The 63,987-nt window shown below is 37.6% G+C and overlaps 3 protein-coding genes and 1 pseudogene across 3 annotated transcripts; 3 read left to right on the top strand and 1 right to left on the bottom strand.

Annotated features, from left to right (window-relative positions):
- Positions 1-3,548: 3,548 nt before the first annotated feature.
- Positions 3,549-11,229, top strand: LOC140248234 (transthyretin). Its single transcript, XM_072328797.1, has 4 exons — positions 3,549-3,833; positions 4,634-4,773; positions 8,725-8,860; positions 10,928-11,229. The coding sequence occupies exons 1-4, from the start codon at positions 3,765-3,767 to the stop codon at positions 11,033-11,035; spliced, it is 453 nt and encodes a 150-aa protein (XP_072184898.1). The 5' UTR covers positions 3,549-3,764; the 3' UTR covers positions 11,036-11,229.
- Positions 11,230-13,173: 1,944 nt separating this feature from the next.
- Positions 13,174-20,514, top strand: LOC140248461 (transthyretin-like). The gene is made up of 4 exons (XM_072329217.1): positions 13,174-13,242; positions 14,739-14,869; positions 17,042-17,177; positions 20,319-20,514. The coding sequence occupies exons 1-4, from the start codon at positions 13,174-13,176 to the stop codon at positions 20,424-20,426; spliced, it is 444 nt and encodes a 147-aa protein (XP_072185318.1). The 3' UTR covers positions 20,427-20,514.
- A 4,108-nt stretch (positions 20,515-24,622) lies between these two features.
- LOC140248295 (transthyretin-like) lies at positions 24,623-31,422 on the top strand (annotated as a pseudogene).
- A 1,099-nt stretch (positions 31,423-32,521) lies between these two features.
- Positions 32,522-53,744, bottom strand: B4GALT6 (beta-1,4-galactosyltransferase 6). The gene is made up of 9 exons (XM_072329253.1): positions 53,480-53,744; positions 42,864-42,980; positions 42,383-42,496; positions 40,250-40,374; positions 39,742-39,858; positions 38,370-38,557; positions 37,297-37,419; positions 36,406-36,507; positions 32,522-34,853 (listed from the first exon to the last, which is right to left on the bottom strand). The coding sequence occupies exons 1-9, from the start codon at positions 53,592-53,594 to the stop codon at positions 34,706-34,708; spliced, it is 1,149 nt and encodes a 382-aa protein (XP_072185354.1). The 5' UTR covers positions 53,595-53,744; the 3' UTR covers positions 32,522-34,705.
- Positions 53,745-63,987: the final 10,243 nt, after the last annotated feature.

Genomic DNA, 63,987 nt, shown 5'->3' with positions numbered 1-63,987 from the left:
AATCAAAAAGTTGGAAAGGACCTACAAAATCATCTAGTCCAACCGTCCTCCCACTACCACCAGTCACTAAACCATATCTCGTATCTCCTCATCCAGACACCTCTTGAACACTGCCAGGGACGGTGACTCCACCACCCCCCTGGGCAGCCATTCCAGTGCCTGACCACTCTGTGAGAGAAAAAGTTTTTCTCATGTCTAATCTAAGCCTCCTCTGGTACAACTTGTGGCTAAAAATGGTGCCTCTTCTAGTACAACCTGTGGCTGAAAAAATGCTAGGGAAATTTATCCAGATTACCATCTATCAGCCCCTTTCCTCCCAATATCAAATAAGTAGCTTACAGTACTTTGTGCTCAAAGTCAGCTGCACCATCCTGTCTGAACATTAAGTTGGCTTACTAAATAAATTCAAACAGAAGAGAACGGAGCAGAGAGTAAAGAGATTATCTGTGTAAAATAAACATAACTGTATGAGACTATGCAGGAGTGGGAGAAAGGTATACTGTAAAGCAGTTGGAAAAAGCTTTGACATAAACAAAAGTATTAGTGGGACATGTTTGTTCTTGACCTGAATGTTGTAAAGCTTCCAAGCAGGGAGCATACTTTCTGTAAAAATAGGCATTAATTCTAATTCTTCAGAGATGAGCTTCAATTGACTTGGAATTCAGATAAGCTTTAAAGTATTTACATATTTGAGGATTATCTCTCTTTTTTTTTTTTTTTCTTCCACAGCTTGGGGTGTCTCATAACTCTTGGCTTCCATAAGACCATGGTTACTGCATACACAACAGACTCTGCCTTTCTCTCCTTCAGCTTTCTAATCACTCTGCACACTCATTCCTTCTTCTGCGTTCTGAGTACCCTTCAGCCCCAAATAGCCTCTTTCTGTCTCCATGTTAGCGAAATAAGCCTACTTTTTCTTCCACACGAGGATTTCTAAATATCTTTCTTTTGAGGTTTCTTCAGTGATTGCATTTACTCTGTCCCTGCAGTAGGGCTTTTATGCTACTGCCCAACACCTACAGCTCTGTGTTGAACCCCTTTTCTTGTGGCACATATCCTGCTAGCAGAGGCTCTGGGAGTTGCCCACCCATTTCCTGCTCTTCCCTACTGCTTCAGAAGGCTTTTTGCTGTTAGCCCTGCTTGCTCCTCAATATTCAGCTTCTTTTTGTTTCCCTTATAAGTTGAAAATATTCTGCTTATAAACTTCAGACTACCATTACAGAGAGGGTGTAGAAACAATAGACAGCAGTCACTTGCAGATGCTCAGCAGTTACTCATCTCCTTTCTCCTTCTCCCCCCTACAGTCAAGTGTTCTGATTCTTGCCCAAGGTAGTAAGATTTCATTAACTGAGGTGGGTGCATTCTATAAAATGCTAGAGCTCAGCTGGATGCAGAAACTCTCCTAGTACAAAAACACATATGCAACCTGGATGACAGCAATTTTGCAGCTATGTCCTTTAAGAACTACCTCTCCCTTCTCCATTTAAATACAGCCAAGTAGGAGACTCTATCTGTTGTTTTTTTTTGTTTGTTTGTTTGTTTTTTGGTGTCTTCATTTCTTCTGACTCCAAACAGATGCCTTTTTCTTTCAACTAATACTTCAATATATATGTATTCCACATACCAATGTATTCCTACACATTTTGCCAAAACTATTTCACTTGCAGTATTTAATTTAATATGTTGAGGCTGACAATAAAAGGATGAGGGTCTGACTATCGTTCTTTTCACTAGTCTAGAGTAATTTTAAACTAGGTTCACATGGGGTTTTAGTAGAATTTTGTATAAACTCTAGATGTTCCATGACCTTCCATACTGGAGAAATATTAAAGGCATTTACCATTTCACAGAGAATCGCGAATACACAGAGTTTCAAAATCATGTTTTGAGTTTTCTATGCTTATCATCTGCTTCAAAAAACAGCTACAAAAAATGAATGTTTTAAAAGAGAAAACTAAAATAGATTATACAGACAGATGAAATATACTGTCCTTTTAGACCTGGTTTTTCAGAAACTCCCATCTTGCAGTGAAACCTAGTAAAAATATTTATTTTTTTAAAGTCATTCTCCCATAAGAGGGAATTTGAGGTGCAAGCAAGCTCATTAGCTCCTTGACATTTTTTCCTTGTAGAAAAGCAGATAGCAAATGAGAGGATAGTCTACTTCAATTAAAACAGATCATTAATCTTTCTGATGTACAAAGTTTTACTACTTCAGAGAAATACTTGCAAACCACAGAGAGTGAAGTAAGCAAATAAAGCACTGATGCACTGATCTAAGAGCAGTATTTACCTCTCCAGTGCCTGAAGACAACTCACAAGCACTAGACTGAAGCATGATTTGTTACTGCTGGTCACCCTGCACTAACTTCTGTGCATGGAAATTGAACATAGAATGCTACCTACGTATCAGCTTGCTTTGCTGTAAGTCCAAAGGGCAATTTGATCTCGGCTAGGAGATTACTGTAATATAGATTTTTTTTTTTTTTCCAAAAAACAACTTTGCTTAGAGAGAACAAACTACAAAGAGCCTTGTGAAGGCATGAAAGCCTCTGAAGAATACTGCCCAAAAACTCTCTCACTCTTCGTCATAATCTTAGGTTAGGAGGCAAAATTGTTTTTGTTAGAATACTGTGAAATGAGAACTTAATTTATCACCTCCAAAGAGCAGAAATATAAATTCAGAGTTCTTTATGACATGGGAAGAAGGAAATGCCAAAGGAAAAGTTATTTCTCATTCAACAAGCACAGACAATACAAACAGGTTTTATGTAATACAACTGAAAAACAAACAAACAAACAAAAAAAACAAACAAACAAACAAACAAAAAAAAAACAGCTATCCCATGCACATTCCTCCAACAGCCATCTCCTTTCCAATTTATGCTGGGGCCAAATTCACCCCTGAAACTACTCTTATCAAAATGCACATTGCAGAGCATAACAATATCTCTGCCAGGATGATAGTAGTTTGACAACTAGACCTTAACTTAAGCTACTGATCTCTGCCATTTGGCTTGGCTTGGTGTGCCATGAGGAAAGAGAGGACTCCTCTCACTTTAATTAGACCTCTGTCTTCCCAGGGGGACAGATCATTCTAGGTCTCTTTCCAGTGACAAAGAGGAAGCTTCAGTGTCTGTCTGAAAATTAGGCATGATGAATTCTTGGGAAATTCTAAATTAAGTTTCAAAAAGAAACATTTCTCCTTTTAAACAAGCAGGATCAGAGATGGGAATCTCTCCAAGCAGGGACTGTTCATGATGCCTGAGCTAGACATCAAACAAACTCCATCACTCATATTGAATTCACATCTGTATTTGGTAACTAGTCTTTGGAAAGCATTAAAAAGTGAGAAGAGACACAAAGCATGTACAGAGAAAGCACTGGGGCAGTATCATGCACAACCTGAGGCAAGGGAAGATCTCCTAAACTGGTTAGACTTCTAGGCAAGGAAATGTTGCTTACATTACTTTGTGGAGGGCTTACTACAAGTTTAATCTCCCCAGGCAAGGGTCATGTTTGTGTCCGTTACTTATTCTCTTTACTCTAGTGATCCTGCAGTTCTTCCATTGACTGCAATGGCAGCATTATTCATGGACTGTCTCTAGGATCGGACTGTTTACTAAGCAAATAAACAGAATCAGCAGATTTGGAGTCATATGGGCACCCAATAAGCAGCCTGTTTTCTTGTAGGGTTGGGTATAAAATCCCAAATCTGATCAGCTCCTAGCTGTTGGCACCACAACTCGCTAACAGCAAGCAGAATGGCCTTTCACTCTACTCTTCTTGTTTTCTTAGCTGGACTGGTATTTCTCTCTGAAGCTGCACCACTGGTGAGTCTTTTTCTTTTTAATTCAAACTCAGTCATTAAAAGAATGATAACCAGTATTTTCTAGATGACTAGCATCTTCCTCAACCATGAAATTCTGCAACCATTAGACTGTCCTGAAGTGTTATTTTACTACCATTTTTTAACTTATCTTTTATTTCACCATTTACTTAGCTATTTTAGAATACTACAAAAGGGTCTGGGATATGGAGACATGAACTCTGTCAGCTTGTGACTCACATCCTATATCTTCAGAACAGAGACAGCTTCCTCACCAAACAAGTGCTTTTCTAAAGAAATTTAAATATTTTTTAAAGCATAACTAAGAATGTATTACAGTATAGCAAAGTTTAAGGAAACAACATCCTTTCACCCTTAATGATATTGCAGATATTTGTTGTTGGTTGCCTAGGCTAACATACTCTGCCTAATAATAATAATAAATATATAATAATACTAATAATACTACTAATAAATTATTACTTCATTATTTGTGATCTCGTTAAAAAGGTATCTTTTCTAAAACATTTTTTCCAGGATTATATGCGACTCTAAATAGTTATGAGATAGTGCGTTTATGTATGTGTGTAAAATAAAGTGATCTGTATAAACATAAAAGATATTCTTCTGTAAAAAAGTGGGAGACAAAACAAAATCTTGGGAACTGGCTTTGTACACCACCTGGCAAAGAAATTCCTTCCAAGTCAGCATCGATTCTGCAATAAGAATCCATCTATTCTTTGAAAGAAGGTTTTTGCAGGGCTAGTGAACAGCTCCTTTACAGTCTCTCCTGCTCTCCCCCAGGTCTCCCATGGCTCTGTTGATTCCAAATGCCCTCTCATGGTGAAAGTGCTGGATGCAGTCAGAGGAAGTCCTGCAGCTAACGTAGCTGTTAAAGTCTTTAAAAAGGCTGCAGAAGGAACCTGGCAGGACTTTGCTACTGGGTAAGTTGTGGTCTTACTGAGATATTTTTACAAAGGACCTTGAATAAACAGAAGAGAAATAAAGGGAACAGAGCTCTGATGTTTTTTGTTTAAGTTTTCTATCATATCACATTATCACCGTTTACAGCACAAGAATTCCCCATCAGATTCAAATGGAAGATACCTGTCACTGAAATACATACAAGTTGCAAAAAAAGAAATTAAAAAAAAAAAAAAAAAAAGATTCTTGTCATACCTTTTTAGGTGTGTAGGTTTAATAAACACGTTTTACTCATTGCTTCAGTGCTATCTTTCCTTTCTATAAAAATAAAAGAAACAGAGGGATATAGTTTTCTAAAGTTCAAATGCCTGAATATCTCATCAATTTGAGTTTCAGTGTAAGAATTCACTAAGTCAGGTTCTTAATTAGGGGACATTTCTAGCAGTAGCAGGATGTTCAAGTACAGAATAACAAGCACAAGCATGGACAGCAGCCACTAGAGCATCCTGCTCTTCTAGTAGGATTTTATAGCTTGATTTACATAAAAGATGCAGAAGGGAATAGAAAGGACTGCAAGGAGAGATACGCCTTTCTTCATTTGAAGGGTTTATTTCATAAAACTCAAAACAAAACAAGAAAAATTCCCCTTTGAAAAAGAAAGAAAAGTTAAGAGGAGAAACAAACACCTTCAATCCCAAACATGGGAATATTTATTATGAGAGTGGTGAGGTGCTGGAACAGGCTGCCTAGAGAAGTTGTGGATGCCTTGTCCCTGGAGGTGTTCAAGGCCTGGTTGGATGGGGCCCTGGGCAGCCCGGTCTAGTATTACATGTGGAATTTGGTGGCCCTGCCTATCGCAGGGGGGTTGGAGCTTGATTATCCTTGAGGTCCCTTTCAACCCAAGTCATTCTCTGACTCTATGACTCTATGAATGTCAATATAGGGGAAAAAAAGACCCTCAGAATAGACTTATTTACTTCAAAGAGAAAACCAGATAAACTCTAAAAATTGACAGTTTGCTTTCAGGAGAAGTGGAGACTGCTATTGTTTTGTTCTTAAAAACAGTTGGTGCTATTAGGAAATCCAGATTATTTTGCATGTTTCATCAACTGGTTTTGAATATGTAATATGAAATAGAATTTAGACTATAATAAGATAAATGCAACATCAGCATTAAGAATCACCACACTGTGAATTTAACAGTATTGCTCAGTTTGCAAGGCTGCTCTTAAGAAGCTCAAGGAGACAAATCATGTGCTTGTTCTTAGCCTTTGTTCTTTCGACACTTCAGCTCACAGAGAAAGTCTGAGAAAAAATATGTTATGTGTTCAAATTATTTAAATGAATAAACAAGGAGATCAAATGTAGGCAAGAAAGAAGTGAAAAAAGGAACATTAAACCATCATTTTTTATTGCAGGAATAGATTGTGACCTCTTCCTTGACTCACATCTTAACCAAGGCTGCTTTCAGTGACACCACTGACTTTAGCTGAAAACACTTATTTGAAATAGTTTTCCACACTTATTTGTGATGTTCCTATTTTGGAAAAACAGAGTTTACCTGTAAAAAATATGTTAGAAATCTGAATACAGTCAAGGAACACAATCTGTAACCGAAGCTGTCAGGTTAATATTCTGAAGTTCCAGGTGGATGTTCTAGGTACTGCAGAAGTTCTCTTTTGTACAGATGCCCATAGAAGTATTATTTTGGGTTTGGTTGTGTTTGTTTATTTGCTGTTGCTCATTTTTTCTAACAAGTTTTAGGAAATTAAGCAAATGCACCTCGCCACTCACAAATGTGGATAATTAGTATTTTGAAAGCTTGGAGGAAGTTACCGTAACAACAGCTGATTTTATGAAGAGAGTTATTAAGAGGCCAAAATATGCACAAAAATCTTATGCCTAGCAGAGACACTATCTGAGGAAGGCCAGAGGGCACAGAGACGTGGAAGACATGTGATCTGTGTTCTTTATGAGCTCTTCCCGTGACTAGCTTTGACCTTCTCACTCCTCACATGTTTTATGAAATCTAGGCCTTATAATGGAGTTCAAGAGTTCCATTCATCAAATGACCTAGGTTGTGAATCATCAAAGAAAAAATAGTCACAGCATACTTCACATAAATACAAATGCTCAGACAGAAGTACAAGTGCTGTTTAGAAGGAATGACTTGAACCATTTTGCTACCAGGGCTGATGGCAGGGAGCTCTCTGCCTTGTGCTAATCCCATCCAGGATCTCAATCACATACTGTCCTGTTGGATGCCACTGCAACAGTAGCCCTAAATGTTTTGTTTGTGAGACCACTGGCACTGAATAGCTACCCTGTATTAGCTAGTTCTCTTTTTAAAGTGCCATGAACTCTTGGCAGTGAAAAAGGATCTCGTTTTCAGTTTTAAAATTCAGCATCAAAAATATATTACCCAAACAAAGAATTTTCAGTCAGATACCAATTTTGTTTTTAACCGGTTTGTGTCTTAGTTATCCAACTTCTAAGCAGATATACCCAAATTGCTAACTTGCACTTTAAACACTTCTGCAGAATTTCAGCAGTTCTGTTTCACAAGTTTCACATGAGCATTCACCAATGAATTCTTCAGCATTTGGCTTCTTGCCTTTTCTTAAGGCAAGATAGATGAAGGCTGGAAGTACTAATTAAAGAAAATTTATTGACAAACTTCTTGGAGCCATGTTTCAAACAGGGTTTGTCCTAATACATGTTTGATCTTCCTTGGATATAGTTAATTTTACGTGGAATAGACTTGTGCTCTGATGCTTTGGTCAGTCTTTAAAATGTTAGAGTTGGAATACCTTCTTAATCCTTAATTTATCGTAACTTTTTTATTTATTTATTTATTACTATCACTAACTGAAGACAGTTGAGACAGAGGAGGTGGGGAAAGAAAAGCCATGATAGCACAATGGTTTCTTTCCCTGATAAGAAGCTGTAGGTCACTGTGTTCTTCCCTGTCTCTCTTCCTTCTAATGCTCTTCTGTCCCCTTTATAGAAAGTTACTCCTTTCTGCAGATTGGGTAGGTTGTTATTCATGTCAGGGTTTTAACTTTCCTTTCAAAAACATCAAGTGATTATGAAATGTAATATTACATAATTCAATTTTTTTTTATTTTTTTTTTTTTTTTAGTAGGGAAAAGTAAAATAAGATATAAAGATTGGAGGAAGAATATGAAAGGAGAGGCATAAAAGGCATTTAGTAGCTCAGTAGCTAAATATTTCAACAGCTGTCACACAAAACCTGGTCTTTTTCTGACTGTACTATGCCAAAGCAGCTATATTTCTTTTTGTTCCTGGATGTCATCCACCCAGTATTTTGAATAGTCTCTTTGAGCTGGGAATTCCTATTTCTCACTTACATGACAACCTGTGGAAGTAGTCCCTGCTCTTTGACCGCTGCACTGTAACACAAATTACCAAAATCTCGTGATGCTGAGTTGCTGCTCCAAGACATTAACATTCAAGGTTATATAAAAATCTGTCAGGGTTTAGATGTAAAATCTATAGTCACAGTGTTAATATCTCGTGAATAAAACCATTTTCCACTAAAATCTCTTTAATTATAATTTGAGGTTTGGCATCTTGCCTTTTATCATGACAATCCTTTTCCTAAGTCACTGACATTTGGTTCCAGAGAGCACTTGGTACAAGTTAAATGTGATATTAAAAAGGGGGCCTTAAATATAATCCTGCCATAGCAATAAAAATGACCAAAAAAAGTAAAAGAAAGACAACCAATTTTAACTTGTGATATACATGAATAAGCTGGTAGCAGAGACAGGTTCTCCAGCATGGAAGTATACGCTACACAGAAGGGAATTCTTTCACATGATTAGATATCATTCAGTGTCAAATTTGGCTGTGCAGCATCTGTGCTGTCTAACACTCAACACTGACTGTTTCTGCCTGGCAATTAAATGACAATGCAAAATATTTATGTAGATATTTTATCATTTCAGGAAAACCACAGAGTATGGTGAGATCCATGAGCTCACAACAGAGGAACAGTTTGTAGAAGGAGTATACAGGGTTGAGTTTGACACCAGTTCTTACTGGAAGGCACTTGGCCTTTCCCCATTCCATGAATATGCTGATGTAAGTATTTGAAAACACATGTAATAACTATATAATAAGTAGTGGTATCAGCTGGACACAACAAATATAGTGCTTTTGTATCAAAAGAGCAGTAAAACAGATTGCTGTCACATTACATTGTGTAAATATGGCGGGGGACTTCCATCATACCACCCACCTGAAGTCTAGTAGGATTGCTAATTACTGGATAAGATTGTTCTTTTTGGCTTGTGTTTAAATAGTGCTCAGTCCTGAAGGATGCAACAGAAAAAACAGAGAAAATGAAAGATGGAAAAAAAAAACACCATAATGTGACAGGAGAAGCTTCACAGTTATCCAAATTCAATAACCAGCCAAGTGGTTTAAATATGGCACACCCCTTCCATTACTTTCAGCTCAACTTTGACTTATTTTTTTAGTGTGTTCTTTTTTATGGCATTCAATCAAAATCAAAAAAAAAAAAAAAAAAAAAAAAAAGTTTACATTCTAGTGGCTTACTGTGACATCTAATTTCAGTTTCTCTGAACATTCTATTCAGTGTTGTGGAACAGCTACAGAATTACTCTGTAAAACACACTAAATTGCAATTTTAAGATCCATGGAAGGCTAAAACAAGTGGCCGAGGTCCAGACCTATAGAAGCCGGAGAAGCAAATAGAGTGATTTAGGTCAAACAAGCAATCTTAAAAATTTTCCTGAATCATTTGGATGTCTGAAGATACAGATGAGGCCTAAGGCCTTCACCTCTGAAGGTGCTTAAAGGCACATGGTTGAGATTGTTCCAGTTCGGTTATTGAAGATGCTTGCCTTAGACTTAGTACTGTAGCTGAAAGAAAGTTGTGATGAGGTGTTGACCTCTTGACCCATGTAACAGGACTAGAGGGGATGGCTTCAAGTCATACCAGGCAGGGAAGATTCAAGTTGGATGTTAGGAAACATTTTGTCACCAAAAGAGTGGTCAGGCACTGGGATGGACTGGCTAGGAGGGATATTTGAGTCACTATCCCTGTTCAAGAGGTGTTCAAGAAATGTTTAGATGTTATAATAAGGAACGTGGTATAGTAGGGAAATATTAGTGGTAGATAGACAGTTGGGTTGGATGACCTTGGAGATCTTTTCCAACCTTGGTTATTCTTCAGTCCTATGGTTCTAAAAGTCATTCCACTGTCCTGGGAAGTGGGCAAAGTTTAACAAATGAGTAAAGGGCGACTGTAGCCCGCAGTCCTCACATTCCATCAGTTTAGAGACTGGCAGGATGGCTGTGGGAAGGAGCTCTCCAGTCCTCACGTGTAAGTACACCATGGATCTGAGGGTAGTTCAAGTATTAGACAAAATAAAGCCAAAGAAAATGGGAGCTGAATCCAGTTGATGGCACTATTTTCCTGGGAGCTGGGTATTCCAACTTCCAGGAAGTAATTGGGAGAGCAGCAAATATGAATTCTTTTTGGACAAGGGTCTTTCTGCTCTTGCAAGTCTAGCAACTCAGTTCTTGCAATAAAAACTGTCCCATCACCATTGCTTGTCTTGTTTTAATGCAGAAGTTTTATTTAAGTTTGTGTATTTCACCTCTGTTTTTCTTATTGGTTGGTTGAGTTACCACCCTCTCATTGAGTTACCTCCCTGCCCAGGGAGGTTGTGGATGCCCCGTCCTTGGAGGTGTTCAAGGCCAGGTTGAATGGGGCCCTGGGAAACCTGATCTAGTAAATGTGTATGTTTGGTGGCCCTGCCAGTCAGGGGGGTTGGAACTACATGATCCCCGAGGTCCCTTCCAACCTGGGTCATTCTGTGATTCTGTGATCCTCCTACTTCACATCAGAAACTAGAAATGTGGCGCCTGATTCAGGTGCTAGGTGTCTCTACTGTGCTTCACTGCATGTGAAGCACTTCAAGGACCTGAGTCCAAGTCCCAGTAATTTCTTAGTCTACAGTGTTACAAAGTAGCGGTGAGCATTTGTAAGGGTGAAACTGCCGACCTAGCAGAACTGACGAAGCAGTTTGCAGCAACTCGAGTGTGCTTCCTAATATTAAATGTTAAGGTAGATTTGAATACATGTCGTTCATTTGTGGTTACAAGTTTTCTCTTTTCCAGGTGGTGTTCACTGCTAATGATTCTGGCCACCGCCATTATACCATCGCTGCTCTCCTCAGCCCTTTCTCTTACTCAACAACTGCTGTTGTCAGTGATCCCCAGGAGTAAAAATGTACTGTCAATAGATATACACCCTCCTATGCTAGGACTATTATAGGTTTTTAGGAGGAAGGTTTTTCCTATTGCTCACACATATCCTTTTGCTACATTAGTTTTGTTGGTTTTTTGTTTGTTTTTGTTTTTCATTTGTAACCTGGCAAAAATTCAGACAAGTCAATAAAATGTAACCTCTTTAAAACAGATTCTATTGATGAAGTTTTATTATGTCCTAAAATGTTACAATTTGTTTTCAAGTGCAGAGGACATCTGGAAACAGTGTGTGGCCCAGGGAAGTAAATTAACACTTGACTTGGTTCTGTTAACTCCTGTCATCTTAAAAATAAATAAATGAATCTCAGCAAATGCACTGGTTCAAAATACAACAGCTCTGCTACATTAAAAAAAAATAATAAAATAAAAAATCAGGCAAACATACTCAAAACATGAAACTCGTTCATGTTATTTGGTTTACACACAGAGGATATGGCCCCACAGTCAACTAGGTCATAGGGTAAATAGGAGAAATTTTGAATACCTAGCAGCAACACAAACTATATAGACAGACTCCTAGGATATAAAAATGTAGGGAATTGAGCTAAAATCTGTGTAGCTTTACTTACAATTTCAAGGCAAACTTTGCTTATTTGATGAGGAAGGATTGCTGCTCACCAAAGCTAGGAAGTTCTGAAGTAATTTCAGCTACCATTGTTGTAAACATCTCTGCTCTTTAATACAGTTGGCTACCTCTAGTAAGTCAAATTTCTGCCCATAAAAAAATCAAATTCCTAAAATGGAAGTATTACCTTAATACTATTATAAAATTTTTTAGAAGAAGGACAAGGTAAACTGCAGATTGACTGTGATTCAAATAATGTTGTTGATGAATGCACCCAAATGCTTGAAGGCTTTAGCAGTGATTTCTGTAGAAAGAAAGCTGACTGTATTCGCGATATCCAGAAGCAGAGAATTGTTGTTTAATGGGATTACAGAAATAACATAGAACATTACTGAACTCAGCCATTCAGAAGCTATCAGCACTAATCTGCTACTGACCTTGGAGCTAATCTCTACATAGGAGCCTACTGGGATGACTCTATACTGAGAGAATTCACAAGGTTACAAAAGCCTTTAACATTTTGCTATTTGATTACTTTTCTCCCTGATTTCTGGACTCTACCACAGTTACACAATTCTAGCAGACAGTGCAAACAGTTTCAAAACAGCACCCATCTTAAAGCATTCAATTTCATGGAATTCTGCAGATCACGTAGGCTTGATTTGCAACGGACTGTGACCAGCCTTCTGAACAAAATGTAAATATATTCATATCATAGTCAATTAAAAAAAAAAAAAAAAAAAAAGTTAATGTTGTTACTGGGCATGTAAGCATCCACAGGTGTAAAAACAACCTCATTTCTGGAAATAATATTTACCTAAAATGAAAAGGAGACTCCTGATGGGGGCTGACCTGCAGCTATACAGGTGAAGTTCTTAAGTTGTATGGAACATAGGGAACAACTAAAGTAACAGAACTTATAATGCTGTTTAGCTATGCTCCAGAAATGGGCACGTAAGTATCTAATTATCATGCTAGAAACCCAACACGGTATTTTTTCTCCATGGGAATACGTAAGAAAACTAGTAGGTTGCATGTTATAGATTTACCACACAGAGAAACTGCTCAATAGCTGAGAAGGGATAAGTTGATTATGCAACACTATAAGCATAGAGGAATTCCCAATGATATGGAAATTCTGAATTAATATTTCTATTATTCTTATCTTCATGAAACTTCAACAGAACTATTGTAACTACCCTTCAATGACAAGAGAAATAAAACAGAACAGACATGGCTTCCAAGAAAACAGATTGCTGCAGTTAAGCTAAGCAACATCCACTGTTCCCACAGGCATCAACAGAATAGATGTATTTTCACAAACAAAGTTCATGTTTGTATGGGTTACTTATTTTCTCATTATTTACTAAGTCAATAGTAAGAATCAGCATGTTCAAAGTCAGATGCTTTTTTTTTTTTTTTTTTTTTTTTTTTTTAATTGATAAGCAGTCTTAGTTTAGAGGTCTTGATATAAAAATCACAGATCTCAACAGTTTCTGATTGCTGCCACTGAGAATTTCTAATAGCCGCAATGGCTTTGCACCCTCTATTTCTTGTTTTCTTAGCTGGCCTGGCATCTTTCTCTGAAGCTGCACCACTGGTAAGTGTATAAGGATTGAAGTTGAAGTCCTTCATACTGATGTAGTCACAGCCTTTTTTTTTTTTTTTTTCCCTCCTCTCTCTTAAATACTTCAAATAGTAAGTGAAAAATACAATATTTCATTTTATTGCAACTACTTCAATTTTGTGGTATTACTGACTGTAGTTCTCTCTTACTGCACTTTTTCTGGTTCTTCTTCTCCTCAACAGGGAGCTTTCTGATTAGAGAAGTGGCTTTTTCTATCAGACTCAGCAGCTACATGAAAAAAACACGTTAGAACAGACAGGGAAAAAAATACCATAGTCACTACGCAAAGGACTTGGGCTTCTCAAAAAGGAACTGTAGCACTTATAACACAATGAACAAGGTCATGAGGGATTTCAAAGCAGTTCTGGCAAGTTCTTCCAGTCCTAATGTTCCTTCCCTCATTAGTATTAGCTGCATTAGCTGAGGAGAATCCGTACTGGAGTAATGTATTCTCTTGTTCTTTCCCTTACTGCTACCATGCAGGAAAGAAGAAGTCTCAACTCTCATTGATGCAAACCAACTCTCTCTTTCATACCGTTGATGGTATAGATACATTCTGATAAAGGTGTGACGTAGAATGGGGCTCCTGAACCATGGGATATTCAGTACATTACAGAATGAAAGAGGGGATGTAAGGGTCTCAAGTTTTACAATCTACATCATTATACCTTTTCCAATGATAAAATGGAGATCAGTGATCTCTATTTTGATCTGATCTCGGATTGACACCTCCTGCATAGCTCTGTTTTCACACTTTTCACATACAGAATTAGGTAATGGAAAGATAAAGCCTTGATTCAACTTTTCTTTTGAGAATGTGAAACTCTAGTCTATAATCATCATGCCTTCTTGTGAATGTGATGGAAGAGAAACTATCACCACCCCATGGTTGAAGAAAAGTTTCTCTTCTACCAACGCCTAACTGCTTGGGGATCTGATCCGAAAAGGCACAAGGGAAGACACAGTATGTGGTAGTTATAAAGTTCACAGCTGAATTAAGATAATTCTTCAATAAGGTGACTAGATCAGAAGCCGCCAAATTCAGAAAGTTTTGCTCAAATCACCACTCCAAAACATAAAGAAAAAGTTAACCAATTCTTAAACATCCCTGCTACTTTTGATGTTTTAATTATTTTCTGTTTGGGTCACAATTGGGTTAAAAATTATGCTGGGAATGATGTGTATGTGAGCCATGCCCAGGGGAAACCAAAAAGGCATTTTCACACACAGCCACAGTGTCTCTATATTGCACATGACTCGTTGACTCCCTACTGCTGCTGATATCTTCCTCCTTGGTCCCACTGTCTCCAGCCTCCAGAAGCCTTCAGGCTGTGCTTCTGAGTACACAGTTATTTTGTTGAGAAGACAGTATATTCGGTAAAGTTAAAGAGTAAGGCTTCTTACTGCATTATGATACCCCACCACTTACCTTTCTTACAACATAAACAATTCTCTCTCCCTACCTGAAGGGCTCTTCTGATCCCAAGCATCCTCTCGTTGTAAAAGTTCTGGATTCAGTCCAAGGAAGTCCTGCTCCAAATATTCCAGTTAAGTTACATAAAGCAGCTACAGATGGATCTTGGGAACTGTTAAATTCAAAGTAAGTCCTACCAAAATATGAAGTGAGAGGAGGGGAGGGCAATGGGAAAGCCAAGAGTTTCTAACAAACAACATCTTATTTATTTGAATTGAATTTATTTTTAATCAAAGAGAAGACACACTATTGAATGAATTACATTTTATTTGCTGCAGGTTGTCTTTTAACAGTACTACAGTTTCAACTACCAAAATAGTATTATAATGTAATTTTATTACAAAGCGTCATCTTTCTTTTTAATACCCACCAATGAAGCACTGTATTATTACCAGAGGAGTCAAGCAGACTCTTTCTGTCTGAAACTAAGACTCTAATTGAAAATTCTACTTTTATTGGTTATTTTTCTTCTTTTCAAATGGGCTTCCATTTGCTACAACAGTACAGCTTTAAAAAGAAAACACAGCAATGGTTTTAAATGTATACCACATAGTAATTGATAGTCTTTGATAGATTTTGAGGAAATGTAATCAGCCAACATGAGAAAATCCAAGATATTTGCAGAGTCCCACCCAGTACTCTATCAAATACTACCTTAAAAAGGTGACATGTGGCTTATACTTGCAAAAGCTGACATACTGCAGGAAGTATACCAGGCACAGATGCATTTGTAGAAAGCCCACAAGAACCTGTATGTAAGTGACTCTTTGGTGTAATAGAGCAGTGAGCTGGAAAAAGCAACAGGGCTCTTATATGTGCCCTTAGTAAACATAGCGACAGTGAAAGTCACATGTTTGCAACAGTAGGGGGAAAAAAAGAACCCCATCTATTCATGTTGTCTTTGTTAAATAATTTACCTTCCACTAATAACGTAGATTCAAACATATGCTGTCACTGGAAATGTATGCAGTTTTCCATTAAGAAGATGTTCATCTTAGGTACTTCCAAGTCTGAGCTCAGAGGCTTAATTTAAAGATACAGAGCTGGACAGCTGGATGTTAATCAGAGCCTTAAAGCATGTTTCATGTTGAAACAAAAGTGTATGGAAAGCTGCAATAATACTAAGCCCATTTCTCCAGTCCTGTTCATTTATAAGAAATGGAATGTTAGGATGGGACTCAAAAATTACTATTCTCAATTAAATACACATTGGGTTTTACCTGAGAAAGCTTATTAAACACTTATCTAAATGTAATCAAGATATGAGAACGGAAAAACATATTTGAGTAGATTAAAAATAATATCCATCAACTGATTAAAGAGCATCTCTCAAGAAGCAAATGACCTCATAGCTATAAGCTACACTGAAGTACAGACTCTAAATAATGGTGGACAGTGGCACAAGTAACATTCCATTCCATTCTTTTTTCTGCGTTCAAGCTGAATAAAAGATTTGGCAGCTGGAACATGATGTTGTGATTTGTGACTACTCAAAGCAGGCACATAACAGAACTTAGCTGCAAATAACCTACTCAGTGAGAAACCTAATTTCATAGAGCTTATTTCATTGTAATCAGATTTCAACCCAGAGGTATGTTTGAGAGACAGCTTTCAATATTGTTCCTGACATCCCAGTTTGGCGGGTGTTCCAAGGTGTACAGTTTCAAGCCAGCCCTATATCGGTGGATAGCAGCAATAGCACCTTTAATTCAAATAACATCTGTTGTATGAGGAGGGAAAAATGACTAATCACCAAAGACAACAAAGAATCCTCTAGGACTACAATCTTGGCTGACCTACAATCACTTCCAATATAGATTCCAAGTTTAAAATTACTGACTAATTAACATTGATAAAGCAACTCAACATATTTAAATAAGAGAAACAACTATGAAAAAATCAAGAGTTGACCCTACTCACACATTTAAGTGCATCACAGAGCTTTTGCATTGCTTACAGCACTGAAGCTTTCCCTGTTAGAGAGTTCATTTAATTAACTCTAAGACACTGCCAAGAGCCTATGAACAACTATGCCAACATTTGGCTCATCCCTAAACCATGAAGAGTAGTGACATGGCAGGCAGCCATCCACTGTTTTGATTGTTGAAGCAGTAAATGTCAGAGTAAGATCTGAAAGATAACCATAATACATATGGACGTAAGTCATTACAGATCAAAAGAGGTATTCATGACATTAATTAAGCTACACAACATCACTTAAGTTCAATTGCTAAAAAGCTGAATTTTTATTGGGCTTTTGATTGAAATCTAAATGTGTATTCTTCCGCCATCACACAGAAATACCAATGAAAATGGAGAGATTCGAGATCTAACAACTAAAGAACAGTTTGTAACAGGAATATATAAGATTGAGCTTGACACAGCCTCTTACTGGAGGAAACTGGGCTTGAATCCCTTCCATCAACATGCTGATGTAAGTATTTATTTTATTCTGTATACCAGTTGCAAAGAATAAAGATATGTAATATCTAGGATTCGATTAATTATGACACATGTTGAACTTTTTGCCATAAAGTTTTAGCATTAACACTTGAAATTTGCAGTCTCCAAACATCCTGACAACATGCTCATGACAAAACTTGGTTACCAGCCTCCCCATTTCTCTCACTGAGCTCTTAGACGCATTACTTACAAAGAGGTTTTCAATTCTGCTTCTGCTGAAGCCTAGTCTCTTTCTGAGACTAGATACCTGAGAGAAGAGGTAGACTAAGTCTACTGGGAAAAGGATTTTTCTGCATTTTAGATCCAATGTTTGTACAAGTGCATATGCAGTTTATATTTCTAAATAAAGTGTGAAATGTTTTCTGGATGCTTGGATTCCCAGTTTACAACTGAATGCTGCAAGGAACAGATAAACTGGGTAGGCAATAGTGGTCCAGACCAGGTATCAACTAGCTCCAGTACCTGGGACTCCTTGGAGACTGTCCTCTTCCCCTCTATAATATCAGCTCCTTCACGTGTTGCAAAAATGGCAGTAACAACAGCAAATCTGTATTAGTTGTTTGCTGGACTGTGACAGATCAGTAAGCGCCAATAGCTGTATGGTTTGCAATTGCTGCTCAAACATCTACTCCACATCACTTTGGAGAAAAAGTAGCAACCACCCAGGATCCAGCTTTGTTTTGGCTTCCCTTAAATTGGTAAGAGATAACATTCTTATTCTAGACAACAATGAATGCCCAGCATTAGCAATCTCTCTGTCTGAGATAACAGAAATAAAATAGATACAAGACTTATAACATGCAAGTGAATTGATTATACATCAAGATAATGTTAATTTTCAGTCTGGAACACAGACAGAAACTTAATAGAGTTCTCACTTCCTTTCTTAAGAATAAACCTTTGTAGGGATCACATTTTTTTTCAGTTCATTTTCAAATAGTATATATGATTTTTTACTACCAGCTCTTTCCATTTTCACAAGCTTTTTTTGCATTCCAAATTCACAAAATCTGCAGCTGCACTTTAAAAACGTATCAGTGCTGACCTTTAACAGAGAGAACATGACAATAAACTCTTCAAAAACTCTCCCAGTGCTAAGGAATTCCTTGTGTGGACATCTTCTCCTTTTGATAAGCCATAAACTATGTGCAAGAAGGGAATTCCATTCCATTAGACCAGCAAGAACTAAATTCTCATTCAGTTGTTGTCATTTCAAGAAGCCACACTGCTACCTAATAAACATACTCTTCTCACACATCTGGAAAATCAACTTCTCCCTCTTTTCAATTCCCACCACCATCAGGAAGAGAAAACACTTCTGTCTTCCCTTCTGCCATGTTCTGGATCTTGAGGGAGAAAGTGTTCTGATGAAACAATAATATGTTCACTAGAACACATCTGCACACAGGGATTATGACAGATCGCAACTAGTTATAATTACAGACTAAAGTTCTATAGATATCATTATTGCTTTAAGTCTTATAATTCTTAATTTGTAGTTACGTATTCATAGTGCTTCTGGCTGAGCTTCAGTGAGCAGTCTTTGGTATTGTTCACCTCCTCATGCACAACCAACTTTGTGTAGTGGGATAGCTGTATCTAGACATTACGTTGTGTAAATATGGCTGTATACAGCCAGATTTGCTAGGGGAAGTATCCAAATTCACTTTAAGCATGAACTCACACAGCTCATTCAAAGTAGAGCTATTTCCATCCAAAAATAAAAAATAAAAATATAAAAATGGGGGGGGGGGGGGGGGGGGGGGGAAAGCTGCCTGCTTTTATCATTGAAGAAGGAATATGGGGACTTTGAAGGACTAGTATTATAGTAACTGAGCTTTTTTAATCAGGGGATTTCCATCATACCACCCACCTGAATTCTAGTAGGATTGCTAATTACTAGAAAAGGCTGTTCTTTTGGGCTTGTGTTTAAAGTGCTCAGTCCTGAAGTATGCAACAGAAAAAACAGAGATGTTGAAAGATGGAAAAAAACCACCATAATGGGACAGGGAAAGCTTCACGGTTATCCAAATTCAATAACATTTTAGCGGCTTACTGTGACATGAAGGCTAAAACAAATGACCGAGGTCCAGACCTATAGAAGCCCAAGGAGCAAAAAGAGTGATTTATGTCAAACAAACAATCCTAAAAATATTCCTGAATCATTTGGATGTCTGAAGATACAGATGGGGCCTAAGACCTTCACCTCTGAAGGCACTGGAATGGACTGGCTGAGTCACAGTCCCTGGAGGTGTTCAAGAAATGTTTAGATGCTGTAATAAGAAACATGGTTTAGCAGGGAAATATTAGTGGAAAGTGGATGGTTGGATTAGATGATCTTGGATTCTCCAGTCCTATGGTTCTGCAAGTCATTCCACTGTCCTGGGAAGTGGACAAAGTTTAACAAATGAGTAAAGGGCGACTGTAGCCCACAGTCCTCACATTCCATCAGTTTAGAGTCTGGCGGGGTGGCTGTAGGAAGGAGCTCCCTAGTCCTCATATGTAATAAGTGCACCATGGATCTGGGGGTAGTTCAAGTATTATGATAAAGAAAACCAAAGACAGTGGGAGCTGAATCCAGCTGATGGCACTATTTTCCTGGGAGCTGGGTATTCCAACTTCCAGGAAGTAATTGGGAGAGCAGCAAATATGAATTCTTTTCAGACAAGGGTCTTTCTGCTCTTGCAAGTCTAGCAGCTCAGTTCTTGCATTAAAAACTGATCCATCACCATTGCCTACCTTGTTTTAATGCAGATATTGTATTTAAGTTAGAGTATTTCACCTCTGCTTTTCTTATTGGTTGGTTGAGTTACCACCCTCTCATCCTCCTACTCCACATCAGAAACTAGAAATGTGCATGCCTGATTCAGGTGCTAGGTGTCTCTACTGAGATTCACTGCACGTGAAGCCCTTCAAGGACCTGAGTCCAAGTCCCAGTAATTTCTTAGTCTACAGTGTTACAGAGTAGCAGTGAGCATTTGTGAGGGTGAAAGTGCTGAACAGAACTGGCAAAGCAGTTTGTAGCAACTCGAGTGTGCTTCCTAATATTAAATGTTAAGGTAGATTTGAATACATGTCATTCATTTGTGGTTACAAGTTTTCTCTTTTCCAGGTGGTGTTCACTGCTAATGATTCTGGCCACCGCCATTATACCATCGCTGCTCTCCTCAGCCCTTACTCTTACTCAACAACTGCAGTTGTCAGTGATCCCCAGGAGTAAAAATGTACTGTCAATAGATATACACCCTCCTATGCTAGGACTATTATAGGTTTTTAGGAGGAAGGTTTTTCCTATTGCTCACACATATCCTTTTGCTACATTAGTTTTGCTGTTTATTTGATTTTCTTTTTTCTTTTTTTTTTTCTTTTTTTTTTTTTTCATTTTGTAACCTGGCAAAAATTCAGACAAGTCAATAAAATATAACTTCCTTAAAACAGGTTCTATTGATGAAGTTTTATTATGTCCTAAAATGTTACAATTTGTGTTCAAGTGCAAAGGAGATCTGGAAACAGTGTTTAGCACAGGGAAGTAAATTAACACTTGACTTGGTTCTGTTAACTTCTGTCATCTTAAAAATAAATAATCTCAGCAAATGCATTGGTTCAAAATACGACAGCTCTGCTACATTAAAAAAATAATAATAATAAAATAAAAAATCAGGCAAACATACTCAAAACATGAAACTCGTTTGTGTTATTTGGTTTACACACAAAGGATAGGGCCCCACTGTCAACTAGGTCATATGGTAAACAGGAGAAATTCTGAATACCTAGCAGCAACACAAACTATATAGACAGACTCCTAGGATATAAAAATGTAGGGAACCGAGCTAAAATCTATGTAGCTTTACTTACAATTTCAAGGCAAACTTTGCTTATTTGACGAGGAAGGATTGCTGCTCACCAAAGCTAGGAAGTTCTGAAGTAATTTCAGCTACCATTGTTGTAAACAGCTCTGCTCTTTAATACAGTTGGCTACCTCTAGTAAGTCAAATTTTTGCCCATAAAAAATAAAAAATAAATAAAAAAAAAATTAAAAGAAAATCTAAAATGGAAGCATTACCTTAATACTATTCACAAATTTTTTAGAAGAAGGACAAGGTAAACTGAGGAGTGACTGTGATACAAATAATGTTGGTTTAGCTGGGAAGTATTGGTAATGGTTGGACTGGATGATCTTCTAGGTCTTTTCCAACCTGAAAAATTCTGTGATTCTGTGATTCTGTGAATGTTGTTGATGAATGTACCCAAACGCTTGAAGGTTCCAGCAGTGATTTCTGTAGAAAGAAAGCTGACTGTATTCGCGATATCCAGAAGCGGAGAATTGTTGTTTAATGGGATGTAAGAGGCCATGCTTTTTACATTGCCTCAAAAGTTTGCTGAAATGGACAAATCCAGGCAAACCCTGGGCAGGGGATGAGAAATCCTTTGTCTGAGGGTAACATATGGACAGATCCAGGGGCAATGAAAGAGAGATAAGCTGCAGATGAATAGCCATGAAGTGGTCTTTTTGTGTGGGCTTATCTCAAGGAAGATGGCCATTTCAGAGGTACTCACATGACTCTGACCCAAGCCTCCCTGGAATGTCACATAGGCTGGGGAGAAGTAGGATAAAAAGAGCATGGACAAACCTTGAATTTAGGTTTTCTGACATCAGATTCCTCACTTTGTGAACAAGGAGGTTTTCTGACATCAGATGCCTCACAACGTGAATGCCTGCATGCTGAAGAAGATGCTTGCATGAAGAACTTCTACGTATCTGGCCTCAGATTCCTCCATCATTGTCCTACTGCTGCCAACTGACTCTCCTGAGCTTGCTGCTCGAGACTCTGCTCTGTGAGACCTTGCTGCTCAAGACTTTGCTTCGTGAGACCACACTGTTCCCTGAGACCTCGCTGCTCTTTCTACTGCCTGCTCTGCACTGCACCGATCTGCTGCTTGTGGCCTGCCACTCTGCTGCTGCTCTCCCCTACACCTATTTTTGCCCCAGACCAACAAGCAACATGCAACGGGACGCTGCTGCATCCAGGAGGTGACTTTCCCCGCTTTTACACAATTCTTGCCCTTTTTCTACCTTTTCTATTGCTCACTTTCCCTTCCCCATCACCCTAATTTTGATATTCGCTGCTCCCCCTTCCCCATCCCCTCAGCTGTCTATTATTTCTAATAAACGGGTCGGATCAACATTTGAATGTTTTTCTTATTAATCTCACGCCAGGCATAAAATATCAGAAGAACCTTGTCTCCCTCTAAATTGGAGCGAGACATGGGATTACAGAAATAACATAGAACATTACTGAACTCAGCCATTCAGAAGCTATCAGCACTAATCTGCTACTGACCTTGGAGCCAGTCTCTACATAGGAGCCTGCTGGGATGGCTCTATACCAAGAGAATTCACAAGGTTACAAAAGCCTTTAACATTTTGCTATTTGATTACTTTTCTCCCTGATTTCTGGACTCTACCACAGTTACACAATTCTAGCAGACAGTGCAAACAGTGTCAAAACAGCACCCATCTTAAAGCATTCAATTTCATGGAATTCTGCAGATCATGCAGGCTTGATTTGCAACGGACTGTGACCAGTCTTCTGAACAAAATGTAAATATATTCATATCATAGTCATTAAAAAAAAAAAAAAAAAAAAAAAGTCACTACTGGGCATGTAAGCATCCACAGGTGTAAAAAACAATCTCATTTCTGGAAATAATATTTACCTAAAATGAAAAGGAGACTCCTGATGGGGGCTAACCTGCAGCTATACAGGTGAAGTTCTTAAGTTGTATGGAACGTAGGGAACAACTAAATCATAGAATCATAGAATTACCTGGGTTGGTAAAGACCTTGAAGATCACCAAGTCCAACTGCAGCCTAACCAGTACCCTATCTCTAAAAACCCTCTGCTAAATCATATCCCTGAGTACCAAATCCAAACGGCTCTTAAACACATACAGGGATGGCGATTCAACCGCCTCCCTGGGGAGCCTATTCCAGTACCTAACTACCCTTTCTGTAAAGAAGTTCTTCCTAATATCCAACCTAAACTTGCCCTGACGCAACTTGAGGCCATTTCCCCTTGTCCTGTCACTTGTCACTAGTGAGAAGAGACCTGCCCCACTCTCAATGTAAGAACCTTTCAGGTACTGGAAGAGGGTGAATCCCTTAGCTGAACTTCAGTTAATCCATGATGATACCTGAAATTATTCTTTCCATAACCTTCCTGGGCACCGAGGTGAGACTGATGGGCCTGTAGCTGCCAGGATCATCTTTCCAGCCCTTTTTGAAGATGGACATCACATTCACCAACCTCCAATCCACCGGGACATCCCCAGTCAGCCAAGACTGATGAAAAATTATGGACAGTGGTTTGGCAACCACATCTGCCAACTCCCTCAGCACTCTAGGGTGCAAACCATCCGTCCCCATGGACTTAAAAATATCCAGCTTTTGAAGTAGGTCCAGAACCATCTCGTCGCAGATCACGCAGGGCTTGTTTTGTTCCCCTTTCCCATTTACCAGTGCAGGGGGCTGTGTTCCCAGGGAGTTACAAGCATTACTATGGAAGACCGAGGCAAAGAAGGTATTAAGTACCTCAGCCTTATCCCAATCCTCAGTGACCAAGTTGCCCTCAGAATCCAACAAAGGATGGAGATTTTCCCTAGCCTTCCATCTGATGCTGATATGTTTATAAAAATATTTACTATTCTCCCTAACATTAGCAGCCAAGCTCAGTCCTAGCTGTGCCTTGGCTTTCCTAATTTTCTCCTGGAGAAAATTAAAAATAAAGTAACAGAACTTAAAATGCTGTTTAACTGTGCTCCAGAAATGTGCAAGTATCTAATTATCATGCTAGAAACCCAACAAAGTATTTTTTCTCCATGGGTATACATAAGAAAACTAGTAGGTTGCATGTTATAGATTTACCACACAGAGAAACTGCTCAATAGCTGAGCATGGATAAGTTGATTATGCAACACTATAAGCATAGAGGAATTCCCAATGATATGGAAATTCTGAATTAATATTTCTATTATTCTTATCTTCATGAAACTTCAACAGAACTATTGTAACTACCCTTCAATGACAAGAGAAATAAAACAGAACAGACATGGCTTCCAAGAAAACAGATTGCTGCAGTTAAGCTAAGCAACATCCACTATTCCCACAGGCATCAACAGAATAGATGTATTTTCACAAACAAGGTTCATGTTTGTATGGGTTACTTATTTTCTCATTATTTACTAAGTCAATAGTAAGAATCAGCATGTTCAAAGTCAGATGCTTTTCTTTTTTCTTTTTTTTTTTTTTTTTTTTTTTAATTAATAAACAGTCTTTGTTTAGAGGCCTTGATATAAAAATCACAGATCTCAACAGTTTCTACTTGCTGCAACTGAGAATTCCAAGTGATAGCCGCAATGGCTTTGCACCCTCTATTTCTTGTTTTCTTAGCTGGCCTGGTATCTTTCTCCGGAGCCGAATCACTGGTAAGAGTACAAAGATTCTAGCTGAAGTCCTTCATACTGATGTAGTCACAGCCTTTTATTTTGTTTTTTGTTTTTTGTTTTTTTTCTGTCCTCCTTTCTCTTAAATACTACAATTAGTGAAAAATACGATAATCCATTTTACTGCAACTATTTCAATTTTGTGGTATTACTGACTGTAGTTCTCTCTTACTGCACTTTTTCTGGTTCTTCTTCTCCTCAACAGGGAGCTTTCTGATTAGAGAAGTGGCTCTTGCTATCAGACTCAGCAACTACATGAAAAAACACATCAGAAAAGAAAGGGAAAAAAATACCATAGTCACTACGCAAAGGCCTTGGGCTTCTCAAAAAGGAACTGTAGCACTTATAACACAATGAACAAGGCCATGAGAGATTTCAAAGCAGTTCTGGCAAGTTCTTCCAGTCCTAATGTTCCTCCCCTCATTAGTATTAGCTGCATTAGCTGAGGAGAATCCGTACTGGAGTAATGTATTCTCTTGTTCTTTCCCATACTGCTGCCATGAAGGAAAGAAGGAATCTCAACACTCATTGATGCAAATCAACTCACTCTTTCATACGGTTGGTAGTATAGATACATTCTGATACAGGTGTGACGTAGAGTGGGGCTCCTGAACAATACGAAATTCAGTACATCACAGAATGAAAGAGGGAATGTAGGGGGCTCAAGATTTACCATCTACATCATGATTACTCTTCTAATGATTAAATAGAAATATGTGATCACCACCCGATGGTTGAAGAAAAGTCTCTATTCTACCAGCGCCTAACTGCCTGGGGATGAAAAACCTGATCCGAAAAGGCACGAGGGAAGAGTCAGTATGTGGTAGTTACCAAGTTCACAGCTGAATTAAGATAATCCTTCAGTAAGATGACTAGATCAGAAGTCATCAAATTCAGAAAGTTTTGCTCAAATCACCACTCCAAAACATAAAGAAAAAGTTAACCAATTCTTAAACATCCCTGCTACTTTTGATGATTTAATTATTTTCTGTTTGGGTCACAATTGGGTTAAAAATTATGCTGGGAATGATGTGTATGTGAGCCATGCCCAGGGGAAACCAAAAAGGCATTTTCACACACAGCCACAGTGTCTCTGTATTGCACATGACTCGTTGACTCCCTACTGCTGCTGATATCCTCCTCCTTGGTCCCACTGTCTCCAGCCTCCAGAAGCCTTCAGGCTGTGTTTCTGAGTACACAGTTATTTTGTTGAGAAGACAGTATATTCGGTAAAGCTAAAGAGTAAGACTCCTTACTGCTTTATGATACCCCACCACTTACCTTTCTTACAACATAAACAATTCTCTCTCCCTACCTGAAGGGCTCTTCTGATCCCAAGCATCCTCTCGTTGTAAAAATTCTGGATTCAGTCCAAGGAAGTCCTGCTCCAAATGTTACTGCTCGGTTATATAAAGGAGCTGCAGATGGATCTTGGTGACTGTTAAATTCAAAGTAAGTCCTACCAAAATATGAAGTGAGAGGAGGGGAGGGCAATGGGAAAGCCAAGAGTTTCTAACAAACAACATCTTATTTATTTGAATTGTATTTATTTTTAATCAGAGAGAAGACACACTATTGAATGAATTACATTTTATTTGCTGCAGGTTGTCTTTTAACAGTACTACAGTTTCAACTACCAAAATAGTATTATAATGTAATTTTATTATAAAGCATCATCTGTCTTTTTAATACCCAGCAATGAAGCACTGCATTATTACCAGAGGAGTCAAGTAGACTCTTTCTGTCTGAAACTAAGACTCTGATTGAAAATTCTACTTTTATTGGTTATTTTTCTTCTTTTCAAATGGGCTTCCATTTGCTACAACAGTACAGCTTTAAAAAGAAATCACAGCAATGGTTTTAAATGTATACCACATAATAATTGATAGTCTTTGATAGATTTTGAGGAAATGTAATCAGCCAACATGAGAAAATCCAAGATATTTGCAGAGTCCCACCCAGTACTCTGTCAAATACTCTTTGGTGTAATAGAGCAGTGAGCTGGAAGAAGCAACAGGGCTCTCATGTGTGCCCTTAGTAAACATAGCGACAGTGAAAGTCACACGTTTGCAACAGTAGGGGGAAAAAAGGAACCCCATCTATTCATGTTGTCTTTGTTAAATAATTTACCTTCCACTAATAACGTAGATTCAAACATATCCTGCCACTGGAAATGTATGCAGTTTTCCATTAAGAAGATGTTCATCTTAGGTACTTCCAAGTCTGAGCTCAGAGGCTTAATTTAAAGATACAGAGCTGGACAGCTGGATGTTAATCAGAGCCTTAAAGCATATTTCATGTTGAAACAAAAGTGTATGGAAAGCTGCAATAATACTAAGCCAATTTCTCCAGTCCTGTTCATTTATAAGAAATGGAATGTTAGGATGGGACTCAAAAATTACTATTCTCAATTAAATACACATTGGGTTTTACCTGTGAAAGCTTATTAAACACTTATCTAAATGTAATCAAGATATGAGAACGGAAAAACATATTTGAGTAGATTAAAAATAATATCCATCAACTGATTAAAGAGCATCTCTCAAGAAGCAAATGACCTCATAGCTATAAGCTACACTGAAGTACAAACTCTAAATAATGGTGGACAGTGGCACAAGTAACATTCCATTCTTTACTTTTTTCTGCATTCAAGCTGAATAAAAGATTTGGCAGCTGGAACATGATGTTGTGATTTGTGACTACTCAAAGCAGGCACATAACAGAACTTAGCTGCAAATAACCTACTCAATGAGAAACCTAATTTCATAGAGCTTATTTCATCGTAATCAGATTTCAACCCAGAGGTATGTTTGAGAGACAGCTTTCAATATTGTTTCTGACATCCCAGTTTGGCTGGTGTTCCAAGGTGTACAGTTTCAAGCCAGCCCTATATCGGTGAGTAGCAGCAATAGCACCTTTAATTCAAATAACATCTATAGTGTGAGGAGATAAAAACAGTTAATCACCAAAGACAACAAAGAATCCTGTAAGACTACACTCTTGGCTGACCTACAATCACTTCCAATATAGATTCCAAGTTTAAAATTGCTGACTAATTAATATTGATAAAGCAACTCAACATATTTAAATAAGAGAAACAACTATGAAAAAATCAAGAGTTGACCCTACTCACACAGTTAAGTGCATCACAGAGCTTTTGCATTGCTTACAGCACTGAAGCTATCACTGTAAGTGAGTTTATTTAATTAACACCAAGACACTGCCAAGAGCCTATGACCAACTCATCCCTAAACCATGAAGAGTAGTGACAGGTATTCATGACACTACTTAAGCTACACAACATCACTTAAGTTCAATTGCTAAAAAGCTGAATTTTTATTGGGATTTTAATCAAAATCTAAAAGTGCATTCTTCTTCCATCACACAGAAGATCCAATGAAAATGGAGAGATTCAAGATCTAATAACTCCAAACAAATTTATAACAGCAATGTATAAGATTGAGCTTGATATAGCCAATTACTGGAAAGATCTGAATGTCCAACACTTAAATCAACGTGCTGTTGTAAGTATTTATTTTATCCTGTATACCAGTTGCAAAGAATAAAGATATGTAATATCTAGGATTCGATTAATTATGACACATGTTGAACTTTTTGCCATAAAGTTTTAGCATTAACACTTGAAATTTGCAGTCTCCAAACATCCTGACAACACGCTCATGACAAAACATGGTTACCAGCCTCCACATTACTCTCACTGAGCTCTTAGATGTATTACTTACAAAGAGGTTTTCAATTCTGCTTCTGCTGAAGCCTAGTCTCTTTCTGAGACTAGATACCTGAGAGAAGTGGTAGACTAAGTCTACTGGGAAAAGGATTTTTCTGCATTTTAGATCCAATGTTTGTACAAGTACATATGCAGTTTATATTTCTAAATAAAGTGTGAAATGCTTTCTGGATGCTTGGATTCCCAGTTTACAATTGAATGCTGCAAGGAACAGATAAACTGGGTAGGTAATGATGGTCCAGACCAGGTATCAACTAGCTCCAGTGCCTGGGATTCCTTGGGGACTGTCCTCTTCCCCTCTATAATATCAGCTCCTTCACGTGTTGCAAAAATGGCAGTAACAACAGCAAATCTGTATTAGTTGTTTGCTGGACTGTGACAGATCAGTAAGCGCCAATAGCTGTATGGTTTGCAATTGCTGCTCAAACATCTACTCCACATCACTTTGGAGAAAAAGTAGCAACCACCCAGGATCCAGCTTTGTTTTGGCTTCCCTATAATGGGTAAGAGATAACATTCTTATTCTAGACAACAATGAATGCCCAGCATTAGCAATCTCTCTGTCTGAGATAACAGAAATAAAATAGATACAAGACTTATAACATGCAAGTGAATTGATTATACATCAAGATAATGTTAATTTTCAGTCTGGAACACAGACAGAAACTTAATAGAGTTCTCACTTCCTTTCTTAAGAATAAACCTTTTTAGGGATCACATTTTTTTTCAGTTTATTTTCAAATAGTATATATGATTTTTTACTACCAGCTCTTTCCATTTATATAAGCTTTTTTTCCTTTTTTCTTTTTCTTTTTTTTTTTTTTTTCCCAAATGACACTGAAAGGAGTACAAACATCACAGTGCTAATGAACTGTTTTAAATGTTTACATTCTCTAACTCCTATCTTCACTCAGCACCAAATAATCAAATAGTTTAGATGGAGGAATCAAAGAACAGGAGATGAACTGGTGGAGGAGATGAGTGAAGGGCTGTTGTAAGTAACTCTCCTATGTGAGGTCATTAGTCATGGCCAAAGGACTAATGCAGTCCTGCACCTACTAGAAACTCAAGTAAGATTAAAGAAATGTGTTGCTTCGTATTTTGGACTGAATATATTTACTGGTAACAACCTTCAATTTTGTTCTCAATATTTCGGACTTGATAAGAGCAATAAAACTGCACAGATACTTGAAAGAGTAATTTAAAAGAAAACAAAAACAAAAGAACAACAACAACAATAACAACAAAAAAAGAATAAAAGTAGTCAATGTAGCTCTTAAAAATGAATAAACCTTGTCATCTATCAGCATCAACAATGAAAACTCAATTTGGATAATAAATGTTTGATAATTACAAATAATGTTCTTTAAATTACATCTATGCTTTTAACAAAAGTTTCTCCACCAGTGGAAATGCATGACGAGCACCTGAAGAACACTGAGCACTTTACAACAAGAGAAGACCTGATCTAGTAAACGTGGAAGTTTGGCGGCCCTGACAGGCAGGGGGGTTTGAGCTTCATGATCCTTGTGGTCCCTTCCAATCCAGGTCATACTGTGACTCTATGAAGATATGTCCAAAGTTTTGCGGGAGCTCAGACTAAACAGATAATCACAATAGCTTCACCTATATGTAGGCTTGTATCTAGAGATCACTTCTCATTTGTCCTGTATTTATTGCTTCTTTTTCTAGGTGGAGTTCATGGCTAACGAAGAAGGATTCCAACATTACACCTTCACTAATATCATCAGTCCCTATTCTTACTCAACTGCGGCAGTAGTCAGTAACCCGAACGAATAGAAACTTGACATTAAGCATAAAGATTTAGATGTGTAAACTGAAGTTTCCATAAACTCTACTAATAGCTTCTTCTGTGGTAACAGATTTAGAATTTGCATAGCTGTTCCCAGAGTAAATCACTAACAGTTACTGTCAAGTTGTTTATCCCTTTTGTTAACTTTTGGAAGATGTACTGACTTTGTTTTCAGTCACTCTTGGGAATAAAAGCATTCAGAGAAACACACTGTGTTTATAAAAAAAAGGTACTGACCAAAATCTTCCATGAAGCCAATAAGTGACGTTCCTCAGAAAGAAATTGAACAAAGTGAACCCGAAAGGTATCTCATGGTAAGTGAGCACACAGCAAAAGTAAACACTTGCCATCACCTATGCCTTATTATTAAAGCCCTCAGTGGATGAAATCACATGGGGCCACACGCACAGTAAAAGTAGCTTTCGATTGACAAAAAGGGTAAATAAGAGAATATAAGGATTCTACAAACTCAAAAAGCCTTTCCGACTCCTTAATTCAGCTGGTAACACTCTCAAGGAGAATCCCTATCCACTACTGCAGAAAATTAAAACCATCAAACATAACTGAAGATATTTTTGTCAGAAGATGCATAGTTCTGCAAATACCTTTGCCTTCAGTTTAAGTACTCCCAAAAAAACTACTCACATACCTTTAGCATTCAGACACTTCTCTAATAATAACTTTAAGATAAAACAGAAAGGTACAAAGGACAACTGTTTGTTCCTAAGAAAATCAGCTTCCTGCCTAACGCCAAGAGGTAGGGTTCATTCATGTTTTTCACATTTTCGTAATTCGTTTATGAGGAAAATTACTCTTAAACAAGAGCAGAGAAGAGCTATTAGGAGAATTAACAGAAGTCATCCCACCGCAGCCTAGCCTGATTTGTTTGCTGCCCAATTTCCCCTTCCTCTTCCTGTTATTTCAAGAAATTATGTATTAAAAAAAACAGCGTTTTATAACCAAAACAAGAGATACCTCTCCAGAAAGCATCAGAATAACCAAACCAACACAATCTTTAGAACATTATATTTCATAAAAGACAATGATAAAAAAAGTACAAACATTCTTATGAACAACCAAAAAAATCCCAAAATTATGATAGTACACAGGAAATTCCCAGCACATGTTTCAGTGCATTTTTCATTAAGCCTGTCTTACACACCTCTACAAAAAAAAAAAAAAAAAAAAAAAAAAAAAACCAAATAAAAAAAAAACAATCTTAAGTACACTTCCTCTTGCTGATAAGCAGTGGGTGCTTGTAATAGTTTCAAGTATCTGGATCCTTAGTAACCCACTTCAACACAGTCATTAGAGAATGCAATAGAAAAATAGATTGGCAAGATCCCAGAAAAAGGGAATTTCATACATTTTTCAATATATTCTCGATTCTGAAATGGATTCTATATTTTATATTCTCCTATTTAGTTTTATACTGTGGAAAATGGGCTTAAGAATATCTCAGTATACAAAGCAGGTTCTATCGTAAATATTTCTGTAAAATTTTGACTCTCATTTGCAAGACCTTCAGAATCTCATAAAAAAACAATTCCTTTCTCCTCCCTCCACTTAACTCCTCAAAGAGAAGATGCTCTTCACTTGCCTCATCAGCAACGCAAAAAACAATGTGCTTGGCCTCACACCACATTTTACAAGAACTTTGAAAAATACCAAAAGGAATGTACAGAACTCTTAGTTCTGCATCACATTTGTTTTGTTTGAAGGCACTGTTTAGGTTAAAATTCAGTACAGAGTAGTACTGAGCTCAAGCAGATGCATACAAATATTATTTTGATGTAATTTAAGATGGCACCTTTGAAAACTTACTTCTCAACAAATTGATCAAAGTTATTGAGAGAGTAGTGTTGGTTAACATTTCATAAGGTAACGGCCATCACTTTGGGGCACCAAAATGCAATCTTTTCAAGAACTCCACTATAGGTCATCATCCATTCACATCCTGGCTTAAAATCATGCTTTTCCTAACACCAGACATGATTAATCACTTATAGCTGTAAAGTTACATTAGTGCAGCCACAGCAAATGTGTAATACATTACATGTATGTGTATCTATGCATGTATATGCATTTGAATGGCTAAAAATTGCACATTTCACAGAACGCCTACTAAACGGGCACAAAAGAATTTTACAGAAAACAGGACAGACCTACAGTACCAAAGGATGTTTGGTAATCAAAGGTGTTGAATTGCAGGTGAACTTTCTACTGAAAACCAGAAATCACTTCAAAAATTAATGACAATTTAAAGTTTATTCAACAGTTCTTAAATAATTGTTTTAGTCTGTTATGAAATAAGACCGATTTTATTTTGAAGATGTTGATCATACATATATTAATTATCTCCCTTTACCCATATGCTTCAGAATTGCCTATACACTCAGTTATAAAAAAATATATCAGGAGGTGATCTAACTTCTGAAAAGATGTTCTGTTCGCTTTATACTTTTTGTTGGACTACATCTTTGCCAATGCAATAATAATTAGATAAACAGGCAGATTTTAGGGGAATTCTCATAAGGTTTATCGTTTACAATAGTTCTCAAGTACTACAATTAAATCACTACATTTCTACAAAATACTTGGGATGTCCATGAGTAAAACCCTTGTTTTATCCTAAGAAAGACTAAGAGCAAAATTTGCTGCTGGGATGTCAAGGAAATAAAAAGGCTTTATGGCAAACAAAAATATACATAGCATCACACTATTTGGGGCAGCAGTTCAGGAAACCAACACATTGTAATGAGTCAGTATGTTTTGTCTACACTCTTACAGAATACTCTACAGATAAACAATCCTATCCTGCTTTCCATTCTTTATGTGAGCAGAATTCAGCTTTGGTTCCTAAAGAGTTGAATAACTGTGACAAACAAAATAGTTCAGGAAAGCTTAGTCAATATATTTGCATTAACACAGAAAATAAATGATTCAGTCCTTTGCCTTAGTATTAAATGAAGGATGTAAAAAAAGAGAAATTAGGAAAAAATACTTAACATTACAAACAAACAGATAATAGGAAAATAAGAGGATATGTTTTTCATTCTAAGCCATTGGAGAGAGGCTAGTTACTCATACATTTTACACCACAAAAATAGAGAAAAAGGACCAATTCTTTGTGGAACCGTGCAACCTCAATCTCATTTGAAGTCATAGACTTGAGGATACTTAGTGCATCATAAAAGCATTCAGCACTGTACTAGAATAGGCCCTTAAAAAGCTATATTGATTAATATATCATAGGTGGAATTTTAAAAAGCATTTAGCTTAATTTCAGTTCCACTTATGCAATCATAAGTAGAACAGTTTGACCCACACCATGTTTCTGAAAATCCCACACTGCAAGCATTAGAACTATGTTTTATTATTTCCTTAAAAATCTAACTTTAATATACTTCCAATGAAGACATTTTTGGCTCTTCTGATCTTAGAGAAATAAAAGTGCTTTTCAATAGTATTAAAAAAAAGACAATACCAAAATACCGTATGCACCCAGACACATTGTTTTATCATTAAAATCCCTGACATTGACACCAGTGGCACACGTGGAAACACTTAAGAGTTCCTGTAGATCATAGTATGTAACAACCACGAGATTTTCCATAATACACATGCAGTAGGCATATAAATAGGATTTAGATGGCAGGCAGGGTATTGTATGATTTTGCTGGCAATAAATAAAATTAAAAACTTTCTTTTGAGAAAGTTCGTATATGAAACTGATTCTTCTATATAGATATGCATGAGGCCTAGAGCTCAAAACTAGTATAACAGTTTACAGTCATAGCCGGCCAACAATTAGTATTTCCTTCATTTCACATAAGGTATAACCTTTTTTTAAGGATACTTTACATTTGTTCTTTCATGCTAATAAAAACATTCCTATAGAATTCAAACAAGAACACATCCAAATACATACTGAAGCATAAAATATTGAGCAATTTAAAAGCAATGTACACACATTAATTTACATCACATATTTACAAAACACATTTTAAAAAGGAACAAAAGCATTCATTTAGTAAGTACAGGAGGGCAGAGTGGGAACACTTTAATATAAAAAATGTCCTGGAAGAAGAAGGCCTCTACTTCCAGTGAAGCTAGCGAGTCTGTTTTCTGCAGTTTATTTAGCTGAGTGGTTAAGATAGAGAACATGGAGAATGAAGACTTGAACAGTAGTCTCATGCTGTAAACATCTGAGTGGTAGCTGCTGGCTTTTCTTTCTGAACAGAATGCATGGCGCATACAGTCACTTCACTTCTCATCCCAAATATGCATCATCAAATGGACAAAGATCCCTAATTCTAAGACGTTGATTGTTGTGGGCTTTTGTTTGTTTTGTTTTACAATGTCTTCAGTGTCTATTTATACCGTCCAGTGCATTAAGTTTACTCCAGTAGGATAGCTTGTCACAGCATTTCCATCAATAGTCTCTAATAGGAGCAAGTTCTGGTGTAAGATTAACAGTTACATTTTTATACAATCTACTGACAAGTATTTTAGGAGTATATACTAAATTGTTCAACCCATCAATATACTGACGTTCTCTGGAATACCTCAGAAGTTTATACCTGTAGAGAGAGTTGGAAGAAGAAAACCATGAGAAAGATTTGCAAGAAACCATTCAATTTATGGTAGGTGTGATACAGTAACAGTCACATCAGTTTGAAAGACTGCAATCTTCAAACCCTGAGACTATCTTTCAGTTTCTTGAAATCACTAAATTATTTACCTGAAGTTTAGAAGTCTGCCACTTTGGCTTTCTTCTTTTTTAAACACTTGAACTTTGTGTATACATGCAAGCTGATCTCAAGACCACATTACAAGATCAAAGGTAGATGTTGGTGGTATGGTAGCAGAGGTTGAACCTTCCATGCCAATACAGTTTATTGCCATGTGGCAAGTGGTAGGAAAAGGGCAGTCTAACAAAACAGTACCTGACATGGAAATGCATATGGAATTGAATTCCTCCATGCAGAAAAACTGACACCCCTTGGCATTCAAATGTGTTTGCTGAACATTTCCAGAGACCAAACAGTGAATCTGCTCTAACAAACAGCATTACTGTTATTGTAGCTTTTATGGAAACCATGGCTTTAATGTTGGAGCAGTCCACATACGTTTTATAATTCCAAATTAAACTCCTTCTTAAAGAACATTCAATTTCTTCACTTTTTTTTTTTTTCTTTTTTTGCTATATAACTCACTATAGAGATAGGATCTAAATGCCTTCACTGTGCATCAGCATACATTTAAGATGTCTGAATTTCTTTACATTTCACACTTCAGATTCCTGCATTTGCAAACATCTAAATTGCAGATTATTAAAAAGCAGCTTTTCCCTCCTTGGTTACTGATACGTAAATTTAGTTTTTCATAGCATACATTTACTCATATCTACCATATCTGTACCTTTGCAGCTTTATTCGTTATTCTTAATGAATGATACTCATAGGGGAAAAAAAAAAAAAAAAAAGATACCCACTGATAGCAAAACTGAGCAGGATTTCTAGTTATTTGTAAACACATACCAGAAACCCTTTATTTTGTGCTTCACATTGCCTCTTAACGATGTAGCTCATCTGCTACGTTCTGGTTGCTATTCTAGTCTAGGGCAGGCAGAAGCATTTTGTGTAAGAACCACAGAACAAAAAGTTCAAGTCCACACGATCATGAAACAAGAAGACCTTCACCTCAGAATACAATGATACATGATAGAAGAAAACAGCCCTTGAGGAGTTCTAAAGTCTGTTTTCACACAAGTCATTATCCCCAGCTGTGCTGCTTCCTTATACAGAATATCTAAAATCTGCAAAAAGTAGTAAAGCAATTCCAGCACTAACGTCCAAACTATAAAGGAACTATAAACTTCCTGCATCAAAGAACAATAACATCTCCTGATACACAAAGTCTACCTCTCTCACAGTTAAATAAAAAAAAATAAAAATAATACCTGAACACAACACATAATGCTTAAAAGACATGGAATTCAGCACTGGAGAAGGAAAAACACTCACAAGCACTGACTGCCTATGTGTGCATAGAGAAGATATTATATATACTTATATGAAAAAACTTTACATCTTCAGCTGCAGTGTTTGATTAGTTTTTAGCTTCTCTTACCTTCCTAAAAATTGGACTTCACCTCTGTGATGATGAGGAATGGATTTGTATTTCCCTAAATCTCCCTCTGGTCTTGTTACATTGTATCCAGCATAGTGAACCCTACAGTGCAATAAACAAAATATCAAGAAATGCCTTTGTTTTAAGTTACAGCAAAAGTAAAAACTATGCGTTAACTGTTTTAAATCTCAGTTTTTCCATTCACTGACATTCCCTCCCTTAAAAATATCCCTTCTGTCCCAAAAAATAATAGTGATGTCAAGAAAACAGTTAAGAGGGAAACATTAGTCCTTATATGTTTAATGCACAACAGGATAAAAAATACAAGAATAGTAAGGAAAGGAGAAAAACAAATTCTTCTTTTAAAATATCCCCCTCCACATGAACTCATATTTTAAGAACTCCACTGGAATTTACAGTTGTTTACCGTGAGCAGTTAGTAGCATGGCAAACACTGCTGTCCATTATCCAGTCTGTGACCATCAATAAGGCTACAAATTAAGTTACCACTTGCAGCATTTAAAACATTAAAGATACTTGAAATTCATCCTTACTCTACAGCCAGTAAGTTGGTATTCTGTAATGCTAGCAGTAGAGACATATTAAAAGTAAGAAGCTACACACAAAGGACTAGGAGGATTGATACTAATATACTTCTTATACCATTATCTGTTCTTATATCTATTATGTGTTAAAAAAAATAAAGCTCTCTTAAAAGTCTGTTACATATCTCCAAACCAAAAAGTGCAAGAAAAAAAAAAATCTCATACTCATTCTTTTAGTTCTTAGAAACAAGAGAATCTGCCCATCTAAAACAAAATGAACTTAGTGTTCACAAGTGCTGGATACTACAGAACAATCAAAAAGATATAATGAGTACTGAACATTCACCTGTTCCAAAGATCATCATCTTCTCCACCCCACCCCCAGAAGGCATTTGGAAATCCATTAATCTTCTTGAATTGTTCCACTGTCAGTCCACTTACACCACCAAAGAACTCATTGTATGGAAGACTGAAAAAGAAAGACAAATTAGATAATCTTATCTGGACTTAGATAAGTAGTCTTCTTATTGAGAAATAGCTTTCAATAAAACACAATGAATCCATAACTGAGGACATGTACAGAAGCCAAATGTGTCCACTAAGAGAAACTGACTCACAGATTGCTGGCATTCAGTAATACGCGTTGAAGTCACATAAAATGTTTACAGAAGCATTAGATCTGCATGAAAGGCACCCTTACACTGTAGCTCAAATCTGCAACATGTCTACCTCATATTTCAGATGGCTGATTAAGGTCCAAAGCTGAAAGTATGAAACAAAACCTTCCAAATATTATCTTTTGAACTACTCAACCAAAAAGAAAACAAAAAACACTTCTTTAAGAAAGCAATGGAATAGCAACAATAAAATCAACAATCAGTAAAGCATTGGTTCAGTAATTTTAATTCACAACTGTATTCTATGGAATAGTTAAAGTTATAAAGGAATAGGTTAAGGGTATATACTCAACTACAGCAAAAAAAGTTATATTTAATAAAGAAAACTTAGACTTCCAGTTTTTAGAAAGTAATGTTTTAAATGAAAGGTATATATAGGCTTCTTTCTTGTCCAGTAGGCATACACTAAGTACTAGCACATAATAATCAAGTAATATGCAGTCGACCAACAAAAGCAACTACTATTCCTATATAATATATACATATACACACATACCAGGAGACTTGAGTAATGTGATTCCCAGTCTTAAGAATACGTCCTCACTATGAGAAATAATCAAGTATCGATATGAACTTCCGCGAATCTTTAGACAACATTCTTCACTCAGCAGCTGCTACAGTGTGTTTTAATCAACATTGTTTCAGATTTTGTTTCATCTATTGGATTTACTTTTGAAAGAATTACATACGCTTCAAGAATGTTTAAGACCCAGAAACAATGTGGATAAAGCTAATTACTTACATGTACATGTATTTGTCCAACTTTGCTGCAAAATGACGTGGCATTTCTCCACATCCATAATAATTTCGGTCATTTTCAGGTAAGTGATCCACATCATGAAATATTATGCAGTCCCAGACAACATCCTTCATAGCCTCCTTGAAGCCAACATTAAAGAGCATTGCACGATTAAAAGGTTGTGTACCTGTCTTCAAACAGCAAACAAGGAAGAAAGAGACATACTTTCAACACCAGAGAAACACGTCACATTCCACACAAAAATTAAAAACAAGTATACACAACGGTGCTTGTTATTTCTGTAGTTAAACAGAGGAATGGCTCTGGTAAACATCAACCTCATCAACTGTACTTTGTAGTTTACCAGTCTGAGACAGCTTTCCACCTTGCACAAAACATAACAGCACTAGCAATCTACCGCATTTGATCAGTACAGCATGACACTACCAGTTAGTTGAAATACTTTAATAACAAAAACTTCAGATACTATTATGTATGTAATTATAATTAACATCATCTTAGAACTTAATTCCAGTTTCTAAGAAACTTTAATGAAATTACATTGAAATTCTTTTAATTACTTGATTTAAATCTCTGAATTTCAGTTTTGAACAAATAAGACAATATAGCCTACAAGACCTATCCATAAAGCAAATTCATTCTACATGACTTTTTTTTTTTTTAAATGATAATTGACAATCTTTTCTTTGTTATTTTTTCCAATTGTCACCTGAAAATCCACATGAGATGAGCCATGAAAAATAAGTCCAGTAATATCTTCTTCAGAGAACTACCTATCAACACTGCCATTATAACTCACTTATATTAACCAGATAGCATGCACATTAAAGCTATTGCCTTTGAATGGATTTCATTAAGTACGTACTATAAATTGGCCGTCTGCAAATGGCCATTTTCAATCCCTTCACGATAAAAAAAATAAATGTGGGTACATATTTTTTTTGTTTTGTCTTTTTGGTTTTATTGTTGTTTTGTTTTAATCTTGAAAACTCAAAAAGACTATGGACCCCAGCAGCTGTGTTATGTTATCACTCACAGAATACTAGCCTGTACTTGGGAAAAAACATAAGAAACGCAACACTGGCTAATCCTTAGGACTAAGTCGAACACCGCCTTTTCACTTAAAGAATTAAAACATAGAATCCTTAGAAATGGAATGGATCTGTAAAGGTCATCTATTCCAGCTCTTCTGCAATGAACAGGGACATCCAAAGTGAGATTAGGTTGCCCAGAGCGAGCATAACATCAAGCATATAAGTTCTCAAATTCTAGATTCATCCAAACCTCGGTAAAATTGTCAGATCTCCTATAGTAGGGAATCCTGAAGATTCATTTTTCAAGAAAATATTGTTACCTGTTCAACAACATAGAAGGCAAATTCCAGACGCTGCTTCTGCAACATCGGTATCAGATGCCGGAAGAAAATTGGAAGATGCTCGTGACGATTACGAAAAGGAATGATGATCGCCACCTTCAAAAATTTATATACAACTTTTAAGTCAATATTTTTTTAATTATAATGTTTTATTTCAGATGAACTATTTTACCACTGTACATATAAATAGGCTCAGTATTCTAAAACACGTCATTTCCATTAAGAAAGACAGTACGAATTTTGCTCAATCAATTGAAAAGTAAAAGTTTAATGTATTTTTCAATTTAAGTTACATATGCATTGAATAGTTTATGTCTACGTAAAAAAGTGTTTAATTACAGCTCATAATACTCCATGTTTTCAACAAGCTTTTAGTCCCTTTGAGCACAATACACACACTTTAAAATAGCACATGTAAAAATGTGGCATAAGACTGAGTACTTGCAATTGAATGCAAACTGGAGAAAAAAGCAGAGAAACCCCTCACCTTCCATCGTGGCTTACAGTCTTTGGGTTTCCAGTGTCCTCCTGGTTTAATGTCTAAGTCTTTTGAGAACAGTTGCTGAATTTCATCAAAACTCATTTCACTCATATTTACATCAATAAGGCCTCCTATAGAGAGGAAAAAAATATTAATTTCAATTATGATGACAGTTCTAACTCTACAAAGTATATTACAGGCAACTAGCAATGGGACCTTAAGGATTACCTCATTCCCAACCCTCCTACCATCAGATCACATCACCCAAAGTCCCATATAACTTGGCGTTGAACTTCAGGGATGAGGTACCCACAATTAAGCATACACACACAAAACGGGAAATACTTGGCCACGATACAGTATGTATAAAGAGATTTTGACAGTCTATAATGGATTCCGCTATAATAAGAGAAACTGTAATGTAATTGTACGAAAATGGGAAATGTAATTCTGGAACAGCTGTTACATTAAAGACAAGGTCATTACTTGTCTGGTTTTTTTCTCTAGTCCTGTCAGGGTTTTAGCTGGGAATGACACTTAAAAAGGAAATCAAATAAAAGAAAGTCTACATTACAAAATCAAAAATAACAAAAGGTCAAAACTACGTATTCTAGAAAAGCTGAAATAATCGGTTTATCTAAAAAGGAGGAGACTGACAAACTTTAATTCTTTTCCAAAACCTAATCATTTGGTATACAGATGCTAAACTCTTCTCCAGGCATCAAGGAGAACGACGAGGAGAAATCCAACTGCTTACTGCAGGGACTGGATGGGAGTAAACACAGGAAGAATGTATGAGAAAGCTTGACTATTAACTTGATGAAACATTAGAATGTACCATTCTGGAGAATTACCTCCTCTCAAGATTAATTTTTAAATACTAACAGATTTTTCTGATATCTAATAAAATTGTTAAGGTATATTTAACCCCAGCATACCAAGGCAATCATACTAAATATCCAGATATGCCCTACAGCTCACTAGGAGACAGTTCTTAGACTTGCAGTGACTTTTCTGAACTATTAAAAAGTTGAGATGGCCTTAATACGAGTGTTTTATTTCATGTAACAGAAACAACTGGTCTGCTTTTCATTTACCTCTAAAGTCAGCATTAAAATTATCCTGATAAAATACTCTTTCACACTTCTTCTACCCTGAAGCAGAGATTCATTACTCCAGTTATGAACTAGCGCAGCAGTGTTCAACCAGTGTGTTGTAACCTAAAAGACTGAGTCACACAGAAGGTACTACTTGCTCTCATTTCTAGAGCTTATGTACTTGGGACAAAATGGGATTTTACCATACTCATTCCAGGAATAAAAACTTTGAAAATTGAATTCAGTCATGTGAAGAAATGCAGCTGATTTCTGTAACAGCCTTAGACTATCAAGCAGGCTGAAATATACATGATTCAAGAAGCTGTTTTCTGACTGACTCAGGACTATTCATAACAAGCAAATGATGAAATACATATCTTTGTGCTGAAAAGTAACTTATCCAGTGAATTACTTTCTGTCAAAATCATGCTTTTTTATTAAATTCAGCAGGACAGGCTAAGTATAAATAAAGAGTATGTTAAATATATAAAAAAAATGGAAAAGAGAATAGTAACAAGACAACCTATAGATAAATTCTGCTAGAATTATGTACAGCCAATAAGGTTGAGAAGAATGGACAAATAGAATGCAAGTCCCTATTCTGGCCATTGTAAATACAAATCAGTGCAAACAAATTCATGTTAATGATCAAGGCTACCTGGCAGAATCAGGCTGAAACATCAATATCTGATATGCCTTAATGTCTCCACTTCTGGACAGCAAACTAACTCAAAGGCAACAATTTAGCAGAAACCAATAAAGTTTTGAATAAACTAAATCAGCAGAATTCAACTATCAGATTCTTTGAAAGTTTCATTAGAAATACTTATAATGTTTATATTGATATAAAAATGCATATAAGCATCATGTTATTTCTCTGATTATTTATATTTCGTGCTGTTCAAGCTTTATTACATCCCCAAGTAGGATAACTAAAATATTTAGCATTAAATTTTATTATTTTTTTGCATTAAAATAATTACACTATATTTTAAATACAATCCAGCTGACTACCTAAGCATTAAGAACAGTTTAGACTTACTCATGTAAGGCAGTTTCTCGGGACAAGCCTGGTAAGGAGAATAAGTGAAGTTTTCTGGAAGATACATTGTTGTTTGGGCAACACAGTCACTTGAACTGTTTCCTTCAGGATAATCTTAAAAAGAAGAAATATTTGTGGAAAAATGTAAGCTATCCAGTGATTCTGTATCATATTATCACACAGTTTACAACACTGACTTTGTAAATACAAAGTTCCTTGCAACATGATTAAAAAAAAAAATTCTACCGCAATAACAGTAATTCATTTAAAATATCTGCATTACAGCTATGACGTTTTCCCTGTTTAACTGATAAACATTAACTCTTCCACTTTCTCTACAGTCACAGAAGAGTTGGATGTGGTTCTAGGTTTTCACAATCAAGCTATGACCATCAAGGTTTGCTTGCGTAGGCCCCACCCTCCCCCCCACTCACCCCAAAAAGCTCTTTTACAAATGAAATTAAGTAAGAAATACCCTCACCTGTTCCATTCAGTGTTGTGTTCTTGTTAGTATACAATCTGATCATGTGTCCTATTGTTTTCACATTCTCCCTCAGCATTATACCACGAGCTTGCACCATGAAGAGATATGTATTTGCTGATAAAACAAAAAGCAATTTTGGTTTCAATTGAAGTAAAGTTATTTCAAAATTCTTCTAACAACCACTTTTAACACGCTCTAGTTAATTGCTACTAGGTCTGAATTCATAGTTAGTGAATACTAATAATCCACAACAAAGGTCCACAAAAAGTAAAATTTAACAGCAGTAAAACAAGAACAAAATAAATTCACTGAGAGGCCTATTTAAAAGATGAAATTATAGAAAGTCAGTATGTGTTTCATATGACTCTTTTCACTTTAGCTTACAAAAAGCAATTAACAGCTCAAGGAATCAAATGAACTTGGTTTTCATGTGCAGACACACACCCATCCATCTCAAAAAATACAGGGTACACATTAATACATACAGCATAAAAATATAGGACAAAAAAAAAAATCTATAAATTCTTCAGTCCCACAGAACTATCCCCCTTTTAAAATCATTAGTTAACACAACTTTCAACCAAAATGTACTGCTATTCATTCACTCCTAACAGCTGTCTCATCGTAGAATTGTTATAAATCACTGACAATCATAAAAAATTAATGGTTGATAATTAGATATAAACTATTTATTTTAGGCATTAAGCATGAATAAATCAGCATTCAAAGTAACTATGACACTCACTCATAGCAACAATAGGAAATATTAGTTTGTCTCAGCTTTACATTCAAAGCCCCAAATCTGACCTCAATATAATTGTCAGTCCTAAACAGAAAGCAAGTAAGTTGGAAAAGGGGTTGTATTTATATCTGAGTAAGCAAACATGTATCCAGGACTCAAAGAGCTCAGAAAAATAATATAAAAGAAAACACTTTGAAGAATGATTCCTAATCTTGGGAGCAACAAGGATCACAAGATCATCTACTCAACTATTTAAACTTCAGGCATCTCAACTATTTGAAGCACCCATTCATCCAGCAGATATTTGGCTTGCTGGAACTAGTGATCCACTGCAACCAAAAAAATGCTCTGAGATTTTGGAGAAAATAACATACTAGACAAATAACCTGGCACCAATGGCATGACACAAACACAAGTGCTCACGGTGCCAGAGGTGGATGTTGGTGGTATGGCAGTAGAGGCTGAACCTTCCCACCAATAACACTCGGTTACATTCTGTTGCCATGTGACAGATTGTAGCAGAGGGGCACTCTGACAGAATGTCACATCTGACATGGAAGTGTTTATGAAGGCAAGGTGTGGGACTGAATACCTTCAAGTGGAAAAAATAGCATTGATGAACATCAGTGGGTGTTTGCTGAACTTTTATGGAAACCAAACAGTAGATGTGAGTACAGTGAGGTGGTAAGTTTCAGTAGCACCAACAGCAACAAAGACAAGCCACGTTCCAGATTGCCATGCACAGCTGTCACATGAAATGAAGAGTTCACCCATGTGAACTGGATAAATGGTAGCAGTTGTATTGAAAAGTACTGTTCTGTAGCTGAAAATCTGCCCTATCAAATAGTGACTATGCACTTAATATTTGTTGTAGTTTCCATGGAAATAAATGCAAGTCATTACTTTTGAAGTGAATAGTGTAACTGAATCAGATGAAGACTTCTCACAGCACAATAAAGGAGATCTTCTTATAAAGGGCAGAAGAGCATTTCCAAAGGAAAATATGATGACCAACTCTACCACATTAGCAAATGACACTAACCAACATCCACAGAGATCTAAATACCTCCACTACCTTTCAAGAAATAATATTTGTAAAGTAATGTTTTTGGTTTTATTTAAAGAACCGATGGGGAATTTTATCAGCATTCAGAAAACTCCTCATTAACAACAAAAGAAACTACTACTTAGCAGCACATTTCATGTGCTGTGCATGGAGCATAATTCCCCAACTCTTGACCAAGACAACTAGCTGTTTTGACACATGAGAATTCATATATGTAAAAATTACTCAACTACTGGGATTGTTAACTTAGGTTAAAATCCTACAGCCACTAAAGCAAAACTGCAACAAAAAACAAGCTTGGTCTGATACTGGAGGTATCATCTCACCTTACTTGATGGGAAAGCTTAATGCTTTTTCTTCTTTCGCATTTACCAGCCTTGGGAATTTTTTTCTTGCTGCTACCAAACCACATTGAGTGGAAACACTTCAGCTGTTACACAAATACATAGTAAACAGGAATGGAGACTGTGGACACTGCATAGGGCAGCAAACTTACTCTCCAGAACTGCTTCTACTATGGCTGAAAGATTTAATCCAGGAGTCATAAGAAAGAATATTTTAAAACAATCTACTCCAACATGCTACCATTGTAGTTTTAGTAACCTGATGCTAAATGTTAAGTACAGAACTAAGATGAAGACCTTGAAACAAGTACACAGGAAAGACAAGAGGGTAATAACTGCCTTCAATTCCTATGGGAAACTTTATTCTAATCCAAGTAAGAATGCAAATACAAACCCTGATTGAACAGATTTTCTGCCAAAGCATCTACAAGCTCTCTTTTTTTGAGGGAAATTTGCTTCTCTTGAGGAAAAGGAGGAAAATGAAAATAAACACACCAGACATTTGTGACAGACAAAGCTAGATAAGACATTTCTATATGAAGTAGGCATCTTGAAAATACTGTCAGAATCCCAAAAACAATCAGGCAAAGCCTGTTGTCAGCCTTGGCCTAAATTGCTCTTGCTAAGAGGAAGATCGAGCCTTGTCACGTCTAAATCAATATATCATGGAAGCCCAGTTCAACACCTCACATTCCTCATTCATTTGCTTGACAAACCATCATTCATTTCTACCCAAATACATAAACATAATGCAACAACTTCCCTTCTTTGCACTTTTTACACTCTTCATGCCAGCTATGTGGGATCATAGCCAAAAATTAGTTACAAAGATTACAAACACTCCAGCAGTTGTGTGTTGTACCAAAGAATTCCTCACAAGAAAGGTAGGCAGGGCTCAGTTGCTACTACAGAATCCACAATCATACTCAAATCTTCCACAGTTTAACCCCTCCCTGAAGCCCTCCAATAAAAAGAGGCTCTTCTGTTGAGGAATAAAGTTCTGTGTCGATGTACCTTTCATAGTTAGTCCTCCTGAATTGCATAGACAGTCTGCAATAAACCACAACACCTTATCTTAACATAATATCCCGGCTGTCTCTTTCTTATGCTCATCTCTTTAAAGATGCACAGGAGGACAGAGCGGGGAAACAAAATAAAGCAGTAGCCAGCCTCCAAACTGAAAGGACATTGCATCTTGCCACTGCCTGATCAAGTTCATATTCTATTGTCATTCAACAGCCTCTCAAGCAAGAGTGGATGCATGAGTTACCAATTAATTACCTCAAAAGCTAAAAGCATCTTATGAAACCTCAGTCCTATAAACTTAGCTGGTCTACTAGCAGAGGTTTCTCAGCAAAACTCTGTGAAAAAGAGGCACAGGTTACACCTCATACTACCCAACAGTGACAGCAACAAAGCATTTAAGATAATACGCAACAGACTGAAGTATAACAGAAAAATACATCCATCCTCCTAGTGTGTTAAGGAAATAAGACAGAGCAGAATAGTCAGGGTTACAGTCTGACAACTTTCCACAGGAATCCTCTTTTCAGTTGCCAGTGGTAATTCAACAAGGGTCATCTCCCTGAAACAACAAGGGTCATCTTCCAGAAACGCTGCCTTTGCTGTCATGAAGATTTCCTTCCACTGTTATTTTTTCTGCATTTGCACCAATCAGCATGTCTGCCACACTGCGAGGCAATGAACAAACCAGAAACTTTCAAGTAACCACTCACAATCAATTTTCTTCATATTCTCCTTATTTTATATATGTGGCCCACAGCAAGTCAGAAATACAACTCTCCAAACTCAGTGTGTAGAACCCATACTGTCACACAATGTACACAGTTCTGAGAAGTGCAGTTCAGAAACCAAACAACAGGCCCATGTAGGACATCCTGGAATAAGTACTATACTAAATGCTCTACCTAATCCAACTGCAGAGTGAGCATAAGCTCATACCTGAAAGACGCATCATTTTTTTCCCTTTACATCAGGCAGTTTCTTATTATTTAAATATTCACTTGACAACTACCAAAACTATTATTAAAGCAAAAAAAGTACCGTTCTCAGATCATTCTCCATTAGGAAATCAAGCTTCTTCTAGCACTACACTGAAAGTTAAAGCACTTTTCACAATGCTACATAAGTTAATCAACCCTCGTCATAGAAAAAGAGTAATTATTTCCAGATCAAAGCTTTGTAATTTATTGTTCTGCAGACGTGCACCAAAAAGCCAAAACAACATGCTACACACTTAGAAACAATCAAGATATTACAGAATACAGCAGAACAGTTTAAGTTGAAAGTAGAGCACTGACTAATATTCTGAAGAACAGGAGGAGGAAGATAGAACTGATTATTTCAGCAAAAAAAAGTCAGAAAAACATTAATGAGATTACAAACTGGGATTTTTAAGATGCCAAAGAAGAAAAAAAAAAACACATGGAGATCATAAATTTCATTTAGAAATACAGCTTTTATCATTAAAATTGAAAAGAAAAAAACAAAAGGGAAATGTCTTACATAACAATTCCACAGGACTTGGCAAGAAAAGTAAGGGCCAAATATTTGTGTAAGGGTGGTGAGACATGGGAGCAGGTTACACACAGAGGCTGCTGATGCCACCCTCCCTGGAAGCATTCAAGGCCAGGCTGGATGGGGCTTTGAGCAACCTGGTCTAAAGGGAAGGTGTCCCTGCCTATAGCGGGGGGTTGGAACTGGATGATCTCAAAGGGCCCTTCCAACACAAAACATTGATTCAAAAAACACAACAAGATCCAGCATACTGAGAAGCTCAGAGTGGGGATACCCGATAGAAAATCCAGAGACACTGCAAAGTTAAAATGCAATAAACACTGCTTGTAAGGAAGGTAGTTCTTGCCAGTGACCATTTCCTCTAAAGTTATACATCTGATATTCAACACCTGCTTTCATAAGACTTCTGAAAAGCACAGTCAACCTGCTTCATAAAAATTGACGTGCATTCAAACGGGTTAATAGAGAGAAGTCAGCTAATAACTGTAAATGGGAAATAATCTCACAGGGACATTTCTAGAACAAGTCTCAGGCAGACCTCTTCTCATCTGAAGGTTATACCATATTATTCTAAGCAACATGAGAAATATAAATACACTACTGGCAGACTTCATGAATGGCAAATCAATCAGGTGTTAAACTTGAAAGTGTTCAGATTAAATTCTAAAGACCACACTAAATATATAGCAAATATAACTCAGCTTGAAATGGCTTCTAGAGTCAAGAATTTAGGTGCTGGGAATATTTTACATGCTGCAGCACAAGGACTTTAAAACATTTGTAATAAATAATATTGCAGTAAAGATAACCAAACCGGTGCATTCACCACCCTCTGTGTGAAAAACTTCCTCAGTCTCAGTTTAAAACCATTCCCCCTTGTCATATCACTATTTGTTGTTAATTAGAAGTTTAAAATACACCTAACAATCAAGAAAAAGAGTAGGCCTTGAAACCTATTTTAGGTCTGATTTACTGCTGAACATTTAAGATGAATTTTCACTGCTTGTAATTTAATAATAAATGAACACTTCTTTCATTGGTGTGGTGAGACTGCTTTTGAGTTTGCATATACATACACACCCTCATAAGAAAAGCATATTAGAAAGGCACAGATCACCTTAATCTGTAAAACAATACCACCAACAACTGCTATTCCTGGAGGTTAACAGAGATCATTCATATGACACAGATGGGTGTGTCTTTACCAGATACCACAGAGAAGTTTCAGAATTGTTTACATTGGTGGTGTTTTTTCAGTACTCCAGACAATGTCTGTATAGTTGCTGTCACAAAGAATACGCCTAACAGATGAGTCCTTTGGCTCCAAGTCTCAGGACTGAATAAACATCAGTTATCTACTAAGCAGAACCAGTAAAAAAGGCAATCATATTGGTCAAAAGTCTCCACTTCTAACACGCTCTTTATGGAGCTGGATTCAATGAAGCTCCCTTCCACCTCAGGATGCTCTGTTCTCCATCACCAGACAATTAGCTGATGATATAGCAAGTTAAATAATGCAGTAGCTAATTCCAAAACAATTTCCTCCAACTAAGGCCTTTGATAGCAATTGAACCTAAAATCACTGTGACATAACCAACAGCACACTGCCATTGCATTAGCAACAGCATAGACTTCAGGTCAACAGTACTGATTCTCCTCTGTACAGCAACTTATGAGACCATATTAGCACACTACAACTAATACAGGGGTTCCAGTAAAATAAAGGTTTTAACATACCAAAGCAAGCCCAGAGGAAAATCTCCATGATGGAGCAGGTAATACAGAAACAGAAACTGAAAGAAATGAGTCTTTCAGTGCTAACTGGAAATGGCTACGAGGAAAATGCACCTCTGGTGTCTTCAGTCACACAGTGAAAACAAAAGAAAAAAATGGAAGTGAACACATATGAAAGCTAGATAGAAAAGGAATACACAAGGCAATGGACACAAGATAAAAAGAGAGAAAATTGCAATAACATTCCAATTTTCTCAGAGTTGTCAAACACTGGAACAGGTTGTCCAAAGGAAGCACTGAATCTCCTTTCCCAGAGGTATCTGAAACTCAACCCGACATGGCCATGAGCAATCTGATCTTGTATGATCTGCTTGCAGCTGGAGGTTGGATCAGATAACTTTGACAGGTCCTCGCCAACCTAAGTTATTCTGTGATCAAACAGCAAGTCTTCAGAAACATTACAAAAGACAGAGATACCAGGAACACGGAGGCTGTATCCATATCTATGGGTTCAGCAACTGGAACCATTCACCAGCAAATATTTATCTTGCCGATCACATTTTTGGTTCTTCCATCCATTTCTGCACAAGCTGAAAAGGACTGTATAGTCTTTTTCTACTAGCAAAATTATTTCCTAATATTGTAAAGGGGAAGGAGTAAAAGATTTAATATATCAACTTGTCAGCTGAAAACAATGGAGGTGTTTCAAAGTTCTGCTGAGCTAGGAAGCTGCTCCTTGGTTAGAAATGACAGAGGAAGTTAATAGTAACTGTGTTTTTCCTCAACAGTCTCATTCCACTGTTCAGGCTTTCTGATCACCAAGGTCAAAAGCAGACTATACCTTCCACAATCCCTGCACTGCTCCACACCCAGTTCCCACAGGTACTATAACATCATTACATCCAAGCTGGCCAAGGTACACTGCAGTTGACTACCGAGAGTCATAAGATACTGCTAGAAGTACCCTGCTGAATTCAGAAAAAAGCAAACAAATGAACCTGTTGATATAAAATAAAGTGGTGAGATTGCTGTATAAAACCAGTTACAGTACAAGAGATTTCAGCTTTGATGCTGATAGAAAAGTTGAAAAGTAAAGTACAAAAAATAAAACTCTCCGGCAACTCTCAGACTGGCTTGGCAGTAAAACAAAATCAGCAAATGTTCTTTCCTGTTCACCACATCCCTTCATCATTGTCTGATTCTCCTCATCTTGGAGATATTCCACAATGTAAACGCAAAACTAACTGTGTTTTGAATAGCTGTCAGCACCAGACATTAACTATTCAAACTTGCTGTCATCAGTTCTGTTATCAGCAACACTGCATAAGATATTCCTGCCAAAGATTCCAGCCCTGCTAGCTTCCTCATTCTCTATGTGCAGGACATATTTGTGGTAAATATTGATGCATTTGGAACTTCCAGTGACGTTTCAGAATCATGTGCCACCTTCATTTATTAACCCAAAATAAGCAACTTCCATTTTAAGAACCCAAGAAGGAGGAGAAAATGAAGTGGTCTTCCTGGAGTAGTGGTGCCTGTTACTTGCTTTCATCAAATACATGATAATAGTACACAGTGTTATTTCTAAACTTAAACAAAAAACCTACTTTACAAACATTTAAATTGTTGACTACCATTTATTTTGCCTTACTGTCCTATCTCTCTAGTCTTTGCTTTAAAACACCCAACCAATTTAAAAGGAAAAGCAAAAATAAGACACTTTTTCCTCTTTCATTATCATTCAGAAGAAAGTGACAATAAGCTCTTCAGAAACTCTCCCAGTGCTAAGGAATTCCTTGTGTGGACATCTTCTCTTTTTGATAAGCCATAAATTACATGCAAGAAGGAAATTCCATTCCCTTAGACCAGTAAAAACTAAATTCTCATTCAGTTGTTGTCATTTCAGGAAGCCACACTGCTACCTAATAAACATACTCTTCTCACACATCTGAGAAATCAACTTCTCCCTCTTTTCAATTCCCATCTCCATCAGGAAGAGGAAGCACTTCTGTCTTCCCTTCTGCCATGTCCTGGATCTTGAGGGAGAAAGTGTTCTGACGAACCAAGAATATGTTCACTAGAACACATCTGCATACAGGGATTGTGACAGATCACAACGAGTTATAACTACAGAATAAAGTTCTATAGATATCATTATTGCTTTAAGTCTTACAATTTTTAATTCATAGTTACGTATTCATAAAATGCTGCTGGCTGAACTTCAGTAAGCAATCTTTGACACTCTTCACCTCCTCGTGCACAACCAACTTTGATTTAGATAAACTTATCCCAGTGCACACAGTGGAAGGGAAAATGCATGTACCACAATTTGAAAATAGCACATGCATACCACATGCAATTATTACATGAATCACCTGCCTAAACTTCTTCTTTCCTTCAGATCTTCCTTTGTTCCTATTTAGATATACATCCAAGAATACTGCTAGGATGGCTGCCAGTTTTAAGATAGCAGTCTATCTTCTTTCTCTCCACTGTACACAGTAACATTTCCGGGAGCAAATCCTTGGGAAATCATCATCACACCTGCAATCTGGCAGATTTGGATTACTGGTATAAAACTTCCCTACTGCCCTTCCCTTCAACACTTTATATATTCACTTCCCCAATAAGACCAGTGCAGGATGGCAGGATTTTGAACTTTATACTCTTCTATACAGAGTAGCACACCAGTGAACAGTAGTTGGAAAGAGCTGCAATGTCACAGACTCATCTAACCACTACTGAAGATTTCCTTTATTGCAAAACCAGACTTGATGGGGCTGACTGTAACACATATATCTGAGATTACAGTTTAAGTTCTTTATTTTTTTTTTTTAATATTGATTAGGCCTGAACAACCTACCCCAAGAATTCTTCTGGTATAAACTGCTCATTTCACTTCACTTCTGGTGAAAAGAAAGCTGCACAAGCATCTAACCCAATAGCTAAGCAGCAAGAAGTCAAGAAAGAAATTACTGAAGACTCTGAAACTGAATATGGTACTACACAGATGCTGTTTAGTTAAGAAGCAGAGGTACTTCTACAGAAGAAGCAGCATTTCAGTGATGAAGAAAAATTCCAGGCTGTCCCCCACCGACTCAGCTGCCCAGGGCTCCACCCAGCCTGGCCTTCAGCACTTCCAAGGATGGAGCACCGCAACTTCTCTGGGCAACCTGTGCCACTGCCTCAACGCCTCTTGAGTGAAAAAAAACTTCCTCCTACCATCTAACTAGATCTCCTCTCCTTCAGTTCAAAGCGGTTTCCCCTTGTCCTGTCACTATTAAACCAGAAACAAAAGTGAAGGTGAACAGCTAGAAGACAGCAGTCAGCAGGACACAATCATTGCAAAGATTCAGCCACCTGATCAGGGGGTATATTTTGCAGCAATGACTGCAGAGAGGATTTTCAAGCACTGAGAAGACAGAGAAATGACAGGGAGACAGCTTTACAGACAGGAAGGTCCTAACAAGTCCAGAGATGTACAGGAGAAAGCACCAGTGTTCTCTGGAAAAAGGGGAAGCATAGCCTAGCCAAGAGACACACCACAGAGCATCACACACAGTGCTTCCTATCTCAGGAAACACAAGCCAGTTCTGAAGGACTCATCCAGTGAGGAAGAGCCTAATGCCCTCCCTGGAACAGCACAAGTAAGCTAAGAACACAGCACCTGACCAGTCCTGCTGTTTGTTTCCCTATAAGACCCAGACCTGCAGCTGTGTTATGCAGCATTTCTTACACAACACTCATCTCCCCACTGCAGCAGTGATTTCAAAGGTAACAGTTAATCAGCCTGCGAAGAGACCCCACTGACAGAAGGAAACGACAAACGTTTTAATTGATCCACGCAGTTACTGTTGTCTTAAAAGATGCATTCAGGCAACTCTGCAGCTCACTCCTGGCTCCTGCCGTTAGCTTACACTGCAGCTCACTCCTGGCTCCTGCCGTTAGCTTACAGCACGGCGTCACGGCGAGCAGCGTTTTCACCTCACTTTCCTGGCCTGGGAAGCAGGAATAGCACTACCCACGTCGCGACGCCAGATGAACCTTCTAGAGCGTCGGAAGGCAGCAGAACAAAGATGCAAGGTTAGCAGCAGCGCGCCCGGCCCCGCACACCCCCACGGCAGCGGGGGTGCTTGAGGCCCGCCTCCCCTCCCCCCCCCTCCCCCCAGCGGGCCGGCTCCGGGCTTACCTATGCCGGGGGCCACGTAGATGAAGTAGAGGCAGGAGGAAGAGAAGGAGAAGAAGAAGATGAAGGCGAGCATGGAGCGATTGGAGACGCGCAGCACCTTCCGGAACAGGGGCATCCTCCCGCCGTCTCAGAGCCGCCCGCTCCCCTCAATCCCGGCACGCGGCGGCCGCGCTTCCCGCAGGGCGGCGGCGGGCTCCTCCCATGGAGCGGCGGCGGGCCGGGGGCGAGGGCTGAGCTCGGCTCCTGCCGCTGCTACCGCCCGGCGGAGGGGCCCGCGGAGCCGAGCAGGCGGCGGCCTGAGCGGGAAGGGTCCCCTAGCGCTGCCGCGGGGCTCGGGGGCCGCTTCCGCCGCTGGGCGCCCGCTCTCTCTTCGCAGGCGGCGGCGGCAGCAGCATCCCTGCTGCCGGCGGACAGGCACCTCCGCGCCCGGCCCCTGCAGCCGCTCGGCCCCGCCCCGCCGAGCCCCAGCTACTGCGGCGGTTGGAGCGTGCGCGAGCTGCGGCGGCTGACTGCAGAACTGCGGCGGGAAGCGCGCACCCAACGGAGGGGGCCGGGGGAGCGCTGGTGATGCCGCCGTGTTATTGCTGCTGCCTCTGCTACCGCGGGCCAATGGGAGGGGAGGGAGAAGTGAACCCACCCTCCCGATTGGCTGCCGCTCCGACTGGCGCTTGTAACGCCCGGGCGGGGGCCGTGATGGTCCTTATGCGCGTCACGTGACGGCAGGGCGGGAAGAGCCGTTGGGGTGACGGGGTGGTGGCTGCGCTCCTCTGTGCGGGTCCTGCCCGGCCCTTTGCCGGGGATCTATTCCTCTTCCTGCTTTAGCCAGCAGCCCCCGCGGGTTGCTAGGTGACAAGGGGCAGCGCCATTCTTCCCCACAAGGCAGCCACTGACGGAGGACAGTGCCAAGGCGCTGGCGGGCAGCCGGAACAGCAGCAGGGTCGGATTGCGTAAGCATCCAGGTCTGCTGCTGGAAGGTGTTCGGCCCCGTCAGGCGTAGGGTGAGGAGAACGGAAACACAGAATTGCTGCCCAGTGTGGACAGATGTTGAAATTAGATGTACCTTTCTACAGTAGAATGCAGTACACGCTAACAACCGGTGGCCACTGAGGAGTTTCCTAATTGACGCTTTGATGAACAGCAAAGATTTCCTATTAATTGTTTCCAAGAGAGAATGCTGCTCTGCCAGTCCTGGAACAGATTTGTGACTAATAGTACAATCACTGAATCATTAAGGCTGGAAAAGACCACTAAGATCCCCTAGTCCAACCATCAGCCCATCCCCACCGTGCCCACTGACCACATCCTTCAGTGCCATATCCACACGGCTCTTGAACACCTCCAGAGATGGTGACTGCAGCACCTCCTTGGGCAGCCTTTTCCCCTGCCTCACTGCTCTTAGGAGAAATTTAACATCCAACTGGAATGTCCCCTGGCACAACTTGAGGCCATTCCCTCTCATCAGTTTCCTGTGAGAAGAGGTTGATGCCCTACCTCACCACAACCTCCTTTCAGGGGGCTGTAGGGAGTGATACAACTTCACCAGTGTTAAGTAGAGAGGGACAACTGGCTCTGGCTACACTAGTTATGATACAAGCCATAATTCGATGAATGTTGTTGCAATGCATGTCAGATAGATGGACAGACTGAGTGATTCATTTTGTCTGAAATGCCTATAGCAGCTGAGCAACTTGATTTATGTCATTTGTTTCATTGAGCAGAGTATAAAATACAACACTGAGCCATTTTATACAGACATAGTTTAAATCTGGAGCTTCAGATGCAGATATACAGGGCCCGTATAAACATGAACTTAATTTCATGAAGCAAAAATGTACAAATATACTATTTCTTTCTGTCTTGTTACTATCTCATATTAAATTAGAATTTGCCGTGCTTCTCTCATATTTCATTTTCATTAACGTTTTTTATGTTGGTTTAGCATTTTTTTTTTCTGTACAGAAGGCCATTAGAATATCAATACAATGGCAACTTGAAGAATCCAAAGTCTTGTCAGATATAAGAGTGAGACTCATAGTACATGGTATCTTAAGCCCGAAGTACTTAAGCAAAGTACTTGGGTATCCTAGCCCAAACTTTCATGTGGAGGAACTATATTAAGTAGTGCTATACATATCACTGGCTGTGAATAACTAAAAGCAAGTTTCAAATCTTCAGCTCAACAGTACTAATTTTAATTGTATAAGCTGCTGGGTGCACTTTTGCAAGATTTTAAATACTACTGTGATGAGCAAAGGAAAACCTTAGAATAATAAGGAATAATACCTTAAACAAATAGAGATATATGTGGAGGAACATAAAAATGGAATTTTAGGAGATAGACATATTGCGTTAAATTGAATCTCCTGCAGCATCCTGCAGTATGACTCACACACAGTTGAGGTAAATTATTAGGTCCAAGTACCTGCTCCGGAAAGAATTCTTAGAACACTCTCCATCTTCTTATAGAGAAGGGTACAAAGTACCTGCAAAAGACAAGCACAAAACCATTGCAAACAATAAAAGTTAGACACTCTTTACATGTTAAAGCTAACATGCTTTTCAGTCTTTGGAGACATGAACTTTTACTTTTTTGCTCTAATTGAAGAACGAAATGAGGCCAAACTCAATAAATTGCATTAGGTGGGTTGGAAATTGCAGTCTGCTACTCAGACATGGAATCTATTTCAGTGACAACCACAAACTGTTGTGGCTTTATAATGGTGGGCATAGGGTACTGTGAGACAGCAGGCAGAAGGAAATGCCAGAAAACATTGAGTTTAGCAGAAGAATCTTAAAGTGCTTTCCCGCTGAATGTGAAACCCACACAAATATCGTGGATGTCTGTCAGTATTTCTGCTATTTGAAGAAGCAGGAGATGGTATTTTGCTTAAATCATTTGTTAGAGGGTTACAACAATACAGGTACCAATGTGCTGTCCATTTAGCATGCAGTTCTACATTCTGCAGCACTAATTTAAAATCTATTTGCTTGTTGTTTTTTTTTCTCCTGGTAATTTACTGATGCATATTCATGTAATTTCTAACCGGCATTTATTGAATCAAATGTATTCCCATCATTAATTATTAACTGGCTATTTCTATTTTTCAGTGTAAATATGTCATTACATTCATGCTTTTGTGACATGCAACAATAAAAACTGATAAATGAGTGTAACGTGGTTTCATTTTTAATATGACATGTAGTGGGAGAACAGTTACTCTGTTAGTATTGCTCATCAGCACCTCTGTAGTTTGTTTGCTTTTTTATTAGACACAGCAGCTTGATGGTTTTTTTAAATGCAATGTTGTTCTGTAAGGCAGCAGCACTTCAAAATTTCATAGAACAATTGCAATGTAATCCTTATTGCACGGTCAACAAACAACTAAGATGCCTTGGGTAAAAATCTCAGAGTAGGAAGCACAAGAACCTGTCTGAGAGTTCCAAGAAAATTCACAGTCTCTGTGAGGCTTGGGTAATTCAGAATTTTAAAGTTTAATTCATACTGCCTCAGTGTGACCTAACAAAGAAAATTAACGTTTCTCTTTGTGGCACATGAACACGTAAAGCTCATGCCAAAACACACCATGAACTAGAGTAATGTACTAGAGACTGGGCTCACGTGACCTGACCCCATTATTGCAGTTATAATCCCATTATTAAATCAAATGTCAGTTTGCAACTATAAAGAGAATGTGTTGGATTTTTTATGGTAAGATAACATTGGCCGTGAAAGTTATTTTTTACTACTTACCATCTCTGAGATCTCTATTCGAAAATTTGTCTGCATGTTGTAGCTGATACCATAGCAAGAAGAGCTTATGCAAATGCATCCTCTCACAAATGTAATGAAAAACAATATAGCCTTTATTTTCATTTCTATTATCTTGACATATGATGAGAGATAACAACAGAGTTCACATTTCACAAATGTTTAATTTTTCTAGTTGATTCTGATTTTTTAGCTTTTAAGTAGATCCAGATGCCATTTCTTTTAAAAAGCCTCCGTGACAAGCTTAGTAAATGTATGAAAGGAAACTTTTTCTAATGCTGTTCATCTCAAGTCTACAAGCATTTTCCATTTAAGATCTATCCCGTACAACTTCTTACACAACCACACACAGAAGTGGAGTGAAAACTTAGTTTTCAAGAAGGGTTTCACTCTAGGATCTCATCTTGTTTTAACATTGCAGGTAATCCAAACCAAAGATATTTCTCTCAGTAATAGTTAAGAATCAGGAAACAAACAAACAAACAATCAAACATTGTGGAGTGTGAGGTTGCTTTCGAAATGTTCATGTTAAAAATCAGAAACTTGCATTGTTAAGATGATGTCAGGGTGTTATCTCCAGATCTGTTTGTGTCCACGACAGGGGACAATGGTCCAACAAGCCCCAAAAGGGGGAAGGTGGAGTTGGGGAGTCATAAGCAGAAAGGGAACAAAGAGGGGGAAAAAGCAAACAAACAAACAAAAACAGTGGCAATGATCTGAGTAAGAAAGTTAATTTACTAATTAATAGCAGAAATACAAATTAATTGGGGATGAAGCTAATAAAACAAATAAATGGGAGCAAGAGTGTCAAAACAATAGGCCTCACTCTAATGCTTAAGGGGAGACAGCCAAGGAGCACACACTGCAGAGACTAGCAGTAAAAGAGACAGTCTCATGACTTGCTGGTAAAACCCAAACTGCTTTCTCCAACGTGCTCTTTACATGTATTACAGGACCTTATCTCTCTCTATAGTATGTAGGGAGCTGGATTCGGTAGGACCATCTTGACCGATAGATAGGTAGATAGCATTGACCAACCAGGTGACTTCTCCCAAATGTTTCTCTCAGTGCTTAAATGTTCCACACCCATTGCTTTCAACATAGTTTTAAACAACCCATTTTATTGTTCGATGATCTTTGGCCCAAATATTTACAAGAGAATTTTTGAAATGAGTCCCATTATCTGACTCAGCCCTTTCTGGGGTGCCATGTCACCACAGGACTTGTTTCTTGAAATCTAATTTGATCTTTTGGGTGGTAGCACAGGGTACAGGATATTTTTCAAGCTACCCACATAATGCTTACCATCCTGGGTTTGTGGCAAGGTGATATAATCAAACTGCCATATCTCTCCATAGTTATACTTTTGCCATCGCCCTTCCTCCCTGAGAGATTTTATCATGTCTTGTTTAATTATGGTGCATGTGTCACAGTCATGGATAACCTGTGCAATAGTGTCCATAGTTAAGTCTACCCCTTGATCTCTATCCAACTTAAATGTCACATCTCTTGGTGATAGCCTGAGGCATCATGGGCCCACCAAGCTAGAAATAATTTACCCTTGTGTTGCCATTTCAAGTCTATTTGAGACACCTTCATTTTGGCTGCACATGCTGGTTATTTTGTTCTTCTGTAGCCTGGCTCTTGGGCATGACAAATAATGCACTATTTTTTATATATCCTTGCATCAGTAAATAGAAAGTTGTGAAATTCTGCAGTCAATTAGAAACATCCGGTTTTATAAAGTCAAGAGACAAATGTGTAATAGACTACTGTATGCTGTGGGCAGTACTTTGTGAAAGAAAATAGTGTGTAGATAGGCAGCTTTAAAGTTTTGAACTCCAAAAACGAAGTTGAAAAAAAAAACCAACAAAAAAACCACACATTTATGAATTTATGAAGAATTTTCTGTCAAAGACAGAAAAGAAGCACAGTTCATCAAAGCACAACCATTGCAACACACCAACTTTGGTGAAACTTTTGTAGGAAAATGTTTCTGACACAGAATGCCATTTCAGAGCATTTCAATTTTCATTTCCCTAATTTCACAGCAGAGTATCTAACAGTAGATATCTAGCAAAAAAATTGGCAGTTGCACAGTTTTGGGAACAGGCCCAATTCTGTTTGCTCAGGTATCCATCCATTCCACTACAGACCAAGAATGTTTTGCACTCTCATTTCTGCAGAGCTGAAATTCGATGTCCTGTAGCATTCTTGAATTTTACACTTTGATTACTCATGTAACAATAAGGAAGTCTTTCCTGTCTTATCTTCCCAATGACAATGTGAATGTGCTCACTCAGTTTCTCCAAGTCATGGTGGAGTATTTGCTTATTTTTTTATTTTTATTTTTTTTAAATCACTAACAAAAATTCTGTAGTCTTAAAAGGACAAATAAAGGAAAATAAACTATTCATCAGAATTATTTGTGATATATAGATGAGTATTTCAACTATATCAGAAGATGCATTTCAAAAGTATCATATGTCCAAAGAAGCAATTATTGTATCTTTACACAGCAGTTAACTTTTTGACTGTACATGCCTAGCATTTGCACTCGGAGCACAGATTTGAGCCACAGAACACATGTTCTTGTGTAGTCCTTTACAAACACTAGTTGGAGCATTTACATAGATGGGAAAATGCCATCAAGTGACTTCTTAGACTTTATCACACAATTAAAAGAGAGTAGGAAGTACATAAACTAGATGCTACAGACTCTACTGATGTTTTAAGGAGCCTCAGTTTACTATGCTTTGTTATTATAGGAAATACCCAGAATCACATAGTCAGTCATTGCTTTGGCATAACTAGTCTTAGCTAGTGTTATCATTGTATATTAAAAAGTGAATTTAATTTTTAATATAAGAGATTAAACAATTTCAGTGCTGTGGATATAAGCATTTCTCTAGGAAGCAAATAGTCTTTTGCGTTACATCATTTGAAAAGGAAGTGTGATCAGGGCTTCCTAAGAGGAGAATGCAGGTAAAGTTGCACTCTTGGACTGCTTCCCTAACCTCACTTTTAAAGATGTAATTCAAGTTTTAGAAGTCAGAATATAAAACTACATTATGTGATTTGGCTGTTAATCACTGCAGTGCTGATTTTTGGAAGGCTCTGAGGACTTAGCTTTATGTTCATGGCTAAAATCTTACCCTCAGAGATGCAATTCCTTTGAATATATAAATAGAAACAATCTGGTCCCACTCTTTCTACTGCAATTAGGGAAAAAGCAATCAGAATTTGTTAAACAGACTTCAGAGACAGCAGAATCTTACATCTTAGAAGACAGATGTTTCTACTGAATCTCGTTTAGAAATGGCACAAGTCAAGGATAAGTTGAGCAATATTTACAGCTGCGATTTCACTGCTTTATTCAGCTCCCAGTATAAGCTTGGTGCAGCTTGTGAGACAGTGTTTTAAATAGTCTGAACTCTCCTAAGAGCTGAAATAAAGGCTATTGTCCTCTGAAAAATTCTTTGATCTTACATAAACCTAAATTATAGAGTTTGACGTTTTTCTAAAATATAGTTTTGCTACATGTCTGATTGTAGTGTACAAAATGGCAGTGCTAAAAATGAATAAATGCTTTCTCACTATTACAATCTCATTCAAAAGAAAGTTACTTACCAACAGTTGTGTAAAGACAGTGATGCTGACCTTTACTGTCGTTGCTTATTGTTCTAACTACAAAATCACCATTTATGTCCTTATAACTTAGTTAACCAATAGTTTGTTATAATAATAATAAATCAAAATCTGTGTAAAGTGACTTTCCAGGGTTGAATTTCTCCCAGATCTAAGTAAAAAGTTCTGAATGCAAAAACAATAACTAGAAAGCAGAACTCTCCCCAGCTGTTCACCTCTCTTGCTTCCCAAGACAAAAGCTGCAAGGCCATTTGGACATAATTTAAATGATCTATATCCTGAAAAAGAAATAGTAGCCTTTCACATCACCTACTTACTCAGTAGTGAACAGCTGAAAAAGCTGCAGCTGATTTCCTAGAACAAAGGAAGTTAGAAGGATATTGCATTGTTAAGCTATGCACCAACCTCTCCCAAGTTCCAAGAACTGCTGGTAATAAAGTATTTCTGATGAAAGTATCGAAGATTCATACAGTATTGTGAAATCTGCTTGAGGAATTGAGACATTCCGGGGGGTGGGGAAGAGAGTTAATTTATTATACCTGGTACAACCAACACCCAATCCTTGGACTTGCAGAAGTAGTTACAAATACCAGTGAATGCACCCAACATTCAAGTTACTGAGTATCATTTGGAGGATTAGCACCAGTCTGTCTTTGTTTCTTTGTTACCTTTTCTTCCCCTCTCTGACACTTGTTATTATACTTAGAACAACTTAGGTTGACATTGAACTCAGCACTCCACCTGCTTGCACGCTGTTTTCTACATATACATATATATATTTAATTACTGGGTACTGCCCATAGTTTCCATCTGATTGACATTAAAAATGATAATGATAATGATAATAATGATGATGATGACAATAATAATAATAATGAGAAATTATGCACAAGGAAATCAACCAACACTTAAATGGTTGCCCAACATATATGAGGTCTATTAATTAAAATTTCTAATTATTTGATTTTCCTTTTTGTTATTTGTTTTTCAGTGGGCTTGATGCAATATTTGTACCTTCATAGATTGTTTCATTTTTACTGCCTAGCTTTCTTCTGTTCTCTTTCCTCAATTTCAGTTTCTTTTTCCTTGAGTTGTCTTCAATACATACAAAAGTCAGCAAATAAATGTGTGTATTTATGGATACAAAAGAAGCATTTGAAAATAAGTAATCCCAAAACTAAAAGAAAATTAATTAGTTATAATTTAAAATATTTGTGGTTCAGCAGAAAACAGTTTCTACCTTTAATTTCCTGAAAATCATTCTTCCATTGTAGTTATTTCTATACACAGAGTGGCTTAGTTCAAAATCCTTAGCTGATGATTTTAGAGCTCCTTATGTTCTGCCAAGTTTAGAAAGAGTTTAGATGACCCAAATGCCCTAAGAGGGGACACCAACCTATCAAATTTCCAAGGCTGCTCTCATTATCCTAAATGCACAAGGGATTTGCAGAAGGGTAGAGATGAAATTACTCTCTTACTATCATCCAGTGAACTTTATTGCATTTGTATTCACAGAGGTTTCATTGACATATCAGGAATTAAATAGCAAATAGACATTTTTCAGTCTTCCATAAAGAAAAATAAATCCCATTTTCAGTGGATATGTGCCTGGTTGCAGGCTTTTGCATGAGGGAAACTGAGCGAACTACAACTTATCAGTCTAGAATCCTAGATAGAGTAAGGTCATTATTATTGATTATTAGTAATACTATATTATTATATAGTATTTATCTATAATTATTATTAACCATTAGTTATTACTAATAATTATGTTAATATAATAATAATAATAATTGTTATTATTTGTTTCCCTCTGGCTACAGAAGCTAGGAGTGCTACAGCTAAGTAATCATTTTCATAGAGTCCAAAATTAAATTTCAGAGTTTACCAAAATGGGATCGTGGTAGCAAAATATTAATGTTTGAGGAAAAAATGAGTCATGAGTCACATTCATAGGAGACAGAGATGGGCTAAATGCTTTTGTCTGATTTTCTGGTTACAGTAATCCCCAGTCTGCTGACCGCAGAAGCTATGGAGTTTCTGTGTCATGGGGAAGCAAATGTAGCCAGGTTCTTTCTTGAAATAGTCCTTCAGTCTGGGGCAGTATTGCAAGCTAAATGAATCACATCTGATTGGATGTGGTGCTCAGAGATATGATTTATCAAAGCATTGTTAGAGTTAGGGTACTATGGTTAGGCCGAGGTTGGACTTGATGATCTTTGAGGTCTTTTCCAACCTGAGTAATTCTATGATTCTATGAATCCTGGCTATTATGAGCATTGGCAGTACAAATAATCACAGCAGGTTAATAAAGCAAATAAACATTTCATTGTATATAAAAGTAAAATAACATTTTAACTCTGAACCTAAAATTGTGACCTATTGACCACTTTTAGCATAATATAAGAGTCCTTTCACATATAAAGGGAGCTGCATGAAAAGGTTGCCAAGCCACAGAAATCTAGAAAAGCATAACTGTTATTTTAGTAGCTTTACTTAGGATAACATCAATTAAAGACTGCACTTAATATTCAACAATTAAGTTCAGCATATGCATGAAAAAGTTTTGAATGATGAGGTCACTCTTTAAAAAAACAAACAAACAAAAAAACCCTGTATATATATATATATATACTGTACATATGTATATATATATAACTATATATATATATGTATTTAAAAAGAGGAGGTATGTCTAAAGCTCAACTTTATAATCCATACTACCGAATTCGTAATTGTCTTGACAACTGGAGGGCTTACAGCAACTGAGTACATATGCAGTCTTGTCCCAAGTGAATGCAAAATGATAAGTAAGACTGCACTGGAGGGTTAAGCCAAGACACACTACCTTGAAGTTTCTTGTTCCTGCTCTATATTCTGTGCAGTTGATTAGTAACAGTGTCAGTGCCATTGTATTATTTGGAAATCTTTTACAGTGCAAAGCTCAGATTCCCAGTCTCCCTCTCACTTTTGAGTGATCTTTGTGTCTAGCATCAGATCTATCCGGAAATCCATTGACATGTATGAATATGCATGACCAAATTATGATGATAGAAGAAAAGAGGATGGAATCTCATCGGATCACAAAATC

This window comes from Excalfactoria chinensis, chromosome 2 (assembly GCF_039878825.1).
Source record: "Excalfactoria chinensis isolate bCotChi1 chromosome 2, bCotChi1.hap2, whole genome shotgun sequence".
NCBI lineage: Eukaryota > Metazoa > Chordata > Aves > Galliformes > Phasianidae > Excalfactoria > Excalfactoria chinensis.
Note: the sequence above shows the minus strand (reverse complement) of the source record. Positions and strands in the feature narration are given on the sequence as shown.

Coding starts and splice junctions, on each gene's coding strand:
- LOC140248234 (XM_072328797.1), top strand. CDS start 3,765: ATGGCCTTTCACTCTACTCTTCTTGTTTTCTTAGCTGGACTGGTATTT. Junction 3,834..4,633: donor TCTCTGAAGCTGCACCACTG/GTGAGTCTTTTT, acceptor GCTCTCCCCCAG/GTCTCCCATGGCTCTGTTGA. Junction 8,861..10,927: donor CATTCCATGAATATGCTGAT/GTAAGTATTTGA, acceptor TCTCTTTTCCAG/GTGGTGTTCACTGCTAATGA.
- B4GALT6 (XM_072329253.1), bottom strand. CDS start 53,594: ATGCCCCTGTTCCGGAAGGTGCTGCGCGTCTCCAATCGCTCCATGCTC. Junction 42,497..42,863: donor CACAACACTGAATGGAACAG/GTGAGGGTATTT, acceptor CTTCTTTTTAAG/ATTATCCTGAAGGAAACAGT. Junction 34,854..36,405: donor GAAGTCCAATTTTTAGGAAG/GTAAGAGAAGCT, acceptor CTCTCTCTACAG/GTATAAACTTCTGAGGTATT.
- LOC140248461 (XM_072329217.1), top strand. CDS start 13,174: ATGGCTTTGCACCCTCTATTTCTTGTTTTCTTAGCTGGCCTGGCATCT. Junction 14,870..17,041: donor TGGGAACTGTTAAATTCAAA/GTAAGTCCTACC, acceptor GCCATCACACAG/AAATACCAATGAAAATGGAG. Junction 17,178..20,318: donor CCTTCCATCAACATGCTGAT/GTAAGTATTTAT, acceptor TCTCTTTTCCAG/GTGGTGTTCACTGCTAATGA.